The sequence below is a fragment of the Melanostigma gelatinosum genome, assembly GCF_949748355.1.
Source record: "Melanostigma gelatinosum genome assembly, chromosome: 7".
Taxonomy (NCBI): Eukaryota; Metazoa; Chordata; class Actinopteri; order Perciformes; family Zoarcidae; genus Melanostigma; species Melanostigma gelatinosum.
Genome location: NC_136640.1, coordinates 16,919,187 through 16,984,714, shown reverse-complemented (window position 1 = coordinate 16,984,714; position 65,528 = coordinate 16,919,187). Strand labels below are relative to the sequence as shown.

Sequence of the window (65,528 nt, the reverse complement as noted above, 5' to 3'; positions counted from 1 at the left end):
TCTGAGCTGACACAACAGCTGCTTGTTGTCACCTTAGGGCAACGTATTAGTTTTACTTGAACAAAATATAATAAACTTGTACCATGAAAAAAAGCCTGTCAGTGAAATAAATATTTGTTAATCCATATGTTAACTGTTACAAGACTATACTGTACATGTTATCGTCCTGCAGCACCGGTTGTCTGAGTGGTAAACTAACATGCCATGCAGACGCGTGTCTCGGACCCGGCTTCTCCGTGACATGCTCCACATATTGCAGCTACCTGACACTACACTCCCAACTGCTACCGCACATAGTTGGTCTATCGCTGTGTGTCACCTTTCAGGGCTCGCAAAGCATTCAAAGAAACAGGACTCCATCTACGCTATGTTCTGTTTGTTTTGCTGTAAGCATTTGGGAGTAAGTAGGGAGAGATGGGGGGGGGGGGTTGGGCTGGGGTGCTTAAAGAGGACTCCACCCTTACCATTATGGGAGGAGAGACAGATGGCCTCTGCATGGGACACCTACAGCCAGGAAGAGAGTGGGGAAACTTGGCACTGCCAGTCTGAGGCAGTGAAGAACACTGCCAGAGCTCGCAAACTAGAGCTCCTTGAAATATTATCTAAAATACTGCAGGCAAATGTAATGGAGGCAGTGCGTTAAACAGAGCTGTCATGTGGTTTCTTTGAGGAAACAGGCTGCTGCAGAGCAGAGGCACGGCTGAGGACGGTCACCGGTTTCATTACTGGTTATCCAGTAAACAAATAAGGTTCCACGGCACACAAACTATCTTTTGGTGGCTGTGTCACTGTTTTGATCATTTGCAACCTATTTACTCAAACAGGAAGAGCCCTAGCCTGCAAAACCTACTTTGTCCCGAGGAGAAATAAGCTGCACTTTTGCCCCCTTTCACTCGACAAACCCGAGGAAAGAATGAACTCATGGGAAGGCTATTCCTTCCCTTTGAAGAAATGCTTCATATTTGTTTCTTTCCCTCCTGACATCACTAATTGCGACAAGCTGCTCGAAAGACGCAATGGGAAATCAAAACCGTCCTCTTTGCCTGGCAACCGGCTCAAACACTCCACGTCGGCCACTTTGACAAGCGAAGATCTCCACCTACCCGGACCTGACCCCGCTCCGGCCCGACCTCCCCAAAAGGAGGAGGCCGTCTCCTGGCTTGAGCGTCTCGCAATGAACGATGAACTGCATGTCAGCACCGTGTGAGACGGGAGAGATCCGAGGCCAGAAACATTCACAATGCAGCAACAAAATAGACAATGTGTCATGTCCATGTAGACAAACTCTGTGCAGAGATTATCATGTCAAGCAGCACTCATGAGGGACTGATCTGAAGACCTCACATGAGAAGAATGCAGACATGAAATCTGTGCAGTGGGGAGTGTGGTTTAGGACCGAAGCAAGAGGAAACTCTGAGTGCTCAGCATTCAGAAATGAATACAGCGAGGCAACAAGGAATAAGGACACAAAGCAAGAAATAGGGCAGTTATTGGGAGGAAGTACAGGAGTGAGATGGACAGCAGTAAAGAAGTGAACAGCGTGAACTGTGTCCGGACATACAAATGTTGCTCTGCTATGTCAATCAGTTCCACAAGCTGATATTAGTACATGACAGTTTGACAGAGTGGTTCAGACCACCGAGTCAAAACTACTGATAAAAGCACACGCATAGGGAGCACTACAAAGCCAGGGTGGTTGATTTGTGACTTCAGCATTGGTTGCCGATTTAAAAACTTTTTTCTTCTAAATCATTGGTCACCATATTTATAGTTTATGATAAACACATTGTTTAGCTCTCACTCAAGCCTCAGTGTTTCTGTTCGACACTTTGCTGCCCCGCTACTTCACAATTAATTGTTTGCAATTACAAGACTGCTCAGTGCTGTCCATTCCACCGAATTTAAATCAACGATCGTACGCTCGCTCTCAACTTTGAGGATGATTTGCGAAGTCATCACCGAATAAACAGTGCGAGTACAGCAGTTCCTCCTCAGCCAGAGGCCCAACCAGGGGAGAGGATGAGATGACCTCACCAGATATCAAGACAAAAACGAGGTAACGTTGAGCTAGATACATTTTACAGTTTGAATAAACATTCGCAATGTATGCTCTTTTGATGTTCATGGCCAACTGATTGTTATTTTTAATATATCTTGAAATAATGTTGCAGCCAATGTTGGCTAGCTAACGTTAATGTTGTTTTGTGTACTTTGCCGGGGGTATTTTATAATATTTTTATAATGTATTTGTCGGCACTTTCACATTCAAATAAACAGCACTGCTTTCACTTCTCCGTTGTGCTACATTCCTGCTACTTAACAAATCTTCGCATCAAAATAAGACAAAAGGTTCTCCCCCTGAATTTAGTGTTTTTTTCGTTTTGCCCGTCTGCTTTATACTATATTTCTCTTTTGTTCTGGACTGCAGTAGGGTGTACGCGCAGCCAGCGGCATGACAGCTCCACTAAAGTGGGGACAAAACATCTGGATGGCCCCCTGGTGGCTGGCTGCTAGTTTAGAAAGCGCGTTATTTAAATATGCAGTTTTCTACAAGCAGGGCACAGACTTTAAACGTCAGTCTATCGTGTTCATTTAATTATGGAAACCATAATTGTGATTAAACAAACCACATAACTATCAGTTGTACACTCAAGATCAGACTGGAGACATGACCACTTCAAATATGGGCGACTTGTACTTGCTAACTTCTGACATTTGTCATTTCTAAACAGAGAACATGTTTATATTGTGATATTTGCTGGAAATGACACTATACCAGCAAGCAGAATACGTTCAGCTTCGAGGTTTGTTTATTTTCATTCTACAACTAAGGGTTGCACAACTACCTGTTGAACTACTTTTTTAGTGATGTTCCTGATTTCTCAGATCTCAGCAGTTACTTTGAGGAGAATCTGTATTATCATAATCTATGGAAGCAATGGCACAACCTATGAAAATAGATCCAAGTAGCAATGAACAATAATGACCCTGTGAAGAGCAATTCAAACATTTTAACTGTTCATTTTGATGTATAAATGTAAATATATTCATGTAAATGGCGTTAAAGTTTAACTTCACCCCCAGGTCTGAGGCTAAATCCACCAACTGCATTATTTAGAAAAATGCTAAAAAAAAAAAAAAAGTGGGCAAGGCGAGGAGGGGGGTCTGAATAGAGGGCGGAACATTATTTCATTTCATGAAGTAGATTAGTCCCAGATGATCGACTCCATCTAAGAAGTGTCTTTGTGAGATTAGGGCTGATTTAAAACAGTAGATGCTGTTTGGGGCCATTTTCAACCACGAAATGCATATTTTTATAGATTTACAAAGAAATGTCAATACTAACACCAACATTAATGTCTTTCATCATAGTGCAGTTATATTATTTAGTTTATAGCTTAAAAAAAACCTCCTGAACTTGTGTAAGGTGGGTTTGTCTGTTTCCTGTCATTCTCCGCTTCAAGAGGTTAGCGAGCAACCCAAGATGCACCAGACCTAGGCTAGTCCTCAACTCCTGTCCTGCTTCGGTAATTTGTGAGTAGGAGGTGAACACAGGCTGAAGGGCAGTGTTTCATTACTGTTTAATGAGTGCAGTAATTCATGCTCACTGCAAGCACTAAAGGCCTTTCGTCTAGAATAGGCCAATGGCAACATTAGCTTATTGTTAAGCGTCTATCTGATTCTCAAGGTAAAGAACAATGTTCATTGACATGTATTTGAAAACTGCATTGGCAAACTCCATTAAACACCATTTCCAACCCAAAACAAGTGAAACACAATTGAACCATTCCTTGTGTTAAGCAGACATACGTGGAAAAGAACACCAATGGTAACAGTTGGGACTTTGCTTTACCAATTTCATCAATAAATCTTCTACTAGAGCCTGCGTTCTCTGAGAGCCGTCTCCCTGCCTTCAAACACTGAAACTCAAAGAAGTCAATAGGCAGTGTGGAGCCATTTGTTTGCTATTGTTACTCTCTAAAGAGGCGACCAGGGACAAGCAGACAATGCCTATATGCCGAACACAGCCCCGCTCCCCCCCCCCCCCCCCCCCCAAGACCAATGCTTTACTTTTGTGAGGCCTATAACTCAATCAGTCAGAGACAGGATAGGCCAAGTGGTGTATTGCTTGTTTTATAGCACGTCTTTATCGCAAGAAATATTTGTGCAGCGCGAAGAAACCATTAGTCCCTACACCAGCTCTAATCTACCCCCTTCCTTCCTAGCATTGTATCCTGAGAGGGTGTGAGGCTTTTTCAGTGGGCTAAATCATGGTGGAGACAAACGCAGGCTGACAGGCCTTTAAAGAATAGGGGGCGTGTGGGCCTCTTTCACATGTCACTGTGTTCTTCACAACCCTTTTTCTCATTCGTCCCCCATAGCAAAGTAGACTTCTGTACCCGTCTCATCCAGGTCACATTTGATTAAAGATCCATGCTTAAAAGGAGAAGATCAATAGTGTTGACATACAGAGTGTGAGGATAGGTTACCACCTCTCATCGGAGTTAACTACAGCTGTGCTGTAGAACTTGTGAAGGACAATGTCTGCCTCCGTGTATCGAGGAAACACAAACACTCCTACACGACAGCATCCGGCAGGATTGTGTGGGATCTGTTATTGTTTGTTGTGGGGGGTTTGATGGAGGCTATTTCAGAATGTGAACACGGTACTATAGACCCAGAGATGGGCCGGTTTGACAAAATGTACAAAAAGTCACAGATAGGCAATTCATTTTTTTTTAAGCTGCTGTGTGAATAAGTGACTTAAATGTCTGTGTTTTTATTTTCAGGGGAGAAGCTACGATGAGTCTTTCTCAATTGGAGCCTAAGTGCGTGACATCCCTAGCACGTTAATGCTAATAGAGACTGCACTGCACTCACCAGCCCACCACAGTAGTGTGGAAAATTGCACTGGGGTAGAAATGTTTGCGTCAGGGTGTGCTTGCTCATCAAGTACATCCTTACTGCTCCGGTCCTCTCTTAGATAGCTGAGTGTTCTCAAAAAATAACTTGATCTTGTCTCAGACGCTGACAGACGGGAATGAATGTTTAAGACATTAGACATTTACTACATTAGAGAGATATCACTCTTTGACAACGGAAGCCTTTATACATTCAGAACAAGTGCTGTTTTACGGTAGGCCTAGTATCGGTTTAATTGATTTTAGTAAATTATTCACATCATCTGCTAAAATCCACCATTAAGCCACACAAAAGACAGCACAGACAGGCCACCAATGATACGTCAAGGTCCAACTCTCCACATTAACCTGTGCGATAACAAAAGATGAATTGTATGTTGGCGTCATGTAATCAAAACTGGCATTTGCTCAACTTTGGACTCACCGCAGTTACATCTGTGGGCAACATTCCCACAGCAAAGATACCACCAACGTGTCCCACACAACTGTGCTCCCAAACAATCAGGTGAAAAGAAAAGGAAATGTCATTTTCCTCAGACGTCTTCTTAACAATGTCCAAGTGTAAAACCAGCAATGAACCATTCACACATATGGACCAGTTTAACCTAAAACTATTTTAATTTAAGAATCATGCATTGTTTTTAGAAAATATTTATTATTATTATTATTATAATATTGCAAATTTACAAATTACTTCCCATTAAAAAAAAGAATAATAAAAGCAAGCTCAATTTCCATTCATTAAGAGATCATGCCCTTGTTGGGTGGAGCTTTGCTGAGACTAGAGAACGGGTTCTGCACTAATCACAGACTCCACTGCCCTTCACTGGCTCTATATGGGCTACTGTACTTTCATTAGGCTGACCTAACATAATGGAAACATAGTTTCCCATATGCCACAGAGAGCCCAGAGGGAATTACACTGTTTTCCTTTAAAATCATTCCCATCATTGTCCAATTTTAGATTTCTTGCAGGACGCCCGTGTCTGTCAACAACCTTTTTGTTGAGTGTTCTACATGATGTCAGTGATCGTCACGTGAAGGCTGCAAACACTGGGCTAGTGTTAACACGGACTGTTAGGAGATTTGTATGTATTGGTGTTAAGAGGAATACTGGTTGCTGGTGAACAATACACCTTTATCCAGTGAGATGCACGACAGACTAAAAGCAAACAAGTTATGTTTTGTTATTAAGGTATTTTTTAAAACCAGTCTGTGTTCAGTGAGCTGTTTAACTCATTAGAGTATTTCTTTTTTTTATATATATATTTTGGTGGCGATGCACCTCCCGCCGTACAGCCTGTAGAAATGCATTGACAGAGGAAGGTGTTTTAAACTTTCTTGAGCACTCAGCATCGCTGCATACCAGCAAACCCCACTCCACAACAAGGGAGGAAGTAAAGCAGTCCAAAGAAAGTCTGCCTCTGAACCCGATGGTCAATAAAGACAGTAAGTAGTTTGGTCAGTGTGGCATTTCAGCAGCATTATCCTGGTTCATTTTCCCGGCACACCCACTTTTCCCGGCAACTCTCACCCTGTTTCTGCAACAGATTAAAATGTTACTCTTGACTCGTACTTACCACCCACTTTGATGGGTGAGCACTCGGAGATGTAGGTGCCGGGGGTCACTTGGGATAAAAACAAAATCCCAGCTGACTACGGCGCATTTATAGTGACCTCACAGAAAAACAGAAATACATGTACTTGACAACATGCCAATGCAAATCATTTAGCCAAACCGCTCGGTCCGTGATGACATTTTATTCCCCTACATCCTGTACAACTTCGTCTAGACTTCAATCGAAGGGGAATATTGTCAACACCCCTCTTTGCAATGTACTACACGCCTCCCTCCCACACTAAGTCCACAGAGAATCAGGAAAAAGTCAGTAAGACAACATCCAAGTGTATTTATTCTGGGACTCAGGTTACACGTCTGGTTTGACGTAGTGCTCCCATAATATGAAACTCACTTGGATGTAAAAGACAAATATTTTGAGTACGGTACATAAAGGCCGTAGTACTCCCATTTATATTGGTCTAACAGCTCTGGGTTGTAGAGTGAAGAAACCTTTAAACTGTGATGCTCTCCTCTTTAAATGTAATTCAATCCATGCAATATGATATTCCAACATGTTTAAGCCATAAATAGACCATGAAACTTTGTTATGATAATTTTTGCAACTCAAGTAGAGGTCAAAAACACCAACCATATTGAGATATCATGTCTGTCGGCAGTGAGCAGTAATCTATGACTAAGCTTTACCGTCTGTTTGAAAATGAAGAGGCCATCAGCAACTAAAGCAGAAGAATGCAAACTACAGGGGGGGGATGACAGGGGAATACAGAATCATTTGGCTGAATACCAGCAGACACACAGTGGTGCAAAAAATCCTGTTCAAGCCATTACCGCAATATATCTGTATCAAGGACCAGGGCTGCTCAGCAAGCCAAACCAGGGGACAAGTCTTTCCTCCCCTTGGTTTCAGTGTCTGACGTTATCTCACACACACTGAGAGCAGAGGGTGCTGAAACCTGGAAACCTTGGACTTAAGTGCTGACAACAGAGTAATGATGTCAAATGATGATTCTGGGATAGCAAGTCCAATACCGTCTGTGTTTCCACTGCTAAATGCAGTTGTATGTCATAGATTATACATCTTGTATGTGTAAAATTTGACAGACACACAGATGGTAAAGACTAGATTCACTTTGTTGGTTGATTGGCTTTGCTGATATTGTCCAGATATCTTGAGCAAAATGCTTTTTTTTCTCCATTGTTAACACAAGACAGAGGGTTGGACACTGAATAAACAAGGTGTAGAGACCTAAGAACTAGGATGTAGGTGAGTGTACTGAGGGACCCAAGCTGCAGCAGTCCTGAAAACAAGAGATTAGGCTTGGGCAGTATCAGGGTATTACGGTATACCAGCGTATTAATTAGTAGAAATTCCGAAGGTGTGATTTTCAATACCCTCATAAACACAGACGATCCTCTTCTTCTTAAAGGTTTAATGGGTAAGAGCTGACTACATGCTCCAAAGAAATAGGGGGCAGCATTTCATCTCTACTACTGGTTCCATATAACCTCATTTTACAGTCATCCGTTATCAACAGCGAGGCAAGAACACACAACATTTTGCCAAACTGCTGAAACTAAAATAACGCAGCTATCTTACAATCTGCTGGTGTGGCCTCAGCCTAGACTTGTCACGTGTCACGTACCGTTTACTCCGGTGAAACGTCAGGAATGTACCACGGTATAAAAAAACAACACAGTACTATACTTTACAGCCTAAGCCTCCAAGAGATTCTTCCCATTAGCCTCAGTACCACATATGTTACCAATCCTTGTGTACAAGCAAATAGGACAACACTACTGAAAGCGTACTTGCTCCAGTCAGCACATCCCAGTGTTTGACTGGTGGGTGTTAATAATCTCCCACTTGGGTGGTAGGGGGGGGGCGTGTCAGTGTATACAACCGACTGTGTGCGCATCCCAAACATCATAACCACCTGACAGCTGAATGAGTGAAAGAAATAGGAGTGAGTGGTGAGAAGCAGCCACACCTGTTTCCCATAACCCCGGTGCTCCCCTCCTGGGGGGATCAAACTGCTGACTGTGCACACCCTGCCTGTATACTTCTTCAATATGGACTGTGAAGCCACGGTGTATCCGAGTGACCCCAACTTCAGGGGAAAATACTGAGTCCTGGAAAACAGCAGGGAAACAAGCGGTTTGAAAAAGGTTTCCCTGTGTTCATTCACAGTAGGTAATTAACCGTGGAAATATCTGGAAGCCATTTTCCTGTGTAGTTTCCTATGACTCAGTGATTGAAACAGTCAATTCCTGTCTACCCAAGATGTATGCAGTAGACAACAGATACTAGCTAACAAAATAGCATCCCTAATTATAGCATTTTCTATGTATTGTTTTTGCATGTTGCCCCTTTTCCTCCCAATTTTGAATGGCTAATTACCAACGCACTTTGGTCTTAATGACTGGTAACAATTGGCCTGGGAAGGAAGTAGACATAATAATGAAAAAAAAGGCACTTCCCCAAAACAGCTGTACTTTTTAGCAAAGAAACAGGACTACTTGTGCAGTGCATTTGTTGGGGGACTATAACCTCCTATTTGGTGAGCTAGCTAGTATTTATGCAGCATTGTGTATGTGGGATTGACTCAAAATAACCTGGAGGCCGTGATGATCGTGGTGCTTTAGGGTCATGTCACCCAGTGCAGTGGTGGGGCTCAATTATGCGTTTTTAGTTTCTGGACAATAATGGAAGAATAAACAAAATCTGATTTGTTTGATGATAAGAAAAATAAATATCACCAGCCATATACCGCTAGGCAAAAGATTTAAAATCCTTACCCCGAGACAAAGTATTTGTATTGAGATGTTTTATTCTTAATTTCTCTAAAACCTTCACTTCACTAATGCAGATATGCAAATAAGGAATAAATATTTTTTTTGTAATTCGTTGAGCGAGTAACTTTCATTGAAATGAATGGAAATTGGTGCCGCCTTCAGACCCCATGTTATAAAGTATAATCTACAGTATCTGTGGTTCGGGTAATTCAGGTCTAACAGGTTGGTGCAGGCAGTCCTCAATGGACTTGTGAAACCAGTGTGCTGAAAGTAACCAGCGATGGACTACTGTGTCTCGGCGATGTCTCTTTACTCATCCTGGCTACAGACGAGGCCGGGGATCAGCTAAAACTAGGGGGTTACAGCTCTGAATTTACTGATGGGAGGGACCACCAGGGAGCAGCTTGCCACACAAAGCCTCTGACAGTCAGTCACATCTGTCGGGGGAAGAGGAAGCGAAGGGTGGAGTCAACATAAGCTGGTGACCACAGCCTGCTCCCTGAATCTCCCCCCCCACACACACACACTGCCTCCATGCCCCACAATAAAGCGGCACACTCATCTGCTGATGGCCTTCCTTCAAAAAGAAACACACTGCGTGCATTTAATGTGATTAGGAGTTCTCAGTCTGCTGCTCCACAGCTGAGATTTAGGATGAAATGAGGGGATCAGATGAATGCCACAGCTGCGATCCACAGATGTGAATCCGATGCTAAAACTTACTTTAATGCCTTTCTTGTGTATAATTCCGATAGACAATAACTAGTGTGGATAATTAACACCAGACATCAGTGAAATGTTTGCATCTGCAGGCATATTTAGTCAGCAGAGCAGAAGTTGGTCTACTTTGCTAAGTCATGCTGGAGCTTAACCAATCCTTGTCGGAAGAAGACTGACTGGAAAAATGGTAAAAGTAAAAATTGATTTCTTTCTGAGTGTGATAAAACATTGTAATTTCCCAGAAAAGCCAGGACGGCTGACAAGTAACTAAATGCATCTATAACTCAAATGTAGTGTTCAGACTGACAACGACACTAAGTTATCCAACCACCTGTGCCAGACAAAATGCCCCAAAAACATGTCTTGACCTGATGTGCCCTGTGGTGACAACGATGCAGCTACTTGATTCATATTTACAATGACAAAAATATTGTCTCTGGCAATTTTTACTGTCAATTAATAACCACATTAACTTCAATGAGGAACAAATCTGCTCAGTGAGTGCACTGCTTTCTCAAATCTATTTCTGTTTTGAGTCTGTAATTTAGGTGGCTCCATTACAACATTATTTATTTAGATTATGAATCATGCGGCGCAAAGAGAAGAAACCACAAAACTTTGGTCTTCAATTACAGAGCTCAGTGCCTATAGCCACGCCTTGAATGGATCCCCTCCTCACAGCCCCGTCTACACTACAGGCAATCTGAAAATGCCAACAATTTTTGACACGAGTCCCTCTGCACACTTGTGCTCTGGTAAACACAACACAGTAGGCCTGGACCACATGGGCTCCACCATATGTTACTGACAGTCAAAAAAACCTGCAGCCGTTACTCTTCCAAACACGACACCAACCTGCGTTGGCTAGTTTGTCCTCGGTGTTAATGGTCAGCTTGTTTGGCTGTCGGGGTGACTAGTTGAAGTGAACACACACACACACACACCAAACAGCACATTTGGCTGATTAATTTAGTTTGCAACAATGCGTTGTTTATCGGTTCCCTGTGTTGATTTATGAACCAGCGTTTTGTGGGTACAGACAGAAAAAGTATGGTATGGTAACTGAAGCGGTCTTTGTAAAAGCATGTGTTGCAAGTGTGAGTGTGCACATGACAGATGGGACACTGGTGGCAGCTGAAACACATACAGGAGCTTGACCAATGACTCTACCATCACATAATATCAGCCTGTATCATCTTATTGGTGTTTTAGTTTTAACAGAAAGGCCAAAGATATGAAGTAAGTCAGAAACAGTGTCTCTTTTTCATTGTTTATCGACTAATGAATAGATGTTTATTTTCAACTAGAACATATACCACGGAGTACATGTATTGGTCACAATGCATTAAACTATTTATAGTGATGCTTACAAAAAACAAATTTGGTTATTGCTTGTTTCTGTAAAAACAATTATTTTCTATATAGATGGTTTTCTTCATCTTGAAAGATTTTAGACTGATTTTTTAATTGTTATCATGTTTTATTCTCCAAGAGATGATCATTGATTGAGAAAATCTGAAGATGATCAGTACACAATAGCTGCAGCCCCATCATTAGCGGATGCCAATTGGCTGTCATACTAGTATGGCACTTATTACAGCGTTAGCGATGCAGAAATGGTTTGATGCCATTGCATATCTGATTTGGATTGATTGCATGGTGCAACGGTGCATTCCTGGGCTGTATTTACTTTGGTATCCATCAGTGTTTGCCTCTTCTTCTTTTGTTTTAGCAGGCCTGTCACATGCCAGCCCAGGAGTGGGATCCAGCTGCACCACTCGGGACAGCACAGAGACTTGAAGGTGCTCTGTGTACTCTTGTCTGGCATGCAGCCCAACCTGCAGGTCGATACTTCCAGAGACTCTGCGACTGCAGTGCCTCCCTTAAAAAATGTGTCTTCATTTCCCCTCCAACCCTCACGCCTAAAGCGGAGAGGTCTCCTCTCACACAACGTTGTATCCAGCAACCACCGGGCAAACTTTTCACAAAGGAGCTCCTCTTTGCTCACCGTGTGTCACCGCAAGCAATGCTCGATTCCGCTTCTATTTTAGTACACCGCGAATCAACGCTGCTCCTCAATGACTTTCTATCTGAGTGGGCATTTCCCCCAAAACTCCCCGAGTAATGTCAGCGAAGAAATGATGGGACACACATTGGAAATAACGTACACGTTGGGCTCGAGAATGTGCGTATATATGATTACCACAAAATCAGTGCTGCGCTTAAAGTTGTCTCCCGTCCCGCGCGGAGTGATTGTGCATGAACATCTAACTTTAATTGAGTTTGCCTGTGTGTGTGATTAGCTGTTGCTTGTCGTCGGATGCAAGTTAAACGTGAGCGATAGTGTCACGCTAACGTGAAAGACGAGGTTTAGCTAACGCGGTGAGCTGACCACAGCAGCTAGCTCACGTACTTTCCTACCGACGTGATGTGAGCTGTTCACAGACAAGAGTTGTTAGCTGAAATAAAGCTAGCACGCTTTGAACGCAACACAGCCCGGTTTCAACACGACGAGGACTAACGTGAGCCCGGGCTCGTCGTTTTGAATCGGGAGACTAACGGTAGCAGCTCCCGGGGTGCAACTTCTTTCAATGGCCTCAAAAGTAGCGTGGGCAAAAACGTCAAAGAAACCGTTAACTTACAGGTGAGTCCGTAAAAGGTGAGCAGTGACGTTAAAAGTCGCAGTCCGTTAGATGGCCACGTCCTGCTGATCGGTGATCTTTTCTCCATGGTTCCTGTCTGTCTGTGCGCTTTGGCACGGTCTGGTCCTCCTCCTCGCTCGTCCGCGCTCTCTGTGGCTACTGGCTCGCGCTCTTGGGGAGCTGCTCTCCATAGCGACCGATCCGCGTGGGTTGTACCACTTCTGCTGGACAACAAACAAAACGCACACTGTCTGTGTGCGCGCACACATACACACACAAACAGCCACTGGACACATCTGGGGTGTAATGACAATGGTGATAGAAGTTGTTGTGTTAACTTGGTTGTTTGCTTTTTCAATCTATCTTATCTATCTATCTTATCTATCTATCTATCTATCTATCTATCTATCTATCTATCTATCTATCTATCTATCTATCTATCTATCTGTCTATCTGTCTGTCTGTCTGTCTGTCTGTCTATCTATCTTTACTTCTACACCACTCCATTTCAGGGGAAAATATAGTTAATTTTACTCGAATAATCTACCTATATAAAGTAGTTCAAATTAGCTCCACATTTACCATCCAAATATGAATCCAGTATAATATGAGATTCTGAAATGAGCCATTCTACAATGAGTACTTTCACTTTTAGTACTTTAAGAAGGTCTATATTTAGATTGTAACACTTTACTACTTCAGTAAACATTTGAATGCATGCCTTTTACTTGAAACACAGTATTTCTACACTGTGGTATTGCTGTTTTTTTATAGATGTTAGTAGGCTACTTCTTCCACAACTGTGTATAAGTAAAGTAAAAGTCTGGCATTGAAAATAGTACTGAGTTAAATATTGTAATATTAGGCAAATATATCAAAATATCCAATGCACAAAAACTGCGTTACTATTTCATATCAGTGTTATATTAATGTTGATGCCTTCATGTGTATCATTTTACTATGTTGCTTGTCCAGGTGAGGTCGATCTTAACAATTGACAATCTTTAAAAATGATAGTGGAATACAAGTATAAAGTTGCATGACATGGACATTTTCAAGTAAAGTACACATGAATGTACTTAGCGACAGTAGGTCGGTAGCAGGGCTATGCACAAATATTCTCATATCAGAGGTAGATTACCATTGGCAACTAGACCATCATTCACTTCTTAAAAACATTAAGAGGACTTAAGTTGTCGAATAGGACCCAGGCTGGATTACCAGCTGGGCAAAGAGAGCAGCTGTCCTGAGGCCCCAAAACCTCAGGGGGCCCGAGGGCTCCAGGTTCTCCACATGGCATTTAGTTTAAGGTCATTTGATTGATTTAACATTTGTTTAGTAATATGGTTTGCAATACAAAAGCACAACATAGACTGCCATGATAAGGGCAGAAAGATAGGAAATTATAGAAGCAGGGTTAGTGGAGGCAGGAGGGGGCCCCTAGGGTTTATATGACCCTGAATAGAACATAAGTGGATACCTGCTTAATATTTACATGGGCATTATAGAATAGTGATCTTTATGTGTTTTCGCTCTCTTAAAAATAATGAATTAAAAGTGTAATTTAGTTTGGCTCAGTGGGGAATCCCCTTGTTCCGAGGACATACTTGTGAAAGCGTGCACTCCGAACAGGTAAAGGTTTCAATTGTCTTTATCAGGGAGACTCTGAACCTTTATCAGTTTTTGGCACAGATGTCGTGGAGATCAGACATGCGACTGGTGACACATTAGTCTCTCCAACCACCAGGCCCAGCCTATTTATGGATCACGTTGTCATATGCAGGTTTCGAATTAAAGCGGATTCAAATGTTGATTTCACTTTGCACATTTCTAAGGGCTCTCAGACAAAATGAATAAACAACACGATGATGACAATCAGTGATTGTTGAGGTAGATAACGTGTAACCAATGTCATGAACATATTCAAACACTGCAGTAAAAACCAGGAAGTGAATGTGAAAGTTAATATGAAGCCCAGGAGATCTGCTATTGAAGGACAAATCAGTCACATGCAACAAGAGCGCTTCACTGCTTCCTGTTTCTGAGAGTGTGCACATTGCAACTACTCTGTCCTAAAACAGAGTGGTGATGAAGCACTCTTGCATTGTTCTTTTCTTTGAGATAATTACAGCTTTTACACATTCAGGAATCTGGCGTTGTGTGCCGCACTGTTATTACCATGCACTGCAGCTTGAACTGATAAACACGCTTCCTCAGCAGTTTCAGGCGGACATCATATTTATTCTCTGAAGACAAGCAAAAATGCTCATCTCAATGTGATTCCCTCACGTTGAGCTTCCCAACTTCACTCTGCTGTGACGTCTTGATAGCCTGTATTACCTCATCAGGGGACGTGAACTCTCCGGGGGGCCTCCAATCTCCTGCAAAATGTAACCCGCTGCCTCTCCCAGCGCTACAACTCAGCATCACTGTGATTAAAGCATGACCCATGATATGTCACCACACCATACCCCCTGCGGCGGTTTATTTATATCCTCAAAGAGCTATAAATCCCCCAGGTGAAAGCGCTGCCCTTTTCACCAATCAATCTCCACTCCTGGGCCACTTTGCATTGGAACGGTAAAGTCAGTGCAGTGAGGAGGCTCGTGTCTTTATGCGATGATAAATCACAGCTTATTTTCTGACACAAAACATTGAGTGTGTTAATGATTTCACCAATTCCGGTGGAATAGTTTCAGTCAGGGTTATTTCACACCACTAGCAGAAGTTGTGCTGCAAGAAATGCTCAAACCCCCCCCCCCCCCCCCCTCAGTAGCACTAAATAGTTTATGAGCATTTATGGCCCACGACCTTAGTAATTGTAGTTACCTCATTGAGGTTTCATGCTGCAAAAAAATAAAAATACATCTCAGTACGCTCTATTACATTTCCTTCCAGGCAAGCAAGGCTGCATTGGCACCACCTTCCCCTGTGACCAGTGGGTGCACATCCACACAGACTGTCTGGGACATTCGGTTTTACAGTCTGTGAAAACAGCCTTTGTTAAACACAACATTCCTCACTAGTCACATTGGTGAGTCAGTCCTTGCACACCTCAAAACCACCCTACCCAACCCCCCCCCTTTTCTTTCTGCAGCCACTCTCATGGTCCCATCCCCTGCCAAGGCTTGACCATGTAGAGCAGGGAGAGGTCACACTTGTGTTTGCAGCTCCACGCAGGTCTCCCCCATAATGAGCTCCCTCTGCAGTCGACACTGACCTTTTGCAAGGCAAACATGCAGACAGCGTACCTGTTACAGAGCACAGTCACATTACTGAAGGATACGGCTTCTACTAATGAGTCGATTTGGTAATAAACTTGCAGGTTAGGTGTATATTCTTAAAGAGCAGTTTAAACTCTCCCACTATTTAATATACTGTGAAGGCATGCACATACGTGGGAACAGTAGGAGGCGACAGAAATGAGTGTTTAGGGATATAACAGGTTAAAATGCATGCACATTATTATTCTGTACTGTTAAGACTAAATGTAGCTACCTGCACCAGGGTCCGCAGTAGATTCACATGAAGGGTTCTCTAACAATCTGGGTTTTGATCACATTCATAAACACCAAATAAAATAGGTCATATCTATTGTGATAAAAAAGTAAATACAATGTGAAATAGTGACTCCAATAAAGACATTTGAGCTGACTGGGGATGAAAATGCTGATGTAGTGCATCCCAATGTAGAAATTAAAAAATAAAGTGTTGCAATGGGTTTAGATCGCCATCTGCTGGAATTTAAAGGATCAGCTGCCTATATGTACATGAACCAACCACATGATGGATTTGAAACATTGTGAACCCGTCCTTTAAGACTGTAAAGTCCTATATACATGCAAATGAGTCGGCACTCATCTCCTTCACACGTTTGAACACAAATCTATGTCATTGTGTAACTTTGATGAAAATATTCTGTTTTTCATAAAAGAAAATTTAAAAAAAACAGCTAGAGTGGTTTGTTTTGTGCTCTGCGACAGTGTGGAAATAGGTAATGCTGGAGATGAAGTGATGACAGGGGAGGCAGTTGAGAAACAGCCTAAAAGCTCCACAGGGGTGTCGGGACACGGGTAATTTGCAAAGACTGAAGAGTTGTTGAGTGAAAGAAAGAGATACAAATAACAAGTAACACTACACCTTGAAGATGTTCTCAGAAGCACATGGGTGGGAATCAGTGGGACATTCACTCATTCAAATTTGTGTGGATGGAATGGTCATGAATGACTCCAGAGTAACATGTAATGGGAAAAAAAGAAAGTGGTACCAGCAGCTGGTTGAATTCCACCAAGACAGCATCTCTGGGTGTTACGGTGTTTACGAAGTGGCTCTTAGTCGCTCTAGCACATAACAAATGTTTCCCAAGATGACCACAGAGGACACTCTGTTCACATAGTTGGCACAGACGCCTCTCGTCTCGCATCCTTATCACACCAACAGTTGTCAGAACAAATCTGGCAAATGCTGCTTTCAAAACAACTCCTTTTTTCGACAACCATATGAAGTGACATTGTTTTCAGCACTGGTTAAAAAAAAGCCTTTGCAACACAATACAAAATGTTGGCCACAAGTCACTTCAGTAAACACAATATCTAGTAAACATGAATTAAAAAGTTTCATCTTCTGATCCTGTTGTGACAAGTAAACACCAAAAATAAATAGTTTTTAAACTGCGTCTTGTCTTTATTACAATGCATTTTGGAACACAAAAATCAGCTGGTCAAGTCACAATACAATGGGTCAAAAACATAATCATGCTTCAGGAGCAGTTGATAATCATAATTCAAAGTCTTAAATGACCAAACACTTAACAGAATGTGCTGAACGTACTCCTTTCATGTGATTCACTTTTTCCGCATTACAACTTTTGTGCCGATGTAAGCACATTCATTGGAGCACAATCTACACGACAAGTCACAGCGACACACGCTGAAGACTCAAACAGTGAGAAGACATTGTGAAATGATGGAAGAGGTTTTCCTGATAACTGTGCATTTGTTTCAGTCTTCTCTTAGGTAAGCCTCAGGCACCTCTTCCTCATCACCACTATTGTGTAAGGAGGCAACATGTTGCGTCACCCTTTCAACCTCCATTACTTTAGTCTCGGACAACTTCTTATCCGTATCCAGCGACAGTTTCAGTGCTGCCTCCACCTGCGTCTGGGCCACCTGAAGGTTTGTCCTCACTGTGATCGACGCATGTTCAGCTCCTGGAAACACACAGATGCAAGACACGCACTCTGTTCAATTGTAAAGAAAAACAGTTCAAAAGGTTGCCATAACACCAGCTTAAGTTCAGACATTAGGTGTGGTCCTCAACAAGGTACTCCTGTCCATCATCTCCATTTTGTTAAACACAAAGCCCCACTGAGTGACAGCAAATGATCCGTGCACCGTCCAAAGTGTAACACCGACAGCAGCTGAATGGGAACGGGCACAAGCGGCGACTTGCAAAGCTTTGAGAAGATGATTCACAGCCGTACACTTTTATTCATCATTACAAGAACCCCGAGAGAACCTGCCTGAACACTTCAGCCACGACATCCCAACCCGTTCGCTCACACGGCCAGAGAACCACACTCAGACATTTGTCTTCTACACACCTGAGGTGTATGCTGCCTCAGCTGCTGTTTCACACAGCTTGACGGCAGTGACCCAGGTTGACTCGGAGCGCTTGCATTCATCTTGTCGGTCACGAACCTGTCGGGAGAAGAAGAATTATTAAGTCAGACTCAAACAGATCCACAACTGTTTGTTTATCAGGGATTGCGAGTCTGCTGTCATATTCGTGCCGCGGCAATCAATCAATGAAAAGACGGCAACGTCACGCTATGCTCGGTTTATTTTGAAGTACTTTTCAGCGAAGAGGACAACACAAACTAACCTCTGAACGCTGGCCAATGATCACCTGCCAGATTGTATCCTCTTCTGCAGGAGTCAGTTTTCCCAGTGATTGCAAATATCGTCTTTGAAGGGCAATGAGTGTGTGTACAGCCTGTTGGCAAACAGAGCGAGGACATCGATATTTTATATTTAAAATAAAACTGCAGAGGCCGAGTAGCACAGAGGAGGATTGTTTGTGATATGGACACTGTTCAAGCTATTATAGTCTCTTCACACTACATCATGCTGAATCTGGACATGGACAACCTACATGCTTTATGCTCTGCTTTTATCCCTGGTCTATTTAAAGATAGACTATGTACTTTGATACATAATATATAAATATAACAAAACGTTTTTTTCTGGCTGCAGCTCAGTGTCACCACATTGCATCACACTCTGCAAGCTTCAGCAAATTGTGTGGAGTAATGTTACTGACAGAATCATCAATAAAGAAATTGGGTATTTTTCTAGATTTCTTGCATCTATGCAAGTATACTATAGTACAAGGGTAGTTGGGGGGGGGGGGGGGGTAGATCTAAGGGCAGAGGGTGTAGTATGCTGTACAGATTGTAAAGCAAAGGCAACTGTGTGATATTATTATATAAATACAATTTGCATGGCTTGCCTTGTATACATACTATACTTGCAAATAATCTTTCTGCAAATTAGGATATCGGAAATACGTTTACCACGCGATCAAAACTTACTTTTGAGTAGTCTGTAATGGCATCTATGAGCGACAAAGTGGTCTGAGAAAGAAAAGTGCTCGAACTGTCTGTAACATGAGAGGCTGCTCGTCTGATCAGAGAGTCACGAGAGAGGTTTTCAACCTGCAATAGAGACACCACACAGAGAGCGAGAGAGAGAGAAAAGACACGTGTATACTTTTAGTTAACGTTATATACTTTGTAATGGTATCTGCATTGTATGTATGCGTCTCTCTCTGGTGAGGTGACACACTCACCTGTTTGAAAGGTATAGCACACAGCCCTCCACCCACAGTTAGAGACGCTATACCTGCGTACAGGACATTTGTCCATTTGACCGCTTTATGGACTGCAGGTGTTCTGCTGCTGAACAGGACAGGAGCTGATCTCCTGAAGAAAATAAACAGTTTCCGTTTAAAACCAGCCACCTACCGTGACACGAATACACGAGTTTACATCCAAGTTCTGACGCTCTGTCACGTAACTGGTCCGTCTCAACAAAGGCTCGCTACCAACGCGTTAGGATTGAGGGATCAACTGAAGCTAGTTGAAACATTGAACCTTTTACATTGACTCACAAATGTACGAGAAGACACACGAATGCTACTTTTTGGCAATTAAAAACAAGTTTAACGTGTTTGTAGCAACTTCCGGCTGTTGTTGTTGTTGTTTCTAGCACCGTTCTGAAGCAAACCATTCTAATTTCCTCACTTTAGAACCGGAAACAAAATTACATTTGGAGGTATGGTTAATTTAGTATAGCGATTATAAATGACAAACGTTGCCTGTAAAGCGGTATGTCACCACAGCCTACCTGAGGAGACGGAAGCAGGTCGTTAGGCTCCTCAGCGCGGCCATGTTGGTCCGCAACAATAAAAATGTTCGTCGTCACCGAGCAAAGGTTCCCCCCACTGTGCAGCCGTCACAGACTGAACACTAGCGCCCTCCCGTGGCGAAAGAAAAGCAACGTTATCTTGTGCTCAGCCATGTTTGACTACTCAACAATAACCTGCCATGACATGAGGGGTGCAGTTAAGTCCTGATAATCATTACATGGTGCAGTTAAGCGTAAGTAGTTAAGATCAGCCTCACCAGGACCAGCTCCAGAGTAGAATGTTGCTTACCAACACCTGAATGCACTATCATATTCTTCTCGGCCTACTATAATGTGAAATCTCATTGCATTTTGATTAGGTACCTTCATATAATACAGACTATTCTTAATTATTGTTTTCAATGCAGGATTTTAACTTTACTGTGCTACACAGCGGTGAAAGAAGCAATGTAGAAATGCACAAGTTAACGTCCTGCATTCAAAATCTTGCTTATGTAAAAGTACAAAAGTATTTGCATCAAAATATAATTAAAGTACCAAAAGTAAAAGTACAAAATATTTTCATTGATGCATTAATTAAATATTATCTTAACCAATAATAATACATTATAAGTTATTTGTGGTGATATTCTATATATTAATCAGAACCTGTGAAGTAACTAAACTTGTAAAAACTTAGCCATCAAATACATGTAGAGAAGTTACTAGCCCCACAATATTTACCTCTGAATTGCAGTGGAGGAGAAGTATGAAGTAGAAGAAAACGGGAATATTCAAGTAAAGTACAAGTACCTCAAAATTGTACTAAGTACAGTAATTAAGTGAATTTACTGAATTACTTTCCACTACTGGTAGTTGTGTTGATCAAACCTATCCAAGACAAATACAACCAAATGAAATGAAACCAAACCAAAGAGAAATGAGGCTAGATTCAAAGAATAATGTTAGGGGAAAGGTTTAGATGTTTGGTGTATGTAGTCAGCTGAAATTCCTCACAAGCATTTTACATTCCAGGCTTGTAATGATGAAACAGCACTCTGCAAATATGCAGGCCCTTAGATGCCCTTTACAGTCTCCCTGTGACCACAGAGAGGAGAGCCAGGAATATGTGTGGAAAATGAGCAAGATAATTAAAACAGAAGATCAAATTGAAGAAAAAAATCAGATTGAAATTAAAGCTGCGAGCAGCATTGATCGGGCCCTCGCAACTTCACGCACGTCGAGGGTACTAGCAGGACTCTGGCCATGCATTACTGTGACCGTCATACACTGAGTGAACAAGTTAAACGGTATTTCCTGGTACTGGCAGGACTCTGGGTGACGCGGCCATGAATTTCTGTGACCATCACACTGCGTGCACGGGTGAGATATTCCCTGCGTAGACCAGCAGCGTAGCAAGATCATGTTGCCAGGTCTTAAGCCTCAAATGTTTTGACTGTACATCTGATACAATCATAAATGTAAGCCTTTAAAGATCATTAACCTCTTAAGATCTAGCCCTATTTGTAGGCCTCTGCTCGAAGAAAATGAATGTGTGTGGATGTGCTTCAGTGTTTGTAACATAACAGACTGTCAGTTTACTGGGATGGGGTTCAACTCCCTGCAGTGTCCTGCTGATTGTATTTGGACTTACATGAAAGTTAACAAAACAGTCGTGGCATTTGCTGTTACTTGAACACTTTAATTTAACACTGTTTTCATTTTAAGTTCTTCTGTAACTTTAGATTGTAGTGTGAAGCATTCATTGTAACGTTTAACCTGATTGTCATGAAGAAGCTCTGGACAGATCATTTATACTAATGCCCACTGACATGGTTTGAAAATCCACTGTTATCTAACTTTTGCTCTCCAAGCATCTTAGTTTGCACATATTTAGATCAGAGAAGTATTTTTCTCATGGTGTGCCCACAAACCCTTTCAATAAGTCTACATGGGATACATCTGCTTACCAAATTGTATACATCTAGGTGAAACGTACTGCGTGGGCTGCATCATCGAAATATTGTAGGGGGCGCTATTGAGCCGACTTGACACTTTGAAGCATTAAAATCACATTATATAACTACATTCAGGATTTTGAAGGTGTTTGACAATTTTGGTTATGTTTTGAGCATTTTTAGCCCCTCAAAAACACCTTAACTTTTCATAACAAAGGTCTTTAGATTGTATCGACCAAATTTGAAGTTGATCTGATTAATTCCCTAGGAGGAGTTCGTTAAAGTACAGCGCCTGGAAATGACAAAAACGACTCAAAGATTCAAAATGGCTGACTTCCGGTTGGGTTTAGAGCAGCGGTTCCCAAACTTTTTAGGCCGCGCACCCCCTTCTACATCCCGACCGGGTTCGCGCACCCCCCCCCACCCCCTTAATAAAAAATAAAAAAGAAGCAACAGAGCCTTTTAAGCCTTCATAGCCGCATAAGAATCGGACCAATGAGAGAACAGTTTGCTCGCGCGTGGCATTTGTTTACAAGATTTAGTCCGCTGTTAAATGTTGCAGTGTGAACACAAACCGAACAAAGGAGCAACTGCAACAAAGCAAACGAACTGAAGGTGTGAAAACGCCCTGAAACACTGCAACAAAGTTTCAATAACTTTCAGTGACACAAGGCGTCACTTTTAAAGAGCAATACGGATGCGAGCACACACGCACAGGCTCAGAGGCAGATTGTCACATTTAATTTACAATTAATGAGCGTCTAATGTAGCCAGGATGTCTTCGGACAAAGCATCGATGCGGCGCGACACAGTGTTGTTGGACACCGGGATCATGTCCAACTTTTTTGCTTCTTTCTCTCCAATCATACATTCCACCATCTCTCTGGCAGCTGGCAAGCTCACGTCTTCGGCGATTGTGTGCGGTAGCCCCTTTCTCGCTATTCTGTAACCAGATATGAAGCCCGTAGTGCGTCATTTATAGACCCAACACATGAATGAGACTGCAGTTGTTTTTGGCTGTTTTGTAACTCCTCCAATTTCGATATAAACAATGTAAGGGGCTTTTGACTTGCACTGGCATGCTTGGTGTTCAGGTGGCGACGTAAATAAGAGCTTCAGACTGTTAGCCAGAACCTCACTGCACACCACGCACTGTGGCTTTGGGGAATCTGCATTGCCAATCCAAGTGAAGCCCAGACACAGATACTTTTCATCATATTTCCTCTTTTTTTCCCAGTCTGATGCTCACTCTCATTTCCTCTTTTTTCACCTTGACTCCGCGATGGGCCGATGTGCTCCCGATGTGTCTGTGCTATCCCTTCCTCCTTTTCGGTCTCCTCCGTCTCATCTTCCTCTGACTCTGGCTCGATTTCTTCTCCCGGTCTCTCCCCAACGCACCTCTCCGTTCCCCTCGCCTCCGATTCCTCTCTCTCTCTCTGTCCCTCTCCTCTTTTACGACTGATGGCTTCAGATGTCCCACCTGACAGTTTTTAAATTAAAATTACATTTTTGTTTAATATTTAATATTATTACACCATCAGACCGCCATTACACTTTTCCTCTCGCGCACCCCCTAGAGGCAGAGCACCCCACTTTGGGAATCCCTGGTTTAGAGCATGGTCCCAAGAGACTTCATTTTAAGTCCACATGTGATACATGTGCCTACCAAATTTTGTAAATCTATGTGAAACGTACAGCGAGGGCTGCTTCGTCGACATTTTGTAGGGGGCGCTATTGAGCCGATTTGCCACTCTGAACGAATACAATCATATTATATAACTACATTTTGGGCTTTAAATGTGTATGCCAAGTTTGCTTATGTTTCGAGCATTTCTAGCCTCTCAAAATTACCTTTGTTTTTCACGGCGAAGACTGCGTCGCCACGGCAATGTTTTCTTACATTTGTGTGGAACTAATTTGATGTTGATCTGATTTACCTACTAAGACAAACAAGCCAAAGTATAAAGACTTTAACTGACTGTTACCAGTAGGTGACGCTATGACTGTGATTCAAAATTGGCCTGCAGATGTCTTCAGGACTGGATTCTAATCAAACGTGTGAAATCTGGTAAAGATCTGATGATGTGGAGTCGAGTTACATCAGTTTATTTCTTCATGGCGAAGGATCGAAATTCGCCGAGCCGCCACGTCGCCGCCCTTCAACAACTTCTTACAATCTTCACAATGAAGCATTATCAAGGTCGTAAGGCTTTTCTGACCACATTTGAGAGGGATCTGATCAATCTGTGAGGAGCAGGACGTCAAAGTACAAAACTTACAACTTCCAGTTGCCACTAGGTGGCTCTATTACTATGATTCTAAATTGTCTTACAGATGTGTTCCGGGTCAGGATGTTATGATATATGAGAGATTTGGAGCAGATTAGACAATGTACAGCCGAGTTACAACAACTTCCTGTTTCGCGGCGAATGGTGTTTTTTTGACGCCACGCCACGGATACATAGTTCGATAACTTTTTGATCTTTGAGTAAATTTTCACTGCCAAGGTCTCAAGAGCATACTGACCAACTCTGAAGTCAATCGGGTTAAATCTCTAGGAGTTCGTTAAAGTATGACACCTTGAAACGGTCCAAAAATGTCATAGAATTAAAAATGGCCGACTTCCTGTTTGGTTTAATGAAAAACTCCAAGAGGATTTTTTGTGGGTCTCATCACGTTCCACATACCTACAAAATTTCATATAGCTAGGAGAAACCCAATGTTGGGGCTACTCAATAGGGAGCGCTATGGAGCCAATATTTCATATTCAGCAGCTGGACACCCCAGTCAGACTGCAATTTTCGCAAATTCTGGCTTGCGTGCCAAATTTCGACAACTTTCCAGTATCCCAAGCACCTCCTTTTTGCGACGAAACAGGTACGATAATAATAACAAACATTAGAAAAACAATAGGTCCTCCGCTCCGACTACGTCGGTGCTCGGGCCCTAAAAAGTCACTGAAATAATGATGGAGGATTTACAGTGAGTGCTGATGAAGGAATATTCTGTCCAACCTGATATTTTACATCACAGAGTTTGTAGGAAATATAGGTTTAGAAGTGTGTTTTAAGAAATTATAATATAATTGTTTCATAATTCATAATTAAGAAATCATAATTGGAAGTGTTTTGGAATACATAGATAGAAGTGATTAGAAGTGTATCTTGGTATTTGTAGCAACGTTATATCTATGTTTGTGACACTTGTGAAGTTTTTGCCAAAAGTTGCAAATCCTTCTTTATATATGTTTATCATAGAAGTGTTAAGCCATAAAAAAGTCTTCCGGCCTCTTGCTCCGGTTCCACTGTGTGGGTGTAACGCTTTCGGGGTGAGCGGGTCATATTCTATGTAACTGGAGATAATGTACTTCACTATGCACAACTGTTTTAGCTTCAGAAGTATTAAATACTTTTGTTTATAATTGAAACCGGCTGACTCTTTGGAAAGGCTGGTCTCCCACAGTTTAAGAGGCTCTCGAACTCCACAAGTTACATCACACGTGGAATTGAAGTTTCAAGTGAGGTGAGATGCGACAAAATCACAAGTCAAGATGAATTCACCCTCATTGATTATTTGTGATACTTAATATTATTCAGTGTGTTCTCTCATACCTAATGCAGATATGCATTACCATACAACAACACTGCATTCAAAATCTGTGTGAGAAACAGCTATAAGATCATAATCTGGCCTTTAATTATTACTACTTCTCTACAGCATCAACAGCTTAATGATTTTACTCTAGAAAATATTCATTGTCATGTTAAGTGTGCGCAGTATGTAGGGTTTAACTATATGTTTGCTCAAGTCTGTAAAGGGTCAATATGGCATCCATTTACAGTATTTCATTCAAGCAGTGAAGTGTCAAATAAAGCTATGGGTGCTGTATTAAAGATTATTAGAAATGGGGTTATACTTGCTCACAGTGCAGTTGTTAATGTGTGTGTAAACTGACTTTACATCCCGATATGTTTTCCAATACCTGCGGTTACCATATAAAAAGAAAATAAAGATAAAAGCAACATGTTTTATTGTTCCGACATCATTAAATTCAAACATTTGGTTTAAAGTTTTGTTCACAAACTGTTAACAAACAAGCGGTTGCAGGTGTGTTAATTAGCCAAGTCAACATCAACAGAGCAGTCTTTGAATAATTAATGATGCCATTAATCATCACTTTTAATATGCTTCACGGGAGTTGCACTGGAGTTTATTGTGTCACACGGGAATACAGATAACTGGCCAATCATCATCATCATTATGTTGGAAAAACATTTTTCGGACGATGAAAACAAGCCAAGACTATCAGTGTAGGTCTCACAAATTGACAACTTAAAACTATGATTCTGCCTCTGAAATGAATCTACCTTATTTATTGAAAACTATTTAGTTTAATAAACTGATAAGTAATCAGTATATATGTCTCCAATCTCATCTCTCAGCATGTGTTCACACATTGGCCTTTTATTGTTCTAAGCATGACTGTGATTACAGTGCTCTGATGAATAAACTGTTCAAGCATTAACGTCAAACCGCACATTTTACCGTCTCTATCATATTGACACCATATCTGATGAACAAGCTGGGGTAGACCCACAACATTCGGGTAAGGTTAATACAAAATATCACATACATGGGCGGTTAAAAAAGTGACAAAGCAATTTTCTGAGTAAGTTATTGATAACTCACAGAAACATTTCCCCTACCTACCTTCCCCCTGACCTGCGCATCACTTGTGGGTGGAAATAGGCTACATAGTCACTCACTCTACCCTTTCTGTTGTTTGAGCTGGACAGAGCGATCGGATTCTCAAACAGATCTCACTGTGCACGCCGGAGACTACCAGGTGTAAATGATAAATAATATCGAGATAAAATATGGATACAAGACATATTTTAGTGCAAGGTGTAAAGGGTGTTTTAGTCGTGTGAATTTATTATTTATTTACAAATCAATAGTTTTCCAACCATTTCAAAACTTTTTGCTGTTACCTCCATCTTCACTGAGAGCCAACAGAGGATAGTTTGAATAATTGATGACCTAATTCAACGTCACCTTTAATGAGTTTCACAGGACTTTATTTGCCATAAGAGAATAGTAATGATGGGCTCATTAGCATCACTGCTTTGGAATCGAAATCCCCTGGGAGAAAAACAAACCGTGTCTGCAGGGATATCGCTGTGTTAGCTACTGCTAGTTAGTGCACAGACATGACAACAATCCAAAATGATGATTGCAAAACAAACTTTTGTTTCATCAAGTTTCATCAAACCAGCACTTCAGGTGCACTGACTTTTACTTTCATGTCCAGATGGATGTTTTAGATAATATGGCCAAAGTGGGAGGTTTATACAACTGCTTGAGTTTGATGTCCTGTTAAACATAGTTTGATCTCAATTTGATTCCTTTACTCAATGATTCATGAGCACAAATTTAGGAACAATCTATAAAACACAAATAAAGGATGTCAAAGATAATATATTAGAATATACATGTCTCTCCCCAGATCCAAATCAGTATAATTTCCAAGTGGCTCATTTACATTGCCCTGCATTAGCCACGTATAATGAAAGCATCCAATGCATCATCAAAACTATATGTGAAAGAGTATGCACTGCACCTCCTTAGTAAAACATACAATACATAGCCAAATTGAGTTATTTGCATAAGGGTCGGGTAATGCTAGAAAAGAACTTGGGCTGGCACGCAGTACAGGCAATATTTACGAGCAAAGGTAGACATTTTGAGACCATATTTCACAAGGTATTAGGCCTTACTGAATCAGCCAAAGTGTGCCCTCGCACTCACCTGTAGAGTTAGGGCGACGCTCACAACACTCTTAACTTCCCGACTTTTGATCTATAACACAACCGTGCAGTTGGCCTCTAAGGTACGCTCTCTGCACATAGTGACTACCAAGCTGAAGATTATTGTTACACATACTTTTGTGTCGCTAAGGACTTCACTTCCCTGTCCCCCAACCCACAAAGTCAGATTCGGCCCTCACTTAAACTCAAAGCACTGACTTGCTGCCCGTCGCACACACAGCAGTTTGGTTTCTTTTTATCTTTTCTCACAAGCGAGGGCAGAGTTCCTCGCTATCCGCTTACGAGCCATCTCCTTTCCCTTGTTCGTCTTCCCTTGCCTCAGATTAGCTGCGCAGATCTTAAATCTTAAAATGTCACAAATGAGACAAGGAAGCCAGGACTGGATGAAAAATCCCTTTCTCATAGCTGACCCTATCAGATTCTGCAGCACCGGACAGCAGATACCCTATTTGTGACTGCTTTGCATTACCAAATAAAGGGAAACCATTATCTGGCTTCAGTGCTTTCCTGTTGGACACTGGAAATATATTGCTGGGCCTTGAATCTATGTATCCTTTCTGACACTGAAAAACAACAATACAATAATACTTTAATAAGTTGTCATGTGAATGACTGTGGTGATCTGTCTTTAGAGCTACAGTAAGTTGATTGAGACAGTGTTTAAAACCCTTGTGGCTGACTATAACTGAGAAAGATATGGCGGCCAATAACTCGGTGGTTGGTGGTGAATCGTCAACGTACAAGATCAATGATCGGATCATTGTAGTTCAGGTTTTGGTGTCAGTTTTCCTTTGCATCAACTTTTTGCTCATCACAACTTTGTTTATGAAAGACTTCTACACAGCCATCTTATTTGCTACAACACTACTGTCTGACTCTCTGTTTTTAATTATGACTGACTTCCTGCTAATTTTGAGTCATATTAAGTTTACCATGCAAATGTGGTTGTGTGTTATTATGTATATTGTTTTGTCTATGTACACTTTTGTCACACCAGTTACTTTGACAGCAATGACCCTGGAGCGCTTTGTGGCCATTTGCATGCCCCTGCGCCATGGAGAGCTGTGCTCCGCACGCAGAGCTCTGCACTGCATCCTCATCATTCACAGCCTCAGCTCTATACTCTGTATTGTTATTCTATCCATCTTCTTTGCATCTGCACCCTTCAGCTTCTATACCCAAGGCAGAATATGTTCTATGGAAATTTTCATCTTTTACAAATGGCAGGGTCATCTTCAGTCAGCTATACAACAGTTTTACTTCGTCATAATGTGCATTGCTATTGTATTCTGCTGTGTTAAAATAATGAAAGTGGCCAAAGCTGCATCAGGAGAGAATACAAAGTCAACATGGAAAGGGCTCAGAATGGTAATTCTTCATGCTTTCCAGCTGCTGCTCTGTCTCATCCAGCTGTGGTGTCCATTAATAGAGGCTGCTGTACTTCAGATTCGTTTTGAAGTAATTTTTCTTGTCAAGTACATGAACTACATCTTTTTTATTCTCGCTCCAAGATGCCTGAGTCCCCTCATTTATGGCCTGAGGGATGAAACATTTGTTCATGCACTGAAAAGCTGTGACTTCTTTGGCTTGTCTAAAAGAAATACTCCAAAAATGTAGATTCAGAAAAAGTGCATATTGCATCAATTAAAAAATATATATTCTGTTGAGTTCGTTGAAATTTACGTGTTTTATTTAAATTTTTTTGTCATGAGCATAACTGTGACTGCATTGCTTTCAAGCAACAATTTAAGCTCATCACTGTTATTGTATTCTTGCATCATTTGAGGTGACTACATCAATGTTAAGTTAGATGTGATATTGCTTGAGACCCTTGTAGCATTCAAACCTAGCAACAAATAGGACATCCCTGTTAAAAGGGGGACTGTATTAACAACAAATAACTGCTCTGCTGCAAATTTTTTATTCATGCAGTTAATATTAAAGTTGTGAATATTTATGAGCTTGTTCCGTTCCCTCACAAACAATGACTGAAATGCATGTTTATAGAAAAGCCCTTCACCAACATTCATCCACTGACACCCCTCTTACCAATTTGCAAAACATGCAGAAAAATGCACACATGGACAACAGTGAATGACACCTGCTGTCCCATTGTAAATGACATGCAACAAGTTAAGTGTTTGTTCAAACTTGACATTCTGAAAAAGTAATGCTCCCTCTTTTCACATGCTGTCTGAATTTTGACCATAACACACTTGTTCCTGCCATTCGTTTATAAAGCACTGAATGGCTTTGGGCCAAAATACATCTCTGATCTGCTGCTACTTTATGAACCATCCCGACCCCTTAGGTCGTCTGGGACCGGTCTACTTTCTGTTCCCAGAGTCAGAACTAAACATAGAGAAGCAGCGTTCAGTTTTTCTGCTCCACATATCTGGAACAAAGTCCCAGAAAGCTGCAGGTCTGCTGAGACCCTCAGCTCTTTTAAATCAAGATTGAAGACTTTTCTGTTTGCTGCTGCCTTTAATTGAACCAGATTCAAGGATGTTAATCAATTTCCTGCATTTCTGCATTTTACTACTGTATTTTATTTCTTACATTGCTTTTTAGTGTTTTAATGACTGTTTTTAATGTTTCAATGAATTGTTTTTAAATCCCCTTTTCTTTTGTGTTATGTGTTGATGCTTTTAATGGTTTTATGTGAAGCACTTTGAATTACCTTGTTGTTGAAATGTGCTATACAAATAAACTTGCCTTACCTTGCCTTGCCTTGTTCCCATGGCCAAGCACCCAGTGGAGACTCCAGGATGTCACTGTGTCTGGCCAATGAATAGTCCAGGACATAACCCCTTGTAGAATGCTGAATTACACTCATATTTCCAACCAAATCAAATCAGGTTAATTTTCACATATGGAATCATACACAATGCAACATGCAGTGAAAGTCTTAGTAGTCGTGCTCTAGAAAGAGTCTAACAAATAGATGAATACAAATAAAAATGAATCTATCGAATTGATAAAATAAAAGAATGGATAAAATATCAATGAATAGTGAAACAATGAGAAATTAAAGCTGTGAGACAGCGATGAATGGGCCCTCGCATCCTCCCGTAAGTCGCGGGTGACGGCGGGACTCTGACCTGTGCTGCCGACAACGTCCGCGACGTTCCGCGAGTCCGATGTTTTTTTCCCGCTTGGACTGCCTGACGCTGGAAATTATGCTTTGCAAATAGTCCACCGCTTCCTGTATCTGCTGTGTGGCTCTACAGAACATGCACAAACATGCATTATGTTGCTCTATATCAAGGATAAACCACATTGGGTAAAAGTCATGTAAATCGGATGCTGCTTGTCAGAAAACTCAGATTTCCCTTGGCCAGCAGGTGGCGCTGTGAGTATTAAGGAAAATTATTAAGGATTAAGGAGTTCATTAAAGTATAGCGACTAGAAATAGGCCAAAATCGATGGGAAAATGACACAGAAATCAAAATGGCCGACTTGTGGTATGGTTTGGAGCATAGTCCGAAGAGAGTTCTTTTTAAGTGTTTAGGGGATACATTTGCCTACCAAGTTTCATACATGTACCTGAAACGCAGCACTGGGGCTGCTCTTTTGAAATATTGTAGGGGGCGCTATGGAGACAATTTACAACAACCAAGCCAAAAACCCATAGAAAATATGCCTTCCCATCACTTACGACACATGTACAAAGTTCTATGAGTTATGACCATCCCAAGCCACTGAACCATCAACTTATTTTTCATGGCAAATGATGCATTGTCACGGCAACAGCGTTCAACAAAAACTCACAATATTCATGATGAAGCATCTTCAATGCCTTAAGGCAATCCTTACCAAATTTGAGACAGTCAACTGTGTTACGCCTAGACCTTCTGGGTAGTGTTTGTTGCCACAGTCTGTTCCTGTTGTGTTGTCTATCACTCACCTTGTCTCTCGTTTCAGACACCCCCCCTCCCTCGTGTGCCGTCCTCCTGGGTGATTACAAGCCCCGCCCTCATTGCTTCCACCTGGGCCTCGTTCCCCTGTGTATTTAGTCTGTGTTTCCTCCTTGTCCTGTGCCAGTTTGTCTCGGAGATGTTTGAGGAGCGTATCAGCGATATTTCCCTGTGTGCCTCTCCTGTGTACCGAACCCTGATCAAAGTAAAGAACTTGTACGTGGAACCTATCTACCTCGCCTTGAGTCTGCTTTTGAGTCCTGCTCCCTGTGGGCCCCAGACCCCCCTAACAAACTGTCTAGGAGTAAATGAAAGTATAAAATGTGACATTTCCTTTTGCCAGTAGGTGGCGCTATGAGTTATTGAAAATGTTGACATTGATGTATGCTCGGACTTGAAGTAGCATCATGCATATGTCTTTTTTTGCAGCTTGAATAATGTACCTTTGCGTTATAACAACTCTATTGTTATATGCCGAATGAGGCAAAATGGCCGCCACGCCAGGTGAAGGTTCTTGCATGAAAACTCACGAATTTGAGATATTTTCATCACAAAGGTCTGAAGAGCATCCTGATCAAATTTAAAGTCGATCCCATTAATTCTGTAGGAGGAGTTCATTGAAGTATAAAGGCTGAAAAATGCAAAAAGTGACAAAAAAAGGACAAAATGGCGGGTTCACTGTAGCGCCCGCTAGTGGTTGAATGAAACGAAAATATTAGGTTGTGTTACAGGATGCGATGTGCACATATGCTGCACATTTGGAGATATTAGGACAAATGGTTGAGAAGTTATGTGATATAACAGCCATGCCCTTAAGACGTTTATTGGTCCATATCTTCTAAGTGCAAAGAGATATCAAAAATATTTTAAGAAATTTTGATGATGTAGATCAAATAATGATTCAGATTAAATTTGGTAGCAATCTGAATCAGCATGTAGTAGGGGTTTGCAAAGATGTGTTTTTCACAAAATTCAAAATGGTGGAAAATGTAAGTAGGCGGAGCTTAGGAGTCTGAGAGGCTTTTTTGTAGAGCTAGCGGAGTTGGACATGTGTGTTGAATTTCAAGTAAATCGGACATACTGGCCGAGGGGCGTCGTTGGTCCAACTGGTAGGGGGCGCTAGAGAGACATTTTTTTACACACAAATATGCAACCTATGTCAAATGGCGACATTCACCAGGCCTGACAAGTGTGCAAAATTTGGAGAGTTGCCGAGTATGGCAAGTCCCCCAAATATGCGCCCGATGTACTATGTGTATTCGTATTTCAATAGGGCATTCACGGCCCGACGTTGTCGGTTGCTCGGGCCCTAATACACATTAGAATAGCAATAGGTCCTCCGCTCCAACTACGTCGGTGCTCGGGACCTAAATATAATCTGGAGGTAATGAAGAGCCTCTCAAAGCGCTTCATCACCACAGAGGTCAGAGCTACTGGCTGGTAGTAATTTAGGCAGCTGGGATGAGATTTCTTCAGGACGGGGACCACTGTCGACAGTGTGAAGCATGGAGGAGTGACGGACTGGCCGTGACGTAATGTAATGTAATGTAATAAGCATAAAAAAGCAAGTGTAATGCTGCAAACAGCAAATGTATGGATTATTTCTGAATTAATGTCACCAAAATGGCAAAATGGTCATGAACATTTTGATCTAATTATTTCATTTTTTAGAACATTTGCATATTTCAATCTCTTTCATGTACACTTTTTTACATTATCACAGCACAACGTAAAATATTGCCTTGAAACCATAACCAAACCATTATAGATAAAAAGTAGCTGTTGAGTAATACAACTATATTCCAAACTCATTAAGAGAAGCCCAACGGCTGAGGTATCTTCACAGTCTCTGCGGTACTAACAGTAAGCCAATGAGAGGAACAAGCAGCGAGTGACGATGATGACAGTGTGATCACAAAGTTTCATTCTGTGTTATTCTTGGATGTTTTAGTCTTTAAAGTCATCATGCACAGCCCTTTCTCAGAAGACTGCAGTGAGCTCAGCAGAAGACATTTGTGTTTTGGACAGTGTTGGGTTTGGTAAACTGCTGTATTTAAATCAGCAGCTTGGCACTTCAGAGAAGCTTGACACTTGAACTTAACTTTTTATCAGTTGGGAATCGACTTTTCTGTTGACAGATGCATTGCAAAAATCCACTTGATTTGACTTTTGGCAGTACCTCAAAAACTTTTGTATATGGCAGATAACAGCTCGCTGGTTGGTGGTCAGTCTTTACGGCGGATCAACGACCAGGTCATTATTGTGCAGATCCTGGTAATGATTTTTCTTTGCATCAATTTGTTGCTCATTATGACGTTTTTTAAAAAGGAGTGCTTCTACAAAACTACACGCTACGTCTTATTTGCTGTTACACTACTGTCTGATAGTTTCTCATTGTTCATGTCGAATATAATGCTCATCTTTAGCTATTTTAAATTGACCATGCCAGTCTGGTTGTGTATCATTATCTCTGCTGCAGCAATTCTGTATTTTACAGTCACACCAGTTACTTTGACAGCAATGACCCTGGAGCGCTACGTGGCCATTTGCATGCCCCTACGCCATGGAGAGCTGTGCTCCCAAAGCACCACTGTGTACTGTATCCTCATCATTCACGGCCTCAGCTCCATACCTTTTATTGTTGTTTTCTCCATCTTCTTTGCATCAGCCTCACTTAGCTTTTACACACAATACAGAGTGTGCTCTGTCGAGATATTCATTTTGTACAGATGGCAGGATGATATTAGGGCAGGTGTGAATCAGTTTTACTTTGTGCTCATGTGTATTGCTATTGTATTCTGCTATGTTAAAATAATGAAAGTGGCCAAAGCCGCATCAGGAGAGCAAAGAAAGTCAACATGGAAAGGGCTCCGAACGGTAATTCTTCATGCTTTCCAGCTGCTGCTCTGTCTCATCCAGCTGTGGTGTCCATTCATAGAGACTGCTGTACTTCGGATTAGTTTAAAATTATATATTGATGTCAGGTACATTAACTACTTAACCTTTAGTCTTGCTCCAAGGTGCCTGAGTCCCCTCATTTATGGCCTCAGGGATGAAACATTTGTTCATGCACTGAAAAGCTATGACTTCTTTGGTTTGTCTAAAAGAAATCTTTGACAAATGTAGATTCAGAAAAAAATGCATCAATTAAAATAAGAAAAATTAATTATACTGAGCACATTCGGAATCAACTTTTACGTGTTTTATTTTTAGTTTCTTGTTATAACCTTAACTGTGATTGCATTGCTTTTCGACCAACAATTTAAGCTCATCACGGTTATTGTATTCTTGCATCATTTGAGGTGACTACATCAATGTTAAGTTAGATGTGATATTGCTTGAGACCCTTGTAGCATTCAAACCTAGCAACAAATAGGACATCCCTGTTAAAAGGGGGACTGTATTAACAACAAATAACTGCTCTGCTGTAAATTTGTTATTCATGCAGTTAATATTAAAGTTGTGAATATTTATGAGCTTGTTCCGTTCCCTCACAAACAATGACTGAAATGCATGTTTATAGAAAAGCCCTTCACCAACATTCATCCACTGACACCCCTCTTACCAATTTGCAAAACATGCAGAAAAATGCACACATGGACAACAGTGAATGACACCTGCTGTCCCATTGTAAATGACATGCAACAAGTTAAGTGTTTGTTCAAACTTGACATTCTGAAAAAGTAATGCTCCCTCTTTTCACATGCTGTCTGAATTTTGACCATAACACACTTGTTCCTGCCATTCGTTTATAAAGCACTGAATGGCTTTGGGCCAAAATACATCTCTGATCTGCTGCTACTTTATGAAACATCCTGACCCCTTAGGTCGTCTGGGACCGGTCTACTTTCTGTTCCCAGAGTCAGAACTAAACATGGAGAAGCAGCGTTCAGTTTTTCTGCTCCACATATCTGGAACAAAGTCCCAGAAAGATGCAGGTCTGCTGAGACCCTCAGCTCTTTTAAATCAAGATTGAAGACTTTTCTGTTTGCTGCTGCCTTTAATTGAACCAGATTCAAGGATCTTAATCAATTTCCTGCATTTCTGCATTTTACTACTGTATTTTATTTCTTACATTGCTTTTTAGTGTTTTAATGACTGTTTTTAATGTTTCAATGAATGTTCTTAATTGTTTTTAAATCCCCTTTTCTTTTGCCTTATGTTTTGATGCTTTTAATGGTTTTATGTGAAGCACTTTAAATTACCTTGTTGTTGAAATGTGCTATACAAATAAACTTGCCTTACATTGCCTTGCCTTGTTCCCATGGCCAAGCACCCAGTGGAGACTCCAGGATGTCACTGTGTCTGGCCAATGAATAGTCCAGGACATAACCCCTTGTAGAATGCTGAATTACACTCATATTTCCAACCAAATCAAATCAGGTTAATTTTCACAAATGGAATCATACACAATGCAACATGCAGTGAAAGTCTTAGTAGTCGTGCTCTAGAAAGAGTCTAACAAATAGATGCACAGAGATATGCTTTGCCTGGGCCGCTGCTACAGATACGAATCCATCGATCAGCTGTTCCCTTTTCCGGACTTCAGACTCCAGGCGGTGAAAATCGTCCCTTAACTGTGAGTATGCGAGTTTGCAGTCTCCACACAGACCTGGCCAAGTGGCCATGTTGGAAGTTCCTGCTTCCGGTTTATCTGAAATGAGAGGGAAAAGGTGATAGCTCTGCTCAGAAGTTCTCACAAAAACAAACAAACAAATGTATGTAGGTAGGCGCGTGAAAGGCGTGGAGGTGTGTGTGATCCGATGGCCTCCACGCTGTCTCAGCTGCAGTTCACACCACACTACAGGCTGGTGATGTGCTGCTCTGATTATTTGCAAAGCATAATTTCCAGCGTCAGGCAGTCCAAGCGGGAAAAAAACATCGGACTCGCGGAACGTCGCGGACGTTGTCGGCAGCACAGGTCAGAGTCCCGCCGTCACCCGCGACTTACGGGAGGATGCGAGGGCCCATTCGTCGCTGTCTCACAGCTTTAATTTCTCATTGTTTCACGATTCATTTATATTTTATCCATTCTTTTATTTTATCTATTCGATAGATTCATTTTCATTTGTATTCATCTATTTGTTAGACTCTTTCTAGAGCACGACTACTAAGACTTTCACTGCATGTTGCATTGTGTATGATTCCATTTGTGAAAATTAACCTGATTTGATTTGGTTGGAAATATGACTGTAATTCAGCATTCTACAAGGGGTTATGTCCTGGACTATTCATTGGCCAGACACAGTGACATCCTGGAGTCTCCACTGGGTGCTTGGCCATGGGAACAAGGCAAGGCAATGTAAGGCAAGTTTATTTGTATAGCACATTTCAACAACAAGGTAATTTAAAGTGCTTCACATAAAACCATTAAAAGCATCAAAACATAAGGCAAAAGAAAAGGGGATTTAAAAACAATTAAGAACATTCATTGAAACATTAAAAACAGTCATTAAAACACTAAAAAGCAATGTAAGAAATAAAATACAGTAGTAAAATGCAGAAATGCAGGAAATTGATTAAGATCCTTGAATCTGGTTCAATTAAAGGCAGCAGCAAACGGAAAAGTCTTCAATCTTGATTTAAAAGAGCTGAGGGTCTCAGCAGACCTGCATCTTTCTGGGACTTTGTTCCAGATATGTGGAGCAGAAAAACTGAACGCTGCTTCTCCATGTTTAGTTCTGACTCTGGGAACAGAAAGTATAGGTAATTACATTGAATGTGTTGTAATTCACTATCCTGTTCTACACATGACATCATTGCACTTCTGTCCATCCTGGGAGAGGGATCCCTCCTCTATTGCTCTCCCACAGGTTTCTTCCTCTTTCCTCCCCGTTAAAGGTTTTTTTTGGGGAGTTTTTCCTGTTCTGATGTGAGGGTTCCGGGACAAGAGGATGTCAAATGTGTACATATTGTAAAGCCCTCTGAGGCAAATTTGTAATTTGTGATTTTGGGCTATACAAAAATAAATTGAATTGAATTGACAAAGTCCCTAGGAGGAGTTCATTAAAGTATAGCGACTAGAAATAGGCCAATGAAATCAAAATGGCCGACTTGTGGTATGGTTTGGAGCATAGTCCAAAGGGACTTCTTTTTAAGTGTTTAGGGGATACATGTGCCTACCAAGTTTCATACATGTACCTGAAACGCAGCACTGGGGCTGCTCTTTTGAAATATTGTAGGGGGCACTATGGAGACAATTTACAACAACCAAGCCAAAAACCCATAGAAAATATGCCTTCCCATCACTTACGACACATGTACAAAGTTCTGAGTTATGAGCATCCCAAGCCACTGAACCATCAACTTATTTTTCAAACAAAGTGACAAAAAAAGCACAAAATGGCGGGTTCACTGTAGCGCCCGCTAGTGGTTGAATTAAACGAAAATATTAGGTTGTGTTACAGGATGCAATGTGCACATATGCTGCAAATTTGGTGATATTAGGACAAATGGTTGAGAAGTTATGTGATATAACAGCCATGCCCTTAAGACGTTTATTGGTCCATATCTTCTAAGTGCAAAGAGATATCAAAAATATTTTAATACATTTTGATGATGTAGATCAAATAATGATTCAGATTCAATTTGGTAGCAATCTGAATCAGCATGTAGTAGGGGTTTGCAAAAATGTGTTTTTCACAAAATTCAAAATGGTGGAAAATGTAAGTAGGCGGGGCTTAGGAGTCTGGGAGGCTTTTTTGTAGAGCTAGCGGAGTTGGACATGTGTGTTGAATTTCAAGTAAATCGGACATACTGGCCGAGGGGCGTCGTTGGTCCAACTGGTAGGGGGCGCTAGAGAGACATTTTTTTACACACAAATATGCAACCTATGTCAGATGCAGTGGCGTCTGGTGGAAAAGTTTCTAGGTCGGGCCATCCTATCAATTTCAGAAAACATCCCAGTATGATTTAATGCAAAAAAATTTAAGTATCAAACACGCATTATTACTTGGCAGTTCAATATTTAACATTTATTCCAACACAAAAAAGCAGTAAATAACACTTATATAATATAATATAATATAATATAACATGTTTATTTATTGAGATGTCCTATGGACCTTGTTATAGGAGGTAAAGATCAGGAGAAGTAAACATGAAGTGTAATTATGAATACTGATGTTAAATTAAGCTATGATGAGTTTTCACTGGTAATTTAACATCTCTACATGTTGATGTCTCCATGACCAAATTAAGCAGATGAGACTGAGGACAACTATGTAGAATAAAAGATGTTCACTTTGCCTAATATGTAGCTTGACAGAGTTCTCCATGTGTGTCCTGGTGTTCTCATGTTTCCTTACCTCCTCATCCCTCACTCCCGTAACTGTCCGTGCTGGATCCGTCCCCGTTGTTTTAGAAAGCTAAATAAATGATTAGCATGACGTCATCCAGCTAGCCAAACCTGTCTGGTGTACAGCTAGTACAGCTAGTACAGCTAGCCACTGGTCAGATGGCTATATTCACCAGGCCTGACAAGTGTGCAAAATTTGGAGAGTTTTCGAGTATGACAAGTCCCCCAAATATGCGGCCGATGTACTATGTGTATTCGTATTTCAATAGGGCCTTCACGGCCCGACGTTGTCGGTTGCTCGGGCCCTAATACTATGGAGGAGTGACGGACTGGCCGAGAGAGAAGTAGAAGATCTCTGTGAACACCGGTGCCGGCTGCTCAGCACATACTTGTATGCACATTTTGTTGAAGTTGACCACTCATCAGAGACATTGGAAAATAACCATACAATATCTCCTTTGATTTTAGTTCCTTCTGATTTCACAATTCCAATATTATTGCATTTTGTGGTTTAATAACAGCTGTTGTTTTTAATGCTATGTGTAAAAATATTCAATGGGATAAGCAGAAAAAAGTGTCATGCTGCAAACAGCAAATGTATGGAATATTTCTGAATTAATGTCACCAAAATGGCAAAATGGTCACGAACATTTTGATCTAATTATTTCATTTTTTAGAACATTTGCATGTTTCATTCTCTTTTATGTACGCGTTTTTACATTATCACAGCACAAAGTAAAATATTGCCTTGAAACCATAACCAAACAATTCAAGATAAAAAGTAGCTATTGAGTAATAAAACTATATTCCAAACTCATTAAGAGAAGCCCAACAGCTGAGGTATCTTCACAGTCTCTGCGGTACTAACAGTAAGCCAATGAGAGGAACAAGCAGCGAGTGACGATGATGACAGTGTGATCACAAAGTTTCATTCTGTGTTATTCTTGGATGTTTTAGTCTTTAAAGTCATCATGCACAGCCCTCTCTCAGAAGACTGCAGTGAGCTCAGCAGAAGACATTTGTGTTTTGGACAGTGTTGGGTTTGGTAAACTGCTGTATTTAAATCAGCATCTTGGCACTTCAGAGAAGCTTGACACTTGAACTTAACTTTTTATCAGTTTGGAATCTACTTTTCTGTTGACAGATGCATTGCAAAAATCCACTTGATTTGACTTTTGGCAGTACCTCAAAAACTTATGTATATGGCAGATAACAGCTCGCTGGTTGGTGGTCAGTCTTTACGGCGGATCAATGAGCGAGTCATTATTGTGCAGATCCTGGTGATGATTTTTCTTTGCATCAATTTGTTGCTCATTATGACGTTTTTTAAAAAGGAGTGCTTCTACAAAACTACACGCTACGTCTTATTTGCTGTTACACTACTGTCTGATAGTTTCTTATTGTTCATGTCGAATATAATGCTCATCTTTAGCTATTTTAAATTGACCATGCCAGTCTGGTTGTGTATCATTATCTCTGCTGTAGTAATTCTGTATTTTACAGTCACACCAGTTACTTTGACAGCAATGACCCTGGAGCGCTACGTGGCCATTTGCATGCCCCTGCGCCATGGAGAGCTGTGCTCCCAAAGCAGCACTGTGTACTGTATCCTCATCATTCACGGCTTCAGCTCCATACCTTTTATTGTTGTTATCGCCATCTTCTTTGCATCAGCCTCACTTAGCTTTTACACACAATACAGAGTGTGCTCTATCGAGATATTCATTTTGTACAGATGGCAGGATGATATTAGGGCAGGTGTGTATCAGTTTTACTTTGTGCTCATGTGTATTACTCTTGTATTCTGCTATGTTAAAATAATGAAAGTGGCCAAATCCGCATCAGGAGAGCAAAGAAAGTCAACATGGAAAGGGCTCCGAACGGTAATTCTTCATGCTTTCCAGCTGCTGCTCTGTCTCATCCAGCTGTGGTGTCCATTCATAGAGACTGCTGTACTTCGGATTAGTTTAAAATTATATATTGATGTCAGGTACATTAACTACTTAACCTTTAGTCTTGCTCCAAGGTGCCTGAGTCCCCTCATTTATGGCCTCAGGGATGAAACATTTGTTCATGCACTGAAAAGCTATGACTTCTTTGGTTTGTCTAAAAGAAATCTTTGACAAATGTAGATTCAGAAAAAAATGCATCAATTAAAAAAAGAAAATTAATTATACTGAGCACATTCGGAATCAACTTTTACGTGTTTTATTTTTAGTTTCTTGTTATAACCTTAACTGTGATTGCATTGCTTTTCGACCAACAATTTAAGCTCATCACGGTTATTGTATTCTTGCATCATTTGAGCTGACTACATCAATGTTAAGTTATATGTGATATTGCTTGAGACCCTTGTAGCATTTAAACCTAGCAACAAATAGGACATCCCTGTTAAAAGGGGGACTGTATTAACAACAAATAACTGCTCTGCTGCAAATTTATTATTCATGCAGTTAATATTAAAGTTGTGAATATTTATGAGCTTGTTCCGTTCCCTCACAAACAATGACTGAAATGCATGTTTATAGAAAAGCCCTTCACCAACATTCATCCACTGACACCCCTCTTACCAATTTGCAAAACATGCAGAAAAATGCACACATGGACAACAGTGAATGACACCTGCTGTCCCATTGTAAATGACATGCAACAAGTTAAGTGTTTGTTCAAACTTGACATTCTGAAAAAGTAATGCTCCCTCTTTTCACATGCTGTCTGAATTTTGACCATAACACACTTGTTCCTGCCATTCGTTTATAAAGCACTGAATGGCTTTGGGCCAAAATACATCTCTGATCTGCTGCTACTTTATGAAACATCCTGACCCCTTAGGTCGTCTGGGACCGGTCTACTTTCTGTTCCCAGAGTCAGAACTAAACATGGAGAAGCAGCGTTCAGTTTTTCTGCTCCACATATCTGGAACAAAGTCCCAGAAAGATGCAGGTCTGCTGAGACCCTCAGCTCTTTTAAATCAAGATTGAAGACTTTTCTGTTTGCTGCTGCCTTTAATTGAACCAGATTCAAGGATCTTAATCAATTTCCTGCATTTCTGCATTTTACTACTGTATTTTATTTCTTACATTGCTTTTTAGTGTTTTAATGACTGTTTTTAATGTTTCAATGAATGTTCTTAATTGTTTTTAAATCCCCTTTTCTTTTGCCTTATGTTTTGATGCTTTTAATGGTTTTATGTGAAGCACTTTAAATTACCTTGTTGTTGAAATGTGCTATACAAATAAACTTGCCTTACATTGCCTTGCCTTGTTCCCATGGCCAAGCACCCAGTGGAGACTCCAGGATGTCACTGTGTCTGGCCAATGAATAGTCCAGGACATAACCCCTTGTAGAATGCTGAATTACACTCATATTTCCAACCAAATCAAATCAGGTTAATTTTCACAAATGGAATCATACACAATGCAACATGCAGTGAAAGTCTTAGTAGTCGTGCTCTAGAAAGAGTCTAACAAATAGATGAATACAAATGAAAATGAATCTATCGAATAGATAAAATAAAAGAATGGATAAAATATCAATGAATAGTGAAACAATGAGAAATTAAAGCTGTGAGACAGCGATGAATGGGCCCTCGCATCCTCCCGTAAGTCGCGGGTGACGGCGGGACTCTGACCTGTGCTGCCGACAACGTCCGCGACGTTCCGCGAGTCCGATGTTTTTTTCCCGCTTGGACTGCCTGACGCTGGAAATTATGCTTTGCAAATAATCAGAGCAGCACATCACCAGCCTGTAGTGTGGTGTGAACTGCAGCTGAGACAGCGTGGAGGCCATCGGATCACACACACCTCCACGCCTTTCACGCGCCTACCTACATACATTTGTTTGTTTGTTTTTGTGAGAACTTCTGAGCAGAGCTATCACCTTTTCCCTCTCATTTCAGATAAACCGGAAGCAGGAACTTCCAACATGGCCACTTGGCCAGGTCTGTGTGGAGACTGCAAACTCGCATACTCACAGTTAAGGGACGATTTTCACCGCCTGGAGTCTGAAGTCCGGAAAAGGGAACAGCTGATCGATGGATTCGTATCTGTAGCAGCGGCCCAGGCAAAGCATATCTCTGTGCAATCTCAACTGGTCACGGATACTGCGGACTATTCCCTGGCTACCTGGCCCTGCGTACGGGGAGTGTAGTCGGTCCTCCGACCACGAGCTGAGAGGACCTGCTATAGACCCGACCCATAGCTCCACTCCGAAACCATCCTGGACGGAGGTGGTACGCCGCGGCCTCCTGAGAAAACCAGCTGGGGAGTTTCTGTTAACCACCTCCAACCATTTTGCAGCTAAACCAGAGGCGACAGTTACATGTATACCCGGGGCCAGAGTAGGCGACATTGAGTCCTACCTGAAAGTACTGGCTAAAGATAACCGTAAATACAGTAAGATTGTTATTCACGTCGGCGGGAATGACAGCCGGCTACGGCTCTCTGAGATCACTAAAGTAAATGTGGAATCTGTGTGTACATACGCAAAAGCCATGTCGGACTCCGTAGTTTTCTCTGGCCCCCTCCCGAATCTGACCAATGATGAAATGTTTAGCCGCATGTCATCGTTTCACCGCTGGCTGTCTTGGTGGTGCCCAGCAAACAATGTGGGCTTCGTAGATAACTGGGACACTTTCTGGGGAAAACCTGGTTTGCTTAGGAGGGACGGCATTCATCCTACTTTGGATGGAGCAGATCTCATCTCTGCAAATCTGACCCAGTTTCTGTATGGACCTGGTGCATGACAACCCAGAGATCAGACCAGGTAGCAGAGTTGCAGTCTTACACACTCCTCTGAGCTTCCATTAGAGCAGTTACTCACGCAAAACCACATAGAGACTGTGTCTGCCCCACGGCCACTTAAATTAATTAAATCAAAAATAAACGATCGAGGAGTTCAACAAAATAACTTAATCCAAGTTAAAACTACCGCAACAGTACAACAAAATAGGATAATTAAATGTGGACTCTTAAATATCAGATCTTTGTCATCTAAAGCTCTACTAGTAAATGAGCTAATATCAGATAATCATATTGATTTATTTTGTCTTACTGAAACCTGGCTGAGTAATGATGAATATGTCAGCCTAAATGAATCAACTCCTCCAAGTCATATCAATACTCACATTCCTCGAGGCGCCGGCCGAGGAGGTGGAGTAGCAGCCATCTTTGACTCTAGACTATTATTACACCCTAAACCTAAACGAGACTATAACTCATTTGAAAGCTTGGTTCTTAGTCTTTAACACCCAACCTGGAAAACAATACAGCCAGTTATATTTGTTATAGTGTACCGGGCCCCAGGTCCGTATTCTGAATTTTTATCTGAATTTTTTCAGTTTTTATCAAGTCTAGTCCTTAAAACAGATAAAGTAATTATTGTAGGTGACTTTAATATTCATGTGGATGTCGAGAACAATAGCCTCAGTACTGCATTCGTTTCATAATTAGATTCGATTGGTTTCTGTCAGAATGTACAGAAACCCACTCACTGTTTTAACCACACTCTCGACCTGGTTCTGACTTATGGCATGAACATGGAAGATTTAACAGTCTATCCACAGAACCCTCTTCTATCGGACCATTATCTAATAACCTTTGAATTCTTACTAACGGAGTGTACACCGTTAAGCAAGAGTTACTACACTATATGTCTATCTGATGGTGCCGTAGCTCAATTTAAAGAAGTGATTCCATCTGTATTTAACTCAATACCATGCTTCGATGTGACGGAGGACTCCTGTGCTGGCTTTAGTCCTACCCAGATTGATCATCTTGTCGACAGTGCTACAAGCTGACTGAGAAGGACACTAGACTCTATTGCTCCTTTAAAAAAGAAGTTGGTAAAACAAAGGAGATTCGCTCCATGGTATAACCCTGAAACCCACAAATTAAAGCAAACATCGTGAAAACTTGAAAGAACATGGCGTTCCACTAACTTGGAAGAATCTCGGTTACTCTGGCGAGACAGTCTTAAGACATATAAGAAGGCCCTCCGTAATGCCAGAGCAGCTTATTACTCATCGTTAATAGAGAAAAATAAGAACAACCCCAGGTTCCTCTTCAGCACTGTAGCCAGGCTGACAGAGAGTCACAGCTCTGTTGTGCCGAGTATCCCTATAGACCTCAGTAGCAATGACTTCATGAACTTCTTTAATGATGAGATTATAATTATTAGAGAGAACATTAATAATCTCCTGCCCTCGACCGATCTTTCCACAAATAGAGTAACCTTAGAAACAGCTGTAAACCCTGATATATGTTTAGATGGCTTCACTCCCATTGACCTTGACAAACTGACTTCAACAATTTTTACGTCTAAACCTTCCACCTGTCTCTTAGACCCTATACCGACTAGGCTGCTTAAAGAAGTGCTACCATTAATTAGCACACCTTTATTAGATATCATCAACCTGTCTTTAGTAACAGGTCATGTACCACAGTCCTTCAAAGTAGCTGTGATTAAACCTCTTCTTAAGAAGCCAACTCTGGATCCAGAGGTGTTGGCCAACTATAGACCGATCTCTAACCTTCCCTTCCTCTCTAAGATCCTTGAGAAAGAAGTTGCAAATCAGTTGTGTGACTTTCTGTGTAATAATAGTTTATTTGAGGATTTTCAGTCAGGATTTAGAAAGCATCATAAAGCATCATAGCACAGAGACAGCTCTGGTAAAAATAACTAATGACCTTCTAATCGCATCAGACAAAGGACTCGTCTCTGTTCTTGTCCTGTTAGACCTTAGTGCTGCGTTCGACACTATAGACCACTACATCCTGTTGCAGACACTGGAACATTATATTGGCATCAAAGGAGCCGCACTGAACTGGTTTGGATCCTATCTATCGGATCGATCTCAGTTTGTTTATGTAAATGATGAAGCCTCGATGAAGACCAACGTCAGTTTTGGAGTTCCACAAGGTTCTGTGCTTGGACCAATCTTGTTCACCTTATATATGCTTCCTTTAGGCAATATTATCAGAAAACACTCTATAACCTTTCATTGTTATGCAGATGATACTCAATTATATATATCGATCAAACCAGACGAAACCAACCAGCTCACTAAACTGCAAGCGTGTCTTAAGGACATAAAAACCTGGATGACCTGCAACTTCCTGATGTTAAACTCAGACAAAACTGAAGTTATTCTACTAGGCCCAGAACACCTCCGAAATCAGTTATCTAATGATATAGTTTCTCTAGATGGCATTGCGCTGGCATCCAGCAGCACCGTCAAGAATTTTGGAGTTACCTTTGATCAGGATTTGTCTTTCAACTCTCAGATACAACTTATTTCTAGGACTGCCTTTTTTCACCTACGTAATATTTCAAAAATCAGGCACATCCTATCTCAAAGCGATGCAGAGAAATTAGTTCATGCATTTGTTACCTCTAGACTAGATTACAGCAATTCCTTATTTTCAGGCTGCTCTAATAAGTCTCTTAAATCTCTCCAGCTGATCCAGAATGCTGCAGCTCGTGTACTAACAAGAACTAAGAGGAGAGATCATATTACTCCTGTATTAGCTTCTCTGCACTGGCTCCCTGTAAAATCTAGAATAGAATTTTAAATCCTTTTACTTACATACAAAGCCCGAACTGGTCAGGCTCCATCATATCTTAAAGAGCTTATAGTACCATACTGCCCTACTAGAGAGCTGCGATCCATTGATTCAGGGTTACTTGTGGTTCCAAGAGTCTTAAAAAGTAGGATGGGAGCCAGAGCCTTCAGTTATCAAGCTCCTCTTCTGTGGAACCAGCTTCCCGTTTCAGTCCGGGGGGCAGACACACTCACCACATTTAAGAGTAGGCTTAAGACTTTCCTCTTTGATAGTGCTTATAGTTAGGGCTGGCTCTGGCTTGCCTTGGACCGGCCCATGGACAAACTGGTAAAGGCAAAAACTACAGGGGGACTTCCTACACTGAGCACCGCTCTCCTCCTCTTCTTCACCTCCGTCTGTATGCATTGATGTCCCATTAATGCTCATGACTAACTTTACTTCTTCCCCAGAGTATTTGTGCTTTCTCGCCTCACAGGATGACCGCAGTTTTATCTGGACACTGGTTCTTCAACCAGCCATGGTCCTGCTGACACCTACTACGATCTTCATTGTTAACATTATTAATCCTATTACCGATACCATTAATGCACAGTACTGATTTTGTCTCTTCCCCGGAGTCCTTGTGCTTCCTCTCCTCACAGGTTTCCATGGAGCATGGTTTCATCTGGACCCTGGTCCTTCCTCCTACCATGGCCCTGCTGACTCCAACTGCTAATATCACTTTTATTATTACTCACATTACTATTTCATATTACCGATACCATTAATGCACATTATTGACCTGCTTCTTCACCAGAGTCTCTGTGCTTTCTCGCCTCACAGGTTCCTGTGTATCCGGGTTTACCTGGACCAGGTGTTGCCTCCTGTCGTGGTTGTGTCATACATTGAATGTGCTGTAATTACATTGAATGTGTTGTAATTCACTATCCTGTTCTACACATGACATCATTGCACTTCTGTCCATCCTGGGAGAGGGATCCCTCCTCTATTGCTCTCCCACAGGTTTCTTCCTCTTTCCTCCCCGTTAAAGGGGTTTTTTGGGGAGTTTTTCCTGTTCTGATGTGAGGGTTCCGGGACAAGAGGATGTCAAATGTGTACATATTGTAAAGCCCTCTGAGGCAAATTTGTAATTTGTGATTTTGGGCTATACAAAAATAAATTGAATTGAATTGAATTGAATTGACAAAGTCCCTAGGAGGAGTTCATTAAAGTATAGCGACTAGAAATAGGCCAATGAAATCAAAATGGCCGACTTGTGGTATGGTTTGGAGCATAGTCCAAAGGGACTTCTTTTTAAGTGTTTCGGGGATACATGTGCCTACCAAGTTTCATACATGTACCTGAAACGCAGCACTGGGGCTGCTCTTTTGAAATATTGTAGGGGGCACTATGGAGACAATTTACAACAACCAAGCCAAAAACCCATAGAAAATATGCCTTCCCATCACTTACGACACATGTACAAAGTTCTGAGTTATGAGCATCCCAAGCCACTGAACCATCAACTTATTTTTCATGGCGAATGATGCATTGTCACGGCAACAGCGTTCAACGAAAACTCACAATATTCATGATGAAGCATCTTCAATGCCTTTAAGGCAATCCTTAACACATTTGAGACAGTCAACTGTCTAGTGTCAGGATCCAGGATTCCCCTGTCTGTTGTGGTGTGCCATGTGCTCTGTTTGTCCTCTGCCTTCAGACACCTCCCAGGGCCGCACCCTTAATCGTGCACGGCTGAGGACACTCAAGCTGATCACCTCCTGCAGCCTGACACACCAGACTCAGGGCCCCTTAATGAGTAGCCTGCCACTATATAAACTCTGGTCCTGCAGTCTGGGAGTGTCAGGTCGTACCGTCTTCAACCCGCTGAAACCCTGTGGATTACACTCCACCGCTCTGCCCTCCTTGTGTCTGTGGATTGCGCTCCGCCGCTCTGCTCTCCTTGTGGTCTACGGATTACACTCTGTCGCTCTACCCGCCTGGGGTTAAACGGACTACAATCGCCGTCAAGCTGCCAGGCCTCCGGTGTCGAGCCACGGGACTCACACCGTCGATCTGCCACTCGGGTGTCGGACCACGGGCTCCACACCTGCACCCGCCCGTCTATAAATAAAACCTGTTGAACATTCACTTCTGTCTCCTGTGGTCTTGCTTTTGGGTCCTATCTGTGAACTCCCGTGACATCTAGGAGTAAATTAAAGTCTAAAATGTGACATTTCCTTTTGCCAGTAGGTGGCGCTATGAGTTATTGAAAATGTTGACATTGATGTATGCGCAGACTTGAAGTAGCATCATGCATATGTCTTTTTTTGCAGCTTGAATAATGTACCTTTGCGTTATAACAACTCTATTGTTCATGCCGAATGAGGCAAAATGGCCGCCACGCCAGGTGAAGGTTCTTGCATGAAAACTCACGAATTTGAGATATTTTCATCACAAAGGTCTGAAGAGCATCCTGATCAAATTTAAAGTCGATCCCATTAATTCTATAGGAGGAGTTCATTAAAGTATAAAGGCTGAAAAATGCAAAAAGTGACAAAAAAAGCACAAAATGGCGGGTTCACTGTAGCGCCCGCTAGTGGTTGAATGAAACGAAAATATTAGGTTGTGTTACAGGATGCGATGTGCACATATGCTGCACATTTGGAGATATTAGGACAAATGGTTGAGAAGTTATGTGATATAACAGCCATGCCCTTAAGACGTTTATTGGTCCATATCTTCTATATCAGTATATCAGACATACTGGCCGAGGGGCGTCGTTGGTCCAACTGGTAGGGGGCGCTAGAGAGACATTTCTTTACACACAAATATGCAACCTATGTCAAATGGCGACATTCACCAGGCCTGACAAGTGTGCAAAATTTGGAGCGTTGTCGAGTATGGCAAGTCCCCCAAATATGCGCCCGATGTACTATGTGTATTCGTATTTCAATAGGGCCTTCACGGCCCGACGTTGTCGGTTGCTCGGGCCCTAATACACATTAGAATAACAATGGGTCCTCCGCTCCAACTACGTCGGTCCTCGGGACCTAAATATAATCTGGAGGTAATGAAGAGCCTCTCAAAGCGCTTCATCACCACAGAGGTCAGAGCTACTGGCTGGTAGTAATTTAGGCAGCTGGGATGAGGTTTCTTCAGGACGGGGACCACTGTCGACAGTGTGAAGCATGGAGGAGTGACGGACTGACCGTGATGTAATGTAATGTAATGTAATGTAATAAGCATAAAAAAGCAAGTGTAATGCTGCAAACAGCAAATGTATGGATTATTTCTGAATTAATGTCACCAAAATGGCAAAATGGTCATGAACATTTTGATCTAATTATTACATTTTTTAGAACATTTGCATATTTCAATCTCTTTTTTGTACACTTTTTTACATTAACACAGCACAATGTAAAATATTGCCTTGAAACCATAACCAAACCATTGTAGATAAAAGGTAGCAATTGAGGAATACAATTATATTCAAAACTCATTATCAGAAGCCCAACGGCTGAGGTATCTTCACAGTCTCTGCGGTACTAACAGTAAGCCAATGAGAGGAACAAGCAGCGAGTGACGATGATGACAGTGTGATCACAAAGTTTCATTTGGTGTTATTCTTGGATGTTTTAGTCTTTAAAGTCATCATGCACAGCCCTCTCTCAGAAGACTGCAGTGAGCTCAGCAGAAGACATTTGTCTTTTGGACAGTGTTGGGTTTGGTAAACTGCTGTATTTAAATCAGCATCTTGGCACTTCAGAGAAGCTTGACACTTGAACTTAACTTTTTATCAGTTTGGAATCGACTTTTCTGTTGACAGATGCATTGCAAAAATCCACTTGATTTGACTTTTGGCAGTACCTCAAAAACTTATGTATATGGCAGATAACAGCTCGCTGGTTGGTGGTCAGTCTTTATGGCGGATCAACGACCAGGTCATTATTGTGCAGATCCTGGTGATGATTTTTCTTTGCATCAATTTGTTGCTCATTATGACGTTTTTTAAAAAGGAGTGCTTCTACAAAACTACACGCTACGTCTTATTTGCTGTTACACTACTGTCTGATAGTTTCTTATTGTTCATGTCGAATATAATGCTCATCTTTAGCTATTTTAAATTGACCATGCCAGTCTGGTTGTGTATCATTATCTCTGCTGTAGTAATTCTGTATTTTACAGTCACACCAGTTACTTTGACAGCAATGACCCTGGAGCGCTACGTGGCCATTTGCATGCCCCTGCGCCATGGAGAGCTGTGCTCCCAAAGCAGCACTGTGTACTGTATCCTCATCATTCATGGCCTCAGCTCCATACCTTTTATTGTTGTTATCGCCATCTTCTTTGCATCAGCCTCACTTAGCTTTTACACACAATACAGAGTGTGCTCTATCGAGATATTCATTTTGTACAGATGGCAGGATGATATTAGGGCAGGTGTGAATCAGTTTTACTTTGTGCTCATGTGTATTACTCTTGTATTCTGCTATGTTAAAATAATGAAAGTGGCCAAAGCCGCATCAGGAGAGCAAAGAAAGTCAACATGGAAAGGGCTCCGAACGGTAATTCTTCATGCTTTCCAGCTGCTGCTCTGTCTCATCCAGCTGTTGTGTCCATTCATAAACACTGCTGTACTTCAGATTACCGGTAGTTTTAAATTATTTCGTTTTGTCAGGTACATGAACTACATCATTTTTATTCTCGCTCCAAGGTGCCTGAGTCCCCTCATTTATGGCCTCAGGGATGAAACATTTGTTCATGCACTGAAAAGCTATGACTTCTTTGGCTTGTCTAAAAGAAATATTTGACAAATGTAGATTCAGAAAAAATGCATCAATTAAAAAAAGAAAATAAATTCTACTGAGCACGTTTGAAATTCACTTTTACATGTTTTACTTTTTTCATTGTTATAAGCGTAACTGTGATTGTTTGCTTTTCAAGCAACCATTTAAGCTCAACACTGTTTTTTTCTTGCATCATTTGAGCTGACTACATTTTCCTTTATGTTTCGTTTGATGTTGTTGATTATACGGTCTGTGCATGATGTTCAATCATGAAAAATGTCATGTTTAGGGGTTTTGCCGAATCTCATTGGCCTAATTGTGATCATACAAATATATGTTGATGCGTGTGAGTCTTTTCTTCGACAGCCGATGCTGCCTAAAGACGGTTAATACTTTGCTTGTGGTATTGTTGCATTAAATTAACACGTGCAATGCAATTCTGCCTACCAAAACTTCAGTTTGTTCTGTTACCCAACTTAAAAAATGACAATTGAGTTTAGGACAGCGAGAGCAGGAAACAGAGATAGCTCGCCTTTAAAATACAAATATATATGAAGTCATTTTTTTGAAGATATATGAGGTCATATTATCAATTTATTCTTTAAATTCAGGCTTGTTAAGCTCTTTGGGTGAATGTTAAGTGCTATAGTGTTAAGACGTGTGATGAATCTGTAAAATAATGGGTTCCCTGAGTGCCCAATGTTGTCATGACAATAACGCCATGAAGGTATTCCATGTTACGTTTTTTTTGCTGTTGTCACTTTTAACGATTCCACATGAAACTAAATTGATTGATCAATAAAAATGGTTTTGCTGGATTATCTTCTGGCCTGTATAAAACGAAAATGAATCCATTGTTACTCAAAAAGTGTTTCTACATTATTGCATCAGGTTGCACATGTTTCTGTTCACAAGACAGGTTTGCATTCCAGTGCTTATTAAAACTAGTTATAAAACATTTCACTTTTCAAATTGCTCTACTTTTAAGAAATTACAGACTTTTTCTACCCTGCCTGCTGCCCATTGGCTTCATGGTAACATGGATTTCACGCCAGCCAGTCAGCTTCTTCCCATCTTTAAACTTTATTTCAGACTCTTTTGTCATGTATTATTAAGTAGTACTAATAACTATTATTGCCGCATCCTTTTTAAATGACATTTGATTGATTCAGTGTAGGCTACAAAGAGACACTGCACACATGGAAAGCAAAATTACTTGATCTGGACCACTGTTGTCCGGACTCTCCCGTCTGTTCCTGGGATGACTTCAGTAACGTGACCTAATGGCCACTGAGCTCTTGGCAACTGGGAATCCACCACCATTACTATGTTCCCAGTTGCAGGGTCCTTATGCCACTTAGACCGGGTCTGAAGAGTCGGAAGGTAGCGTCGGATGAAATGTGTCCAAAACTGGTCAGCTAACACCTGAGTGTGTCTCCAATGTCGGTGACTGAGGAGCTCGGACTCTGCATACACAGCCTGTGGTAGTGAGGGGTCAAGCTGCCCCATGGGTAGCAAATTTGGGGTGACTGGGTCAACATCCCCCACATCTGTTGAGACATAACACAGTGGTTTGGAATTTAAAATCTCTTCTACTTCAATCAGTACTATCCTTAGGACCTCTTCTGGGACAGTTTGGGTCTGAATGGTGGCGTACAGTGCAGCTTTCACTGATCTCACTTCTTTCTCCCAGACACCTCCGAAGTGTGGTGCACCTGGGGGGGTTGAACTGAAACTTGATCTGATGTTTAGCCGGATTAGCTTGGAGTGTGGGGTGCATAGTTTTGAATGCCTCCTTGAGTTCAATCTCTCCACTGAATTTAGTGCCCTGGTCAGAGCGAAGCTCTGCTGGTTTGCCTCTTCGTGCAATAAAGTGGCATAGAGCATCAAAAGGAGTCAGCGTCCAGGCTAGACAAAACATCTAGGTGCATGGCCCGTGTTGTCAGGCACTTAAACAGCATGCCCCATCTATTTTCGTCGTGACAGCCGACCTTCACTGTGAAGGGCCCGAAACAATCTGTGCCTGTGGAGTAAAATGGGGGCTTTAGCAGGCTCAATCTGGACTGGGAGAGGTCTGCCTTCCTGGGCACCACTGGAGTGGCTCTCCACCTCTGGCAGTCTGGACAGGAGTGCTGATGGCGTTTCACAGCTTCACGGCCATGCAGAATCCAGTATTTGCGGCGCAGCTCTGCAAAGAGGCGTTCTGATCCTGGATGATGGAGGCCCTTGTCTAAGTCCTGACTGATGAGCTGGGTCACTTTATACCGAGGGTACAGTACCACTTGATGGATGGCATCTGGCCATCCATCACCACACCCACACCACAGCCACACCCACAGCCACACCCACAGCCTCATCATACTCCGGGGCTAGGGAGAGCAGCCTACTGGTGGCCGTTCAACAGAATTCTCTGTCCCTCCTGAGGCTGGCTGTGTGGGCCAGAATTCAGGAGGTTGCTGCCTGTTCTTTCCGTTATGGCTTACTATGTGATGTGGTATGAACTAGGACTCGGCTGCATCACTAAGCTCCTCCTCTGGCACTTTCACTGCACAGCCCTTTTTTCTACTTTTTTCTACTCGAGTGGTCTTTGCCTCCAACAGTTGGACTGCTTCCTGATCCTGCCTGGATCATGTGGAAAGTGTTTCACTCCTGTAGGGAAGGACATCTAGCTGCCAGAATCTCTCTACACTGCAGAAGCTCAGACCCAGGTGAGAGGGTGGATACATGTAGACACTGTTGTGCTGTTGACTGCTGCTTGATGTGCTTGGTTGGTCCCTGAAGCGTCCAGCCCAACCTTGTCTTCACTGCCGCTGGCCCGCCTGGAGGTCCTAGACGCACCGGCTCCACTGGAGTGATGAGGTGGGGATAGTCTGACCCAATTAACAACAGAGGTTGCACTCTGTTTAGTGCCTGGAGAGGAAGGCCTCTTAGGTGTTTGTGTCACTTGCAGATGCTTTCCCTTACACTTCTGGCACGCAACTTTCAGGCGGCACTGTGCAGCCTGGTGCGAGCAGCCGCATCTCCAGCATCTATTGTTGATCTTATTCCAGGCCGTTTTTTGTTCCACTGTCAGCTGTGCAAAGTTTACACACTGGTCGAGAAAGTGCTGCGTGTTTAAGCAGTAGTGGCAGTATGTCGTCCTATCTGGCTGCTTGGCGCTTGGGGGTGGCTTCACTGCTGCTGGTGAGCTCTCAGGCTGGTCTGTAGTGTGCAGGATGCTGGTGCTCCTGCTACTCTTGCTCCTGTATCGGTGGTTCTCTGGGCGTGGTCCTGATTTGCTCTTATACTCTCTGTAAAGTGACTCGTACACTGTCTCTTGAATCTGAAAAGTGCAATAGGGTACAGGAGACTCTTGAACTTTGCCTGCATATCCTGAGGCAGCTTGGACAACAGCCGTTGTCCAAGCTCTTCCGCAAGGGGCGTAGTGCGGTTCCTGCTAGGCTGCTTCTCCGAAACCCGTCTATAGAGGTCCTTCGACATTGTCATGATACAACGTGAACAATGGCAAGTTAATTATACTCCATACACTGATTTTATAGTCTTGTAGCAAATCGAGCAACAAATATGACATACTTGTTAAAAGGAGGTATGGAATAACAGTAATTCCTATTCCCCATCCGTGTTTATTCTATTCTTGTTTTTTTACGATCCTTCACAAACAATGACTGAAATATACATTTGAATTTTAAAAGACACATTAATTGTCTTACCACTTTGCAAAACACAAGTACTGTACTATGTGATGCATTGATCTGGATTAAACTACCCAACAGTACTTAAAATGAGTACAAATACAACAAACATATTAATCCACCAGTAAAATGTATTAAAAACACTGACTCCATGAATGTTTTCCTGCAATTACCAAAGACCTTCTTTTGAAACACTGATTGAATTTTAACTGAATAATCATTCACCATAATACTTGGCAGAAAAGGTATATGAACCCCCAACAATTTCTCATATTGCAAATAGTTTCTTTATGCCAAAATGCTTAATATCTGAACACTCAAATATATGCAGATGTATATAATGATATGTGGTTACAGACAGTGTTTTGGTTACAAAAGCAGCATATTAGACATGGAATCCCTTTTTATTGACAGCACCACCTGTTTACATAGTTTCTCCACAAACAAGCAACCAATTACAGTAAAAGTCCAAATCAATGTGAACTATCTTGATAAGATATGCTGTTGAACAGAGCAACAGGAAGTTTAAAAGGTCAAATATGCTACAAAGATAAGGGGTCTTAAGAAGAAAATGTTGTTATATTTGGAGAACGTCATCAGATATAAACAGCTGAGTCATGTCTCTCCTCGATATTGGTCGGACTTCTTCTGTTCTGGAGTTGCCCGGGATGAGGGCACAGCAATAGTCTTATTCAGAGACAAGGTGAAACAGTAATAACTTGAACGCAACTCCAGTTCTATGAGTCAGTAGTATCCCATCATCACTATATATTACAAAGTAAACACAGTTACTGTAGGTTTACATAGTAGAAGCATGATACGGCCTTGCACATACAACACGTCCATATAGTGTTAAGGTGTTGCAACAAGTGAAGTATGACACTGAACTATCTCTATATATACAGCATGTATACAGTATTTATATAGGGTTAAGATAAAAAGGCAATATGAAGCTGAACAGTGCTTTTTTATTGAATTGCTGTGCTACTCATGGATTGTTCATACTGTTTAGTCTAACATAAAGGCTCTTGTGCATTATTTTTCTATAACTGCACAGCTTGTTGAAGATCATGCTTTATGTACAATATTATTTATCTGCCGATAATGCTGCCATCACGCACGTTATTCGTCTTTACCAAACCTTTCACAGGCAAAGAAGATATTCTAAGACCCTTCTCGTTGTGAAGTGACAGCGGTCCGTAACCACATAGCCATAACATATTCATTTATCACAGATCACGGGATACGGCAAAAATCAAGGACCCATCACACATATGTTGAATCAAATCAAAAATAATTTTATTTTTGCTATTATGTGATCAGTGAAAAAAGCGATGCAAACCATAGCATTATAAAAATATGTCTTTGTTACAACAAAAAAAACAATAAACAACGTTGTGATCCGATGTTGGATAAGCCCCGCTGCCACAGAGTGTATACTGAAGATTGGATAATCATTACTCCATCATTGCTCGAAAAGCAGCTGGCATTCACTAATCAAATAAATAGTCTTAAATAAGGATTCATGCAACATCAATTAATGTAATTAATGCAAAAAGAAGAGAAACATAATTGGAAATACAAACATACGGTTATTGTTTTTGCCGTTTTCAATATGTCTGTCTATTTGTCTTAGTCCTCTCGTAGATACGCCTCATGCACCTCATGCTCCTCGTTATTGTCTAGAGAGGCAGCATATTCTGCCATCCTTTGGATCTCTTCCACTTTAGTCTCGGCCAACTTCTTCTCTGCATCCGCTGACAGTTTCCTAGCTTCCCCGACCTGCGACTGGGCCACCTGAATGTTTGTCCTCACTGTGATGGACGCTTGCTCGGCTCCTGGAAACACACAAAGATTCAAACACGCAATTTGTTAAATTGCTGAGAAAGTTTGAGGGTTGAGGTAGCACCAGATTAAGTTCAAACATTACATGTGGAGCTTAATTAAGAAGGCACTCCAGTCCGCTTAATCCATTTCTTAATTCAAGCTCTGCTGCGTGACAGCATCTGATTAAGTGATTTTAATCCATTCATTATTCCATAATTCTAAAAACAACGGTATTTCAGCATCGTATTGAGACCCTAGAAATAGTGCTGCGCACGTTTCACTCACCTGAGGTGTGTGCTGCCTCGGCTGCCATTTTACACAAGTTGACAGCATTGATCCAGGTTGACTCAATACGTTTGCATTCATGTAGTCTGTCACTAGCCTGTTAGAAAAAGAGATGAATGAATAAATGTGTCTTTTTTAAGATTGTTTTTGCATACAGCAATAGCTGATTTAAATATTCCAGATTTTAACAAAAAAAAGAAAGCTGGAGTACATATATGTGTTTTCAAACTAACCTCTGCACGCTGGCCTTTGATCACCTCCAGAAACGAATCCTTCTCTGCTGGGGTTAGTTTTCCCAATGAGGCTAAATAGCGTCTTTGGACAGCAATGCGTGTGTGCACAGCCTGTTAGCAAACAAAGGGAGGACAGGCAGTCAGGGACAGTACAGGATCATTTTTGAAATGAAAGTCTGGATTTGTACATGTGCAAATCAACTGCAAAAACATAAAAACACTGAAGTTAATGTAATGTCTTAGAGGTATTTTTCTTACCATGAAATTATGGAAAGTACAGATTCAAATCATAAAACCCTCAGATTGACAATTGTAAGTTGTTGATAAAAGGTTTCACATAAGATGACAACATACCTTTGAGTAGTCTGTCAGGGCGTTTATTAGAGCCAAGGAGGTCTGGGAGAGGAAAGTACTTGAACTGTCTGTAACCACTGAGGCAGCTCTTCTGATCAGGGAGTCATGAGAGAGGTTTTCCATTTGCTACAAATGTGGGAAAATTCTATATATTAACTTTTGCATTCAATGTCGCCAAGTACATAATATGAAGAACACAAACTAACTCTGTCTGAAGGAACACAAGATTTGTGCAGCTCCAGTACATTGGTCTGTGGTTGGACACTAACCCACCTGTGTAAAGGGGATAGCATACAGCCCACGGCCAACACTGAAGGGCGCTTTGCTGATGTGCTTAGTATCTGTTCGTTCCCCCAACTTCTGAACTCCAGGCTTCCTGCTGCTGAAAAATGAGGCAGAATGTTATTCGTCTTGAGCAATGGTATTTCAGCTTACAGTTTGGCAGTGTTGTGAGTTGTAATCTTGTAGTTTTAATTTGCTAAATCTACAGGCAATGTCTGAGTCAAGGCAACGACATTGCTTTTGATTCATAACCTACCTTATGAAACGGATGCAGGCTGCTCCTCTCCTGACCCCATTCTTGTTGGTCCGCAGCAGTGATAGGTCTGTTGGATTTCGCAGTAGTCCTCCGGCAGCTCGGCTGGCACACACTGAACACTGACCAACAGCTTGCATTTTGCAGTTTAATTAGGTCTGCTGCACTTGAAGAATGTATTTGTGATCTATGTGAAATTAGATTTACTGTTTTCCGCAATTCCAACTAATCTTGTACACTTGCTTGTCTTTGTAAAATCAGAGAAATACTCTTGTTTGAAGCTTGCAATCCTTCTGTCTGCTCGACGATGACCAACTGTCGTGTCCTGCCGGTATTTGTAAGGCCCCAGCACCATTTCATTGCGTAAAAGGTATTGATCTGTTGACTACGAATGTACGTATTTGGCGTTATCTGAAAAACACCACAGGGACAGGAATTACGTGCAGGTCTCTCTCTCTCTCTCTCGTGTGTGTGTGTGTGTGTCTGTGTGAGTTTGTGGGTGTATATGAAAGAGGACAAATTGAAAATTAGGATTGAATATACCTTTTAGAGAAATGTAGACATAATTTCATCTGACCTTACTCTGAAAATTGACTTTTTTGGCTGGCTCTGATATATTGTCCCAACTACATATAATAAATACAAAATGTTAAAAATCTAAAATCATAGGAAATATTCGTCATGCTTCAAAAGGTCGGAGACAGGACAGGATTTAACAGGTTTTCCCAAAATTACTCAGTTACAAATTAATGTCACGCACACATTAAAAGGAGAGCTGTCATATTTGTCATCTTGGCATATATATTATAAAAGTCGCATTTTGCTTTTCAAACATTTTCTCAGTTTCCACCATCGGACTCTTACTGTGGTCAGGATTTCCGAAACACACACACACACGCACACACACAACACTAGAAAAGATACCAGCTTTGTAATAATAGTGTTTTGTCTGTTTCTTAACCATGTTATCATATTCTTCACTGTCACAATAATACAACTGACCAAATCATCAGAAGAGAATAATAATTCCTCTTTGAGAAAGAACCTTCATCTCATCCAGCTGTAGTGCTCATTTACCCAACCTGTCCTTCATAAATGTCAGGTACTTTAAATACATAACTTTTATTCCTGCTCCAAGATGTCCTCTTAGTCCTCTTATTCATGGCTTCACGCATTAAAATGTTGTTACGGCTGCTAGTCTATCACAAGGTTAAAGGGGATCTGCATCAATTGTATGTGTCTGTTTACATGTCAGGGAGACACCTACTACTCCACATGTGGAAAGAAAAAGCAGAAAGCCAATTTTTGGCTTCAGAGGGTGCTGTGTGAATTCTGATAAACTGCCTCAAGCGATCATTGGTTGGGTCTGAAGACTACAAGTTTGAAAATGAAAAATAAAACCTGGGATGTACAGCCCGCTCCTCATCTCTGCTTGAGGCTAGGGGCTCAAGGCTACATTCGCTGCTACCAGCAGAACAGACCCAGATCTCCAACTGAGCTTTTGAGTTGCATTGTGGGTATTGTAGGAGTAAAAGAGTAGTCTCAAAACACATAAGCTAGGTTTCATCCCAAATGTAGCGCAAAATTTGAACAAGTTTACAGGAAATCTGAGGACGGATTAGTCGCTGGTGTACCAGACCTGCATGCCTTTGAACAATGGGAAGTCAGTTGAAACTCATAGAAATTGGGACAACATGCAAAGTTATTTCTATTAAAGTTAGGTAACTTCTTGCTATGAGGCCTATTTATTGTTTTATTTGAAATAACTTCAGTCTATTGTCACATTATCTTAAACAATATATTTTTTGCTGCCAAGCGCAACATACATGTTATCCTCACACAGCCTATTAAGAGCATTTATATTGTGCCCTTGCTATACTTCTCTTCGTTGAACTACATTTGTCACTTCTCCATGTCATTTAATATTTTCCTAAAAAGTTTGCTGCCAAACGTTTGGCAATAGCATTTATTCTGTCTGATAGCCTGCAAATGTGTTATCTGCTGGGGTGGAGTCCGCTGGGGTTCAGAGGAACAAAGTTGTTTTTGGACACAGATATTGGGCCAATCACCTGCAGCCCTGATTACTGATGCAGAACCTGCGTAACGAGCTGACGAGCGCCAGTGAGCTGCTCTCAACAGAGTTTGCCAAACAAATGAAAGCGTCTGTTTGCACAATTAGATTCAGGAGCTTTACGTTCACACCCATCACTTACGACACATGTACAAAGTTCTATGAGTTATGAGCATCCCAAGCCACTGAACCATCAACTTATTTTTCATGGCGAATGATACATTGTCACGGCAACAGCGTTCAACGAAAACTCACAATATTCATGATGAAGCATCTTCAATGCCTTAAGGCAATCCTTAACACATTTGAGACAGTCAACTGTCTAGGAGTAAATGAAAGTATAAAATGTGACATTTCCTTTTGCCAGTAGGTGGCACTATGAGTTATTGAAAATGTTGACATTGATGTATGCGCAGACTTGAAGTAGCATCATGCATATGTCTTTTTTTGCAACTTGAATAATGTACCTTTGCGTTATAACAACTCTATTGTTCATGCCGAATGAGGCAAAATGGCCGCCACGCCAGGTGAAGGTTCTTGCATGGAAACTCACGAATTTGAGATATTTTCATCACAAAGGTCTGAAGAGCATCCTGATCAAATTTAAAGTCGATCCCATTAATTCTATAGGAGGAGTTCATTAAAGTATAAAGGCTGAAAAATGCAAAAAGTGACAAAAAAAGCACAAAATGGCGGGTTCACTGTAGCGCCCGCTAGTGGTTGAATGAAACGAAAATATTAGGTTGTGTTACAGGATGCGATGTGCACATATGCTGCAAATTTGGTGATATTAGGACAAATAGTTTAGAAGTTATATGATATAACAGCCATGCCCTTAAGACATTTATTGGTCCATATCTTCTATATCAGTATATCAGACATACTGGCCGAGGGGCGTCGTTGGTCCAACTGGTAGGGGGCGCTAGAGAGACATTTCTTTACACACAAATATGCAACCTATGTCAAATGGCGACATTCACCAGGCCTGACAAGTGTGCAAAATTTGGAGCGTTGTCGAGTATGGCAAGTCCCCCAAATATGCGCCCGATGTACTATGTGTATTCGTATTTCAATAGGGCCTTCACGGCCCGACGTTGTCGGTTGCTCGGGCCCTAATACACATTAGAATAACAATGGGTCCTCCGCTCCAACTACGTCGGTCCTCGGGACCTAAATATAATCTGGAGGTAATGAAGAGCCTCTCAAAGCGCTTCATCACCACAGAGGTCAGAGCTACTGGCTGGTAGTAATTTAGGCAGCTGGGATGAGGTTTCTTCAGGACGGGGACCACTGTCGACAGTGTGAAGCATGGAGGAGTGACGGACTGACCGTGATGTAATGTAATGTAATGTAATGTAATAAGCATAAAAAAGCAAGTGTAATGCTGCAAACAGCAAATGTATGGATTATTTCTGAATTAATGTCACCAAAATGGCAAAATGGTCATGAACATTTTGATCTAATTATTACATTTTTTAGAACATTTGCATATTTCAATCTCTTTTTTGTACACTTTTTTACATTAACACAGCACAATGTAAAATATTGCCTTGAAACCATAACCAAACCATTGTAGATAAAAGGTAGCAATTGAGGAATACAATTATATTCAAAACTCATTATCAGAAGCCCAACGGCTGAGGTATCTTCACAGTCTCTGCGGTACTAACAGTAAGCCAATGAGAGGAACAAGCAGCGAGTGACGATGATGACAGTGTGATCACAAAGTTTCATTTGGTGTTATTCTTGTATGTTTTAGTCTTTAAAGTCATCATGCACAGCCCTCTCTCAGAAGACTGCAGTGAGCTCAGCAGAAGACATTTGTCTTTTGGACAGTGTTGGGTTTGGTAAACTGCTGTATTTAAATCAGCATCTTGGCACTTCAGAGAAGCTTGACACTTGAACTTAACTTTTTATCAGTTTGGAATCGACTTTTCTGTTGACAGATGCATTGCAAAAATCCACTTGATTTGACTTTTGGCAGTACCTCAAAAACTTATGTATATGGCAGATAACAGCTCGCTGGTTGGTGGTCAGTCTTTATGGCGGATCAACGACCAGGTCATTATTGTGCAGATCCTGGTGATGATTTTTCTTTGCATCAATTTGTTGCTCATTATGACGTTTTTTAAAAAGGAGTGCTTCTACAAAACTACACGCTACGTCTTATTTGCTGTTACACTACTGTCTGATAGTTTCTTATTGTTCATGTCGAATATAATGCTCATCTTTAGCTATTTTAAATTGACCATGCCAGTCTGGTTGTGTATCATTATCTCTGCTGTAGTAATTCTGTATTTTACAGTCACACCAGTTACTTTGACAGCAATGACCCTGGAGCGCTACGTGGCCATTTGCATGCCCCTGCGCCATGGAGAGCTGTGCTCCCAAAGCAGCACTGTGTACTGTATCCTCATCATTCATGGCCTCAGCTCCATACCTTTTATTGTTGTTATCGCCATCTTCTTTGCATCAGCCTCACTTAGCTTTTACACACAATACAGAGTGTGCTCTATCGAGATATTCATTTTGTACAGATGGCAGGATGATATTAGGGCAGGTGTGAATCTGTCACGGGAGTTCACGGGTAGGACCCAAATGCAGACCACAGGAGACAAAGTCCAATGAAACAGGTTTATTTGGTAGACAGGTGGGTGGCTGGTGTGAGTCCCGTGGCTCGACACCGGGGGCTGGTAGCTCGACGGTGTGATGTCCCGTGGCTCGACACTGAAGAGTTGACAGATCGACGGTGTGATGTCCCGTGGCTCGACACCGGAGAGTTCGTAGATCGCCCAGTACTTTCCACCCGTAGCAGAGAGGAGAGAGATTAGCACAGGAAGATACCATGGGGTTTACTCACGACACGGCGGACGCTACCGAGGCAGAAGACAATACAGACTGACGCCCCAAGCCTGCAGGACCAGGGCTTATATGCTGCCGGGTAACGAGCCAGATTGTCCGCAGCTGGCATCCATCAGAGCGGTAGCAGTGGGAGGAGTCTGGAGGCAGGTCCGAGAAAACACCAAGCACATGGCATAACAAAACACACACAGGGGAATGACAGACACATGAGGAGAGGAGATTGGAGGGGAAACAGAGGTAACCACACAGTGGGTCAGACAGGGATCCTGACAGTACCCCCCCCTCAACGGGAGCCTCCAGGCGGTCTGCCAGTCTTGTCCGGGTGCCGTCGATGAAAATCCCGAACTAGAGTGGGGTCGAGGATCCTAGACCGGGGCACCCATGAGCGTTCCTCAGGACCGTAACCCTCCCAGTCCACGAGGTATTGGAAACCCCGACCCCGAGGGCGAACATCCAACAGTCTGTTGACCGTATGCGCTGGACCTCCGTCGATGAGTCGGGCGGGTGGTGGGGGTCTGGCCGGAGGGCACAGGGCACAGGTGGACACCGGTTTGATCAGCGACACGTGGAACGTCGGGTGGATCCTCATGGATGAGGGAAGCTTCAGACGAACTGCGGACGGGTTGATAATTGCCTGGACCTCAAACGGACCGATGAACCGGGGAGACAACTTCCGGGATTCGGTCCGTAATGGGATGTCCCTGGCGGAGAGCCACACCATTTGACCGACTTGGTAATGTGGAGCAGGGATGCGGCGGCGATCCGCAAAACGCTTATTCTGTTCCGCCGTGCGGAGAAGGGCGGCCCGGGTCTCCCTCCACACCTTCCTACAGCGACGAAGGTGGCGCTGCACTGAGGGAACAGCTATCTCCACCTCCTGGGCGGGGAACAGAGGTGGCTGGTAACCCAGGGAGGCCTCGAATGGAGTGTGGCCCGTAGCCGATGATGTATGGGAGTTGTGGGCATATTCCACCCAAGGCAGGTGAGTACTCCAGCTGGAGGGATTCGATGCTGCCACGCAGCGGAGGGAGGCCTCGAGCTCCTGATTAAGCCTCTCCGTCTGCCCGTTGGACTGGGGGTGGAACCCCGAGGACAGACTGATGGTTGCGCCGAGGGCCCGGCCGAAGGCTCTCCAGACCTGGGATATGAACTGCGGGCCTCGGTCCGACACAATGTCCACCGGGATCCCATGCAGACGGAACACCTGGCTGACCATGATATCCGCCGCCTCCTGAGCTGAGGGAAGCTTGGGCAGAGCGAGGAAGTGAGCCGCCTTGGAGAAGCGGTCAACCACCGTAACGATGACCGTGTTTCCATGAGAGGGTGGCAGGCCTGTGACGAAGTCCAGGGCGATATGGGACCAGGGACGATGAGGCGCTGGGAGGGGTTGCAGCAAGCCGGCGGGAGGTCGGTGTGACGCCTTATTGCGGGCACAGGTTGAGCAGGCGAGGACAAAGGCTCTAGTATCGGCCTCCAGCGATGTCCACCAAAAGGTTCTCCGAAGCAGATCAATGGTGCGTCTGACGCCAGGGTGACAGGAGAACCGAGAGGTGTGCGCCCACTGGAGCACTTGGGAGCGTGCGGACAGGGGAACAAAGAGGCGGCCGGGAGGCCCGCCTCCGGGATCTGGCTGGGTTCGGAGAGCGTCCTGCACCACTGATTCGATCTCCCAGGTGAGAGCGGCTGCCACACAGGTTGTAGGGAGGATGGTCCCAGGACTGGAGGAGCGACCCTCGGGAGAGAACTGGCGAGAGAGAGCATCAGGCTTGGTATTCTTGTGGCCTGGGCGGTAGGAGATGGTGAAGTCAAACCGTCCGAAGAATAATGACCACCGAGCCTGGCGAGAGTTTAACCGCTTGGCCGTCCGAATGTACTCGAGGTTCCTATGGTCTGTCCAGACCACGAACGGATGAACAGCCCCCTCTAGCCAGTGTCTCCACTCCTCGAGAGCCAGCTTAATTGCCAGCAGTTCCCGGTTTCCCACATCGTAGTTCCTCTCTGCTGGGTTCAACCGGCGGGAATAGTAGGCGCAAGGGCGCAACTTCGAGTCCGAGTCCGACTGTTGAGACAGGATGGCCCCCACACCTGTGTCAGAGGCGTCCACCTCAACAACGAACTGACGGGTGTCGTCGGGCTGAATCAGGATGGGGGCGGAGGAGAACCGTTCCTTGAGGAGCTTGAATGCCCGACCGGCCTCCGGTGTCCATACAAATATGGTCTTGGAAGAGGTGAGCCCAGTGAGCGGGGCTGCGAGGTTACTGTAGTTCCGG

At 42.2% G+C, this 65,528-nt stretch overlaps 7 protein-coding genes across 7 annotated transcripts; 5 read left to right on the top strand and 2 right to left on the bottom strand.

The window, feature by feature from the left end:
* Positions 1-17,327: 17,327 nt before the first annotated feature.
* LOC306779415 (diablo IAP-binding mitochondrial protein-like) lies at positions 17,328-20,116 on the bottom strand. The gene is made up of 6 exons (XM_079271312.1): positions 20,066-20,116; positions 19,509-19,641; positions 19,252-19,374; positions 18,543-18,653; positions 18,262-18,358; positions 17,328-17,868 (listed from the first exon to the last, which is right to left on the bottom strand). The coding sequence occupies exons 1-6, from the start codon at positions 20,107-20,109 to the stop codon at positions 17,660-17,662; spliced, it is 717 nt and encodes a 238-aa protein (XP_079127438.1). The 5' UTR covers positions 20,110-20,116; the 3' UTR covers positions 17,328-17,659.
* An 8,431-nt stretch (positions 20,117-28,547) lies between these two features.
* On the top strand, positions 28,548-29,468 carry LOC306779671 (odorant receptor 131-2-like; the record flags this gene model as incomplete). The annotated part of the gene is made up of 1 exon (XM_079271648.1): positions 28,548-29,468. One exon carries the CDS (start codon positions 28,548-28,550, stop codon positions 29,466-29,468), a length of 921 nt encoding a protein of 306 aa, XP_079127774.1.
* Positions 29,469-33,964: 4,496 nt separating this feature from the next.
* LOC306779670 (odorant receptor 131-2-like) lies at positions 33,965-34,885 on the top strand (the record flags this gene model as incomplete). Its single annotated transcript, XM_079271647.1, has 1 exon — positions 33,965-34,885. One exon carries the CDS (start codon positions 33,965-33,967, stop codon positions 34,883-34,885), a length of 921 nt encoding a protein of 306 aa, XP_079127773.1.
* A 5,382-nt stretch (positions 34,886-40,267) lies between these two features.
* On the top strand, positions 40,268-41,188 carry LOC306779669 (odorant receptor 131-2-like; the record flags this gene model as incomplete). Its single annotated transcript, XM_079271646.1, has 1 exon — positions 40,268-41,188. The coding sequence occupies one exon, from the start codon at positions 40,268-40,270 to the stop codon at positions 41,186-41,188; it is 921 nt and encodes a 306-aa protein (XP_079127772.1).
* A 9,308-nt stretch (positions 41,189-50,496) lies between these two features.
* LOC306779668 (odorant receptor 131-2-like) lies at positions 50,497-51,423 on the top strand (the record flags this gene model as incomplete). The annotated part of the gene is made up of 1 exon (XM_079271645.1): positions 50,497-51,423. The coding sequence occupies one exon, from the start codon at positions 50,497-50,499 to the stop codon at positions 51,421-51,423; it is 927 nt and encodes a 308-aa protein (XP_079127771.1).
* A 5,300-nt stretch (positions 51,424-56,723) lies between these two features.
* Positions 56,724-58,465, bottom strand: LOC306779416 (diablo IAP-binding mitochondrial protein-like; the record flags this gene model as incomplete). The annotated part of the gene is made up of 6 exons (XM_079271313.1): positions 56,724-56,929; positions 57,204-57,300; positions 57,437-57,547; positions 57,791-57,916; positions 58,064-58,172; positions 58,329-58,465. 6 exons carry the CDS (start codon positions 58,463-58,465, stop codon positions 56,724-56,726), a joined length of 786 nt encoding a protein of 261 aa, XP_079127439.1.
* A 3,935-nt stretch (positions 58,466-62,400) lies between these two features.
* On the top strand, positions 62,401-63,627 carry LOC306779667 (odorant receptor 131-2-like; the record flags this gene model as incomplete). The annotated part of the gene is made up of 2 exons (XM_079271644.1): positions 62,401-62,983; positions 63,608-63,627. The coding sequence occupies 2 exons, from the start codon at positions 62,401-62,403 to the stop codon at positions 63,625-63,627; spliced, it is 603 nt and encodes a 200-aa protein (XP_079127770.1).
* Between the last annotated feature and the right edge of the window lie 1,901 nt (positions 63,628-65,528).

Excerpts from the sequence above, each read along its gene's own strand:
- LOC306779415 (XM_079271312.1), bottom strand. The coding sequence starts at position 20,109 with ATGGCCGCGCTGAGGAGCCTAACGACCTGCTTCCGTCTCCTCAG. Across the intron at positions 19,642-20,065 it reads ACCTGCTTCCGTCTCCTCAG|GAGATCAGCTCCTGTCCTGT; the intron begins GTAGGCTGTGGT and ends TATTTTCTTCAG. Across the intron at positions 18,359-18,542 it reads TCATTGGCCAGCGTTCAGAG|GTTCGTGACCGACAAGATGA; the intron begins GTTAGTTTGTGT and ends TTCTCCCGACAG.